Here is a 72,089-nt window from a genome sequence, read left to right on the forward strand (position 1 = left end):
TAAACAAAGAGTATATATTCTACTTTATGCGTGTACAGGTATATATAAGTATATACCTCCCTAAACCTGATTTTCCAGAATTAGAACGTTGCTATACAAACCAAGTTTACTAGTCACTGCTTAGCCTTACACTATCACTCATGTTTGATTACTTCTGATGACTTGGAAACAAATTTGGAAGCAGTGTATATATTCTTGTGCATTTGCAGAACTCTCTTAGTAGAATTTAATTCATCTATACACCTTTGGTACAGATGTCCACCAGTTTGATCCAGTACAATGAATAGGAATTGCAAGAGTTGGCAAGGGTTGTGTATGGTTCAGTCAGGATTCTGTTGGCCCAGAACTCAGCTATGGGCAAGTTTAATATTACACCTCTGATAATGTCAGAGTAATGTCTTCATTTTAGCACAAACACTAGCAGAAGTATTTTAGAAAACATTAACTACTTCACAAACTGTTACTGTAATTCATGGTTTGGGATTTAGATTAATCTAAAACATTGCACTTAATTAGTAGCTTCCATTTTTGTTTTCATCACTTACAGTTTAATACAGTACCATCTGCTCCCACAAGACCTGATTTTAGTTTGACATCTTTCACAGTTAATTTGCTTCTTTATCTTAGCACGTGTGTCTATTCAGTATATAAATCTTAAGTGAGTTTGTTTTGTAGAACCATTGCAAATCTCAGGCACATTGACTTATTCAACTGATAAAGCGAACTTCAATAAATTTACTGCAAAATGCCTGAAGATTTTCTCCAACTACTCCATTTACAGTTATCCCTCTAAAAATATGTTTGTGACATGAAAAGAACAATTCCCTAAAAGCCACAGGAAGGAAACACTCCACAGGAATGGATACAGACTGAAGTGAAAAGCTACTTTCAGGAAAAACAATCACAAGGCTGTCAGCATTGTGTATTAAACATAGTCCCTGTCTTTTTTTCCTGTATCTTACATGCTGTCATTGATCTTTTATTCTGGTGAAAACACTTTGAATTTTTGTCCTTGTGGAAATTCTCATTTGGTTCTGGGGAGCAAGAAAAATAAGCAACTCATAGACTATTTCCATTTCTCTAAGGACTACATCCTTGTCTTTGATTTATTTCCTATTTTTAAGTAAGGTTTTTTTAAAAAGCCCTTTTTCAAAATGAAAACAACAGCAAGTTCTTAGCAAATCTATGATTATTGGCCGAAAGCAATAGGAAAGTGTTAACAGAAAACAACCAGGTGTATATTTTTTGTTGCAGTAAGCTTTTGTTGCTGTATGTCTAATTTTCCTTGGACTACACCATTAGGATGTGAACAAGAATTCCCTGCTGACTACAACATCAGTAAGAAGATATAGCTCCCAATGTAAGATTATAAATATTGTTTCTGATTATGTGCTGATAACATCAGGTATTAAATACAGCTAAATGTTTCAGTTTCAACAGTAATTTTTAATGTGCACAAACTGCTTTTGTGGCTGGGGAAGAAGAGATTACTAAAATAAAATGGCAAAATACCTGAATACTATGGACTCAATCTCAAAGGTCTTTTCTAACTTACATGATTCTGCGATTCCATGGTAACATTTAAATTGGCCAATTTTACCTGATGCAGCTATTAATTTGCATTTTGGGACCTTTTTTTTGTCTCTGATATATGTACCCGTAGATTTTTGCTTGATGCCTGGTGTCCTATATAAAGTGTATTTGAACAAGGCTGGTTATTTTGGGCTACTTTTCTTCTTTTCTTTCTTACTTCACCAGTATCATATCTTAGTGGTTAGAGACAGCCTGGGTGAAGCATCTCTGTAAAGAGGTACAGCAAGATTTATTCGAGAATCACAGCAAGGGACATCTCTCAGCTCAAAGATGATGACTGTTCATTGAGGCTAAAAATTTGGAGGCAGCCAGATACCAGTGGTTGATTGCATTACTCTTGTATGCAACTGGCAGTAGAAGTGGGTGAACCATAACAACATTAAGATGACAGGTCACAGATGTTGGACTGCTGTTCATAAGCACTGACAAAAAGAAAACACACTGAAGAAAAACGGCTATTGAAGTGTATTTTATTATACAGTAATTTTTAATACAGGAAAGGTGTCAGTTTTAAACACACAAACTTACAGTAAATGAAGTGATCAGTTGTTTTAAGGAGGAACAAGCTGCACTAAATCCAGTTTTACTTGTAAACAGTATAAAATTTTAAAAAACTTTTTAGAATTTAGAACTCTACTTACAAAATATGCAGACTTTTATTGAAAGATGAACACATAATGGGTACAATTTATTCCTCATATTAGTATGAAAATATACTTACATTTTGCATACTTCCTTTTATATTCAGTGGGAAACCTCCACAGCTTGGTTTTATGTTACTTAGCCACTTAATGACTAATTTCCTATTAGTCCAGCCATCTGAAGCCATAACTCAAGGAGCAGAATTGTAGAGAAAGGACTTTTTTGTACAAACTCAGTAACATTTTAAATATTGAGTCAGATTTTCTTTTACAGGAAGTTTTCTCAAAATAAGAGATCGTTTAAAAAAATTAATAATGATGAATATTGATATTACTAGTCCTAAGCATACCAATAAGAAAGGATTAGGACAGACAATAATACAGAGGAAGATAAATAATAAAATAACTGGTACTCTAAAAAGTTTCTCTAATCTATAGTAGCCCAGACAGGGTTAGAGAGAACTATACGCTGTATCAAATCTGGTAGAGGTAGTGGTAAAGGCCATTGGAACTGCACATGAGATATTGGTCCATTTTTATAATTATCTAACACAGAAACATCTTGAAAATATTTTTTATAACATAATAAAGTACCCTGACATGAATATATGTTTCCATTTGTTTTATGAATTGGGGATCCTTGACTGCAGTATTTTTACCTAAAATGCTACCCTACCATTGCTGTATAGCAGTGGATAGGGGAAAAAATAGAAAACCACTTTAAAAGGATATATATGTGGATTGCCTGCACTAGCACAGAACCTATTAGCTTATTTGGAAATCTGCATGTATGCACAGCTAAATGATGTTCCTTGGAGGGTGGCCCACAGAAATTTTCCTTAATCGACTATTTAGCGTCTTATAAGAATTATAACTAATTTTTTTTTCCTAACAGAGGATTTTCTAGTCAATACAAAAGTAGTCATACAGAAAAATACTTAAGTCATTTAAGGCCATAACAGACCTTACAAGCATAAGTTTGTCTTATTAAGTCACTAAAATATGCTAGACAGGCATAAACTGGTAACAAGAATTTACATGATCAAAACATATTTGGAGAGTGTCACAGAAATTATTGCCTCAGAAATGTGTAATAAATTACAATTAAAAAGGGTTAAAAATACAGGAAAAAATAATGTTTCCATGTCAACTGAGTAAAAATAATTTATTTACAGATCATGAGGAAAAACATAAAAGACCTTTCCTTTTCAAATAAATACATGTATTAAGGGAATACTTCCACTAACTAAAAAAATAAATTTGTGCAATTAAATGAATAGTTCTTATGTACTGAAAAAAAACATAAAAACATTCAAAGGACAATAGTGCAACCATGTCCGATGTTTGCATTTTACCTTTTAGGTTGAAGACAAGGTAACTTTTTAAAGTAAAACAACAGAAAAATTTATGCATTCATTATTTCCATATATAAATACATGCTTTAATTTCTAGATTTAAATATTTTTCTAAGTTGTTTTGCTTTAACATGAATTCAACATGGTATTATGTGAACATTCAGGACATGATGGATTTACCATCACAGGATTTCTAAAACAAGTTTCAACTGAGCTATAGCTATATCCCCATTTAATAGTGCTTTTTCAGTCATCTAGACATTGATCATAAATTTACTCGAAGGTAAAACTTCATTAAGAGCTAACAACCTTCTACCCTGAATCTTATTTAGAAAACAACACTGTTTCAAATTACAGTTGCTTTACATAACACAAAAAATTACAGAACTTAATAAATTAATTCCGGCTACATAATTTGGCTGAATAACATAAGATAGATTTTGGCTATTAAAATAAATGAAAAACAAAAGTAACCAAAACATCAGTGGCTGGCAGAGAGGGAAAAACTGGTGTGAAGGCACCTGAACTCACATCCTCCAACCAGCCTCTCTACAAACATGGAAATTCACATGGCAACCTCTGTATAGTAAAAAATTAGATATGAAAGTAATTACTACACATGCACACATGCCACTAATTCTGGGATGTGGAACCCAGAGATACTTTGCAAGAGATACTCCTGATGTTGTTACACTGGTGGAGAGAAGGTCAAGGGATATCTACAAATACTGAAAGGGAAGTCACCAAGATTGTAGTCAAATTCTTGTTCAAAGCAGGAGAGGACATAATGGGGCAAAACTGTTATAAATTTGTAGTCATTTGGGGAACTGAAGTTGGACATGAAGAGAAATGTTTATCCAGAAAAGGAGGACAAGTATAAGAACATGTTGCCCAGAGTGGTGGTAGTACCTCTATCTTGAGGTATTTTCACAGGCTGGCTACCCAAACCCCACAGATAACCAAATCTAGGGCTGCGGAAAGTCCATCTCTGCTTGGGTCCTTGGAAGGTTGGACAAAACCATTTACAGAAATCCTTCCTATAAATGACTTTATGTGATTCTCTGTATCCAGCCAAAACACTTTGCTCATGCAGGTGTGCCAGTAATGTTTAGGCAAACATTGCACCTCATTTACTGCAGACCAAGACCACAGAGCTGCTAAAAAACAGCAGCACAGGACACAGACTCAGAACACTCCCATTCCAGGTTCTCCACATTAACAACACTGAAGGAGAAACATTTTGGAATGTAAGTAACAGCGTGTAATCATGATCCTATCCTGAGGAAATGCAAATACCTACATGTTGAAGGCTCACACTTGACAAACCAAGCACTGTGTCATCTTCCTCTCTTCTCCCTATTTCAAACACATCCCAAATTAATTTTACTTCTATTTCACTCATATGGACAGAGGGAAGGGTTCACACAAAGAACACAGAAGAGGCCCTCATCAATGCAGTCATTTAAATTCGACTTTTCTCCTCTAAGAAGCTAACTGAAGCTGTATTTATATTTTTTAAAATAATACAGGGTTAACAGCAAACATTATGTATGTGATTAGGCATATTCCTGATACATCTGAGTGTTCTGCATTCTCTGCCACCTGCTTCAGATGAGTCTCAGAACTACTGTTCTGAGGCCTCCTGTACTGCTGTGTGGGAAGATGCTACAACCCTGAAATCTCCTGCATGGAATTAGGTAGCATGTGAAGATTCTTCCAGTACTTCAAAAATCCCTCACCAAATATGTTTTGTCTTCAAACCTAACCCTAACCTTAACCCTGCACTGTTATAAAGTGAAATAAAATGTCTTATTTATTCTGGCATTAGATTTCTCTCTCCTGTTAAAAAAAAAAATTGCTAATAATTACCCAAGGATTAGCTGCTCTGATTACAGGTTGGAAAGGATGCCTAAAGACACCACTTTTCCTTTTTCATTTTTTGCAAATTATGAATCATCCTGTTTCTCAGACCCCTACATTTTATACAAGAGATAATCCAGTACAGGCCATACAGTGCTCACATCTAGTGCTGATAAAATGCAGCAAACAGCTGCTAGTCACATGGGTTTTCCATCAGTTGATAAAACTTTATCCAAGCTTGATTTACTGAACTAGGCTTCAGCATGGAGATGTTTTATTAATGGAAACAGAGGAGACAACAGTTTACTGGCTCTGAAAAGGTCCTATCGTATTTTGATCAAAACCAGTGAAAGTTAAGAACTGGATTTTGACTGCTAACTGTGTAAATGCCCATAGTTTTTTACTACCCTATGGAACTCTTGGGAATGATTTTAAGCAATAATAACTCAGTATTTAGAGATTCTGACACCTAAAGCTACCACCCCTTGCTAAGTTTCTCAGAATGTGTCTAAAATCAGGTGAAGGTACTCTCATTAAGGTGACTGCTGCTCATTCCAGGATTCTCTTCTAATGAAAAATTTATACAAATGTTTGTGCATGTGCAGCAATTCTTTCACCTGTTGATTTAAAACTTATACAGATGCATTATAAAATCAATTAAATCATACTCCTATGTACTATTACAATCCTTAAATTACTGACTGAACAAAAGATACTTGAAAAAATGAGAGAAAAAGTACAACTCCTATTGCTCTGTAGTAAAAATAAGCCTAAACAGGCAGATTGATCTAGCCTAAACAAGAAGATAGGTATTGAATCATAACTCATTTCAGCAATCCCACATATCACAGGTGTTACATTCTCTCTGGAATTTTGAACTGTAACAGTCCAGATAAATTGACTGTCTCTTACACCTCTGAGCTGTGTAGGATCAGACGTAGTGTCTACTTCTCAGTTCTTAGTCAGACCCCAACACTCAAAATACATTCTAATTAGGCAACTTTTGAAGATCTACAACAAAACACCATACACCTGCCACTGTCTTCTCCTGACAAAGACCATTCTGGTTCCCCTAAACTTAGGGATTACTTGGACCTAGGCAACCCTTAATAGTTTGGAGTTTTCCAAAGAAATGTTTCACCAACATATACTTAAGACGGTAAAAAACTAGATAAGCAGACATCATCAAAAAGAGATTAAATTAACTGAAGCTGTAATTTTTTCTTTATCTGTGACTGATATTGGATATTACTAAGTATATAAGAAATACTGATGCCATAAAGAAACATGCAGGTAGACACAACAATATATATTACAATATTGTAAGCAGTGACTATTGTAGCATTGATTTTGAGCTCATTGCACTCAATTATACTCCTTAAGAAAGGTGAAAGCTGAGTCTATGGGATGAAATAATTTCACAAATTTGAATTAATAGAAAGTAGAGTCTGGATTTTGAACATTATGTGTAGCTTCTAAATATACAAATGTATAAATCCATAATAAAAAGAAAATACTTCTGAAATATTTCAGCTTGGTTGTTGGCTTGGAGTTTTTAAAAATATACAGGTTATTTAGCTCAGGAAAATTATCTGTCATTTAAACATTGCAACAGTTTTTTGTGAGTGCTGACTTTTTGACAGGTGTCCCAGCCAGGCTGGTTATTGATCTTGTGTCATCTTGATTATCACTTCGTTTTCGCACCTCACTGTAAAAAAAAAAAACCCAAAAAACAAAAAATTGCGCTCAATTAATGTATTTCTATTCGTGCTCACTCTTCTATTTTTTCCACTACATGTTGCAGAGTTCATCACTATCTACTGTATGGCTAATACAGTGTAAATTTGCACAGAATCGACAAGTCTCACAGGTTTCCAATATGGGAATCATATTGATGTTTCCATGCAATTCATAGTGATAAAAATGTAATTTTTAAAATGTCTAATAACTCCCCCATGTTCTCATTTATCTTCAGTTTTCTTCTGAGAAGTTTTTTTTGCTTCTGTATTTTACCATATAAAAAGAGTAAGTTCGTAGCTCTAAGTATAAAACCAAATAACTTCAGTTTCAAGTATAAATTAACTTTCATAGAAAAAAATGCATGGATGTTTTTTAGAAATGCAGACTTAAAAGATGTGCACATATGACTGATTATGGATTACAGACCAGTAGCCTTTCAAAATCGTACTTTAACCAAAAATGGTTTGAAAAGGTAGTACAATTGTAATATTTGGCTCACATACTATCATAGAAACACAAGGGTGCTAAATAAACATTAACAAAATTTCTAACTTGTAAATAATTTAGAGAAGGAGACATCAAAGAAAATATGTGTAATTAGACTGGTCAGTAACAAAACTGAATATATATCAATATATGTGAAAAATTAAAAAATAATTAAACATAGAATTATTACATTTAAAAATAAATTATGAAAGAGTTAAGAAAATAAACCCATGTACAATTAAAATTACAATTCATTCAGCAAACAGGTCTTAAAATTGCGGGCTCTCTAACTGAGTCCTGGTTTAAATATTAATTACTAAAAGAGCTTTTTAACATTTTCAAGCAAAAATGTGACTTCATTAAACTGAGAATATATCCCACCTTGCACTCACCTATAATGATTTAACAGAGTACTTTTTTTTTTTTATCATGGGTACAAGTTTAAAACCATGTTTGTATCTTCCTATGTATATTTCCACACAATGTAGTTTTTATAAAATATACTCAGATGTACTTAGGTGAAAATAGAAACACAGTTACTTACCGAGCAAGATGAAGAACTGCTTCCACAATATTAGACCCATCTTTAGCACTTGTTTCACAGAATAGCGCATTATAAGTCTGTGAGTAAAAATAAAATGTTAAACTAACTGATCTGAGAATATTCCCATGTGAATGGGAACATTTAACTACAAACTGTTTCCTGAATAACACAAAGAATGACAATACATTTAAATGAACAGGACTTCTTTGAGTGCTCTTCATAGTCCAATCCATTCTCTTAAGTACTGTGAAATACAACAGTAATTGTTTTTTTAATTATTTCTGGTTTATAATCACTATAGTCTGAATTTAAAAACGGAGTAAAAGCCATATTATAAGCTTAATGCCCAAACTCCATCTTGTCCACAAGACTGCAATCTAGTAAGAAAGTTGCCAGGACAGGTTACTTAATCTAACTTGCCAGCTACTATAACTACAGCAGATGGTTAGCGCAGGTTAACAAAAAAAATCACTCCACAAGTAAGAGACATGGTATCTGCCCCAGTAAAATCAATTGTGCAAGCACTCAGCCACTGAAGACCCTTAAGACTCTTCCTATTATTCTAGAAATACAAGACTTGTACATCTCTTTTACCCCATATAAATACATGCAAAAACCCTTGTCCACACTTCTATTTACAGCACAGAATTCCTTTTTCTTTCTGTACATGTGGCAGAAATACAAAAGAGTGTCTTGAAGATGAAAACACTCCACACAAAATCTGGACAGACACAAATCAATCAATAGTGTGCCTCCTATTTGAACTGGCAACTTCTACTCGGCAGCAGAAAAACTCAGTCTTCCATCCATCCATGCTTTTACAAAAAAGACTGAGAAGTCTTTCACAGTCAATAATGAAGTTCAGCTCAGCAGACACAGAGAAGTTATTTAACCCACCAAACACCATCAAAACACCATAGTTTAACACAAAGTATCCATGAATCCTCATTACTTGACTTGGACAAATGAGCAGAAAAGTACAGCAATTTCACAACTATAAGGCACACCGGAGTATAAAGCGCTCTTCCAGGTGTTGGTAAATTTCCGAACTTTGTCCATATATAAGGCGCACCAGACTATAAGACGCACCGGGTTTTTTTCAGTGAGGATCCGCACGCAAAAAAGTAACGAATTAGTAATGGAATTGCGTGATCACGGGTTTACTGGCAGGTACTCAATTTGCAAACGTTTCTCACATATCAGCATAGCCTTTAAACGTAGCCCCAGACGCCCTCCCCGTGCTGCATGCCCCGGCACTCCTGCCTGGCCCAGGCACTGGTTGGCACGGCCCCACAGCTCGCAGCTCAGCTCCCACAGCTGCCGGGGCTCAGATCTGCCGGTTCGGCTCGCGGCTCATACTTCCGGGTTGGCAAATTTCCGAACTTTGTCCATATATAAGACGCACTGGATTATAAGGCGCACTTCCAGGTTTCTATCAAAATTTTAGTCAAAAGGGTGCACCTCATAGTCGTGAAATTACCGTATTTTGTTTACTAGTTTCTTGCATGGTTTTCAGATTAAAATTCCTAAAACCATTTTATACTAATGTGGCGCACTTGGACCTTACCATAGCCAGCTTTTCTCCATAGTTTATAGGCACGCACTTTTGCCCTTGTTCTGTAACATCTTGACGGAGATCTGCCTTGTTTCCCACCATCATAATTGGAATATTCTCATGAGTTGCATCCTGTAAAGAGAATTTTATTTCCTTATTGCTAGAACACTCAGAATACAAAGAAGTGGCTAACAGCACCAGGTCATACCAACTTCATTTCCAGAAAGTTCTGCACACTAGTAGAAAAAAATTGGCTAATTATGAAAGCTAAGCTGAGAATCTTTTATAAACTACTCAAAACGTAAGCAGTCACCTTAACTATCAGCCTGTAAAGATAGGCTTCTATTCCCATAAATCTTGTTTCCCAAAAAGGAATTTAAAGAGTTAAGTTAATCTAACGGAATTGGTTACTGCATCTATAATGCTGCATGAAAAAAATTACTAAGGGAAAAGTAACCAACTCCTATACCATGGCTTAAACAAAATGCTTTCACATAAGATGACTTAAGCATTTTGCTTGCCACTTTCCCTCCTACTAAGCGTCTCCAGCACAAGAGAAAAACCCCTTGAACTAAATGTAAATTCACATTCAAATTAAAAAACCAAGAAGTACAGTAGAAAGAAATACTGAAAATTTCACTTGATCTATAGATAATTTACAGAATCTAATGTATTGTTTTAAAATGCAAAAATTCCAAGGAATATTCAAGCCATCCACAAGAAGATATCTGAAATGTGTTGCCACATCCAATTCAAAAGGAAGTGAACAAGAAGAGTGTCAGTGTACAACATCCTTTAACACAAAAAGATGTATCAGATTAAATTCTAACTGAGTATGTCAGGATACATTTAGGACTTCCACGTAAGTTTTATTTCTATGACGGCCTGTAGTCTGGATAATTACTGCACATTTTACATCTAATATAATTTTATAAATAATAAGGCTAGCAATGCAGTGAAACATAGCTTCTAAGCTGTATATATGTAAGGTTCTTACCTCTATCATATCCACCCATTCTCTCACATTAATAAAGCTTTTTTCACATGTTACATCGTATAGTAGTAAGACACCATCTGCTCTTCTGAAGTATGACTTAGCAATACTTCTAAATCTATCCGAAAAAAAAAGAAAATATTTGCATAAGGCCACATTATCAAAAAATAGTTCAGTTCAACATCATTAAGAACACAGCATTATTTAATTTCACTACTGAGTACAATTCTCTTTATACAATACAATGAATTCTTGAAAACTGCTCATGCAGGTCTACAAATGCTGCTTAAAGATCAATGGGATTTTGTCCAAAACAACAATCAATATTTTGTATATCAAAACAATCTACAATGTATCTATTACAGATAGTTTAGTCTCAAATTGTGCCTCAACTATTTCTCTCTATGGTGAGAAAATATTACCTCAAGCATCACCGAAGGTAACACAAACATTTCACCTGTCTTGAGGTCTCAGCAGAGAAAAATTGTGTCTGTTTACAGACATTTACGTATGGACCATACAATAAATGGTTTTTTTCAGCTAGATGAAAAAAGGTACATGACTTTCACAAACAAAGGAATTCAAATCAGGTAAGTGCAGAGGATCACTAACCTCTCCTGCCCAGCTGTGTCCCACAGCTGTAACACTGTAGGTTCTCCATCAACAATTAGTCTTTTCATTTGAAAATCCACACCTGAAAAGAATCATGTGCATAGTCTAAAAAAACCCATCAACAATCTTTAAAAAAGACAGAAAATTAAAAGGTAGGGGCTATATACAACAGTTTTACCAAAATTAATCTCTTTTTAATAGGTTATGAGATTTCAGTCATGCACATAATTCTGAACTCTAATAATCCCCTGACTGTATTTGTCTTTTCCCAGAATTAATACAAATTGCATTCTGAACAAAAACTAAGATCTCTTGCTTTATTTTGCTAAACACTTTTATCAAAGAAGAGAAAATGTTTTGTAAAAAAATTGGTTTCAAATACCTAGGAAGATAAATGATAACAAAAATCCTGAGAAGAGGCAATAAAACAAACACATAGGTATGATTCGACTGAAAGACAAAATTCAGAAAGACAAAGTAAATCTTAAGTTTATTGGCTGACAACTATACTAATACAAACAAGAAGTCAGTCAGAATTCCTTCTAGCTATATTTAAACCAAAGCTTCAATAAGACTTTGAAGAAATCGTAACAAAAAATAGTAGGAAAGACATCAAAGGACAGTATGAAATATTAAGAAAAGAGGGAAGCATTGAGAAAACAAGAAAGCAATGCAAAGCAATGAAAATTGCAGAAGAGTTCATACACACACTGAAAGTTCCTTACACTGACATTCCTTCTCTGGTGCTTTGTATTGTTCAGAAAGAGGTTTTGTAAAGAAAAACAAAATTAGACCAGTACCATATTGTCTACTACAAACAGCTGTTATTACTAAGCTTTAGTACTTAGTTAGATCTCACAGCCCATGTGAGAACCTGTGTGTGCATATCCAGGACACCCTAGCACACTATGACAAGCTGTTCACCCACTTCACTGCAAAGTATCAATGATATTCACTTCAATACTTTAAGAAGAACACCAACTATACCCAGAGTTGCACTGGTATTGCCTTGAAATTCATTCTTGCAAAGTCTCATAAGAAAACTGGATTTTCCCACTGCTGCATCTCCAGCAAGAACAATCTTGTAAGCCTTCTCTGAACTGGGGTATTTTGGAGTGCATTCAGTTGCATCTGACTGAAAATAAAAAGAATCCCTCTATAACAACTCAAAGTAAAACTCTGTATAATTCTTTTCCATTTTACCCTGAAGAACTGGTTACCTGAGGGGTGAGAGCAGATATGTGCTTCCTTGTTGAAGCAACTGAGCTGCTTCGACTAACGGGTCGTGAGGGCTTCCAGTCTAAAACTGTTGTGCTGTTAGGAGGACTGTACGTCTCTTCATCCCTGATCTCTGGAACCTGAAAGTATGAGTTAGTTCTCTGGTGAGAAAAGCATGCTTTTTTGGAAAGAAACAGCAAAACTGATTTAAACATTTTAACAGTTTGGATTAAACAGAGATAAATGACCAGATACAGCTGTACAATTATAATCTAAATAATGTGATTACTCTGTTCTCATTAATTTTTGCTCTTTACTATTATCTACATTTTGTCTTTCAACATTTCTATTGTTCAGCATCCATTCTTTCAGTACTCTAAAAAACAAAATTATTTCTATATGAAAATTTCAGCTTAAAACATAGTCACAATAAACAATTGTGACAATACATTATTTTAAAGCTTATTTTGCAAACATTAAGAATTTCTCCAAACACATTACTCTCCAGGCTATTATTACTTAAACTATATTAAGTCGAGCACAGCTGTAATCAACATTATTAACAGCAAAGTCTCCAGAGATTAATGTCTACTAAATGCACAGAAAATTATTTACCTTAAAAAAAAAAAAAAACAAAAACCAACAACATTCTACTGTGCTTGCTACTGTTTTGGCTATGTAGCCCTATGTAACTCTTTCATTATTACTAACAATAAAACTGACACAGTAACACCTGATTTTTTAATTCTCCAAGACAGCCTTTAACTCAGTGTGTGTACTAACAGTATTCTATCTCATGTGCGCTTTTTTCACCACAGCACAGTAAGAGGAAGAGAATGGAAACTTACTTTAGGTCTATCTGCTTTTTTCTGTCTTTAGAAAATGAACTCCTTTCTGCACACAGTTTAACAACCTTCAAAAATCACAAACTTCAAAAATGAAGTTATTACCTCAAAAATTTATCAAAAAATGTAAAAACTAAACGAGAACTATTTATACATTCTCAAAAAAAAATTCACTAATTTAAATGTTAATGTCCAAAATATTTACTTTTAACTGGCCTGTGGACGAAGATCCATTCTATTTAAAAAACAATTTTGTCTCCAATCAAAGGCCTTCCTCAGGGAAGGAGTAAATTTGGCACTTACATCTGTATCAGAAGCATCACCACCAAAGCCTTCTTGCATATACTGTGACCTTTGAAAAATCCTTTGATGCCTATATTCCACTTCAGAATCATACTCATTTGAATCTCTCAGGGTAGACAAACCACTGTCAAAACAGCTCTCAGGTAAGCTGTCAACTTCACAGCTCATTCTTTGCATTGGATCACAAAGGGCTAAAGAATCATAATCCTCATCAACACAAGACGAATGAGATGACCTACAAGAAAACATTGGAAAGGAAAGAATAAATTATTCCATGTAATAAATTCCAATAATAAATACTCGCTCTTCCCAACAAAATCTGAGCCCTTCTGGAATAGCCAATTACCAGAAATACCAATATTAAGTTTAAGACATATGTCAATCCCTGTCTTGCCTTTAAAAAGACTTTCTTTCTCAATCATATGTCTTGGGACGGTCAGATTAAATTATTTACAGTAATTTCACGACCATAAGGCGCACCGGACTATAAGGCGTACCCCCCGGGAGTCGGCAAAATTCGCAACTTTGTAGATCAGATAAGGCGCACCGGACTATAGGGTGCACTTTTTTTTTGCAGTGAGGCACCACCCCCAGCTCCCTCCGCGCGGTTGCTGGCCGAGGCTCCGCCTCAACCCGGCAGCCATTGGCCCTCGGGCCCGCCTGTATCCGGCGGGGCGGGGGCATGGCCGCCACCCCTCCGTGCTGCCTCTCCGGGGCCGGGCTATGGCTGTCGCCCCTCCGTGCCGCCTGCACGGGGCCGGGGGGTGCCTGTGTAGGGGCTGTGCTGCTGCACGGGGCCAGGGGGTGCCTGTGTAGGGGCCGTGCCGCCTGCATGGGGCCGGGGGGTGCCTGTGTAGGGGCCGTGCCGCCTGCATGGGGCCGGGGGGTGCCTCTAGAAGGGCCGTGCTGCCTGCACGGGGCCGGGGGTTGCCTCTAGAGCGGCCGTGCCGCCTGCATGGGGCCAGGGGCTGCCTGCACGGGGCCGTCCTGCCTGCATGGGGCCGGGGGGTGCCTGTGTAGGGGCGATGCCGCCTGGACGGGGCCGGGGGGTGCCTGTGTAGGGGCCATGCTGCCTGCACGGGGCTGGGGCGTGCCTGTGTAGGGAGGCTCTGCCTGCACGGGGCGAGGGGGTGCCTGTGTAGGGGTCGTCCCGCCTGCACGGGGCCGGGAGGTGCCTGTGTAGGGGTGGCTCTGCCTCCACGGGGCCCGGGTGTGCCTCTGGAGGGGCGGCTCTGCCTGCACGGGGCCCGGGCGTGCCTCTGGAGGGCCGGTTCTGCCTCCACGGGGCCCGGGTGTGCCTCTGGAGGGGCGGCTCCGCCTCCACAGGGCCGGGGCATGCCCGCCGCTGCTCTGCCCTGCCTCCACCTGGCAGTCACGGCCCTGCCAGCTCCCCCTGTGGCTCGCAGCTCTCACTTCCGGGTAGGTAAATTTTTTTAACTTTGTCCATCAGATAAGGTGCACCGGACTACAAGGCACACTTCTGGGTTCTGGGGAAAATTTTAGTCAAAAGGGTGCGCCTTATAGTCGTGAAATTACTGTAATCTACTTTACTGTTGATGACTTTCCAAATCTCAGTAATTTTGACTACAGTAATTTCATAACCATAAGGTGCACCGGACTATAAGGCGCAGCCCCCGGGAGTCGGCAAAATTCACAACTTTGTAGATCATATAAGGCGCACTGGACTATAAGGCACACTTTTTTTTGCAGTGAGGCTCTGCCCTCAGCTCCCCCCGTGTGGTTGCTGGCAGAGGCCCCGCCCCCACCCGGCAGCCATTGGCCCCCTGGCCCGCCCAAACCCAACAGGGGTGGTGCCGCAGGCCCCCAGGCCCCCCCCAGCCTGGCAGCCATGGGCCCCCGGGCCCACCTCCACCTGGCTGCCGTGGCACTGCCGGCTCCCCCCGACGGCTCATGGCTCACACTTCCGGGGTGGCAAATGTCACAACTTTGTACATCATATAAGGTGCACCAGAGTATAAGGCACACTTCTGGGGTCGGGGGGAAATTTTAGTCAAAAGGGTACGCCTTATAGTCGTGAAATTACTGTATTTGTTAATTTTAAAAAACCTATTTAAAAAACATTCAGAAAGTGATGTACTATGAAGACATCAGACGAAGAAAAATACATACAATGTTTTAACTAATTTTGACCTATTCTAACTCATAACTTTGACATACTGTATCTCATTTATATGAATGCACTTGCTCAGAGGCACACACGCCAGTAAGAAACAGCTATAAAAACAGAAGTAGTAGCCAAGTTCAGAAGATCAGTAATGGTGAAAGACGTCACTGAAAAATTTTCTTACAGTTTGTTAGGCTATGCAAAACCTAAACTTTTACACAGAATTCCTCTCTTTTTTCCTTAACTTTCCTTCAAAAGTCTTTTTTTTTTTAAGTCTTTTTTTTTTTTCCATTCTGGATATATACTTGTAATATATAAAAATATTTTAATGAATGCTGCAATGCCAATATGGCTTACACAGAAAAAAAAAGGTTATATTTATGTAAATAAAAACACAGAAAAGGAAGGTTAATAGAGTGAATCTTAGGAAAAAAACAGTCTTCTATAAAAGGTTGCAATGGCTACAATCATTATCATGCTCCTTCAACAAGATAGGGACAGACATCAACTAAAGTGAGGCAGTAAAGGTCTCCAAGTCATAGCAGAGAAGAGAGGGTCTGGCTTAGCCCTGCTGGGAATGGATATGATGCACAGAACTGTTAAACCAGACAAGTTCAGCATCAATCCTTGTAATAACAGCTTGCTCCCAGAGGGGCTCCCCTGTGATGGCACACCACAGCAAAGTACACTAGAGAAAATCACCATGAAGTTGTTACTGAGTTGAATTTCCCCCTGCAACTGGCCAGATGGGGGTGACAGTGGCATTGCTGTCCCATGCGGTAACATCCAGAACCATCTAATTAACACCCCTTCAGGCAAATGAATAATCATATTAATGCACACCATCTTTGCTACAGGATGTAAAAGCATACATGGTCTTTGCATTCACGCACCTACTAGCCTATATCAAATCATTGAAATGCTGAGGAAGAGTACATGTTATAACAAAGTTAAGCTTGTCAAGCATTGCCTTAGTAGGCAATCTTCAACTTCACTGAACCATGAATTCAATGCTGGGAATTTCATATATGCTTAAAGCAAGTTAGACCAAGATGAATCTTACAGATTAAAAAAAATAAAAATCATATCTTTTAGAACAAATTGCTTAAAATATGTTAGTATACAAAACTCTAAAGGCTGATCTTATGTCAGGAGACAAAGTACTGAAAACAAACAGGTTTTGGGACATTCACACCTCTTTCTATCTTTTGATACTATCAAGTCACACATATTAAGCTTTACGCCTACCACATAAAATTTCCTCTAAAGTTGCTTGTATTTCTGACTTTTGTGGAAATGCAAGGATTGCATCATGTGGTAGGCACCACCTACCACATATTTATTCTCTTTGAATAAATATTCAAAGAGAACAAGATAACTAAGCCTCCAAAGAGGTTTTAGTTACTACCTGAGAAAATTACTGAATTTAATACACAACTTAGAGTGGATGCCTCTAAAAATTTGCTGAGGGTCCAACATTAGGGAATTGGGTTTATGTGCATTCATAAAAAGGATACAGCTTGTGACAACCAAAACTTTACAACCAGCAAACACATCTCACATGGAGACAACAGAATAAGAAAGACATTACTGAACGAATGGGGATATTAGAAGTGTAAAGCAAAAGTCAATTTTATTCCCATCCAAGATCTTTTTCTTTCTCACAAAATATAAAACACAGACTACCAAGACCTCTATTAGAGATCTCTTTATGGTTTGGAACACTACTGAAAGAAAAAGAAGACAAAATAATCCATCAATTGAGTAAGGACACACATTTTTGCTGACTGACCTAACTGTTTAATAAATCCACTGTGAAAGCAAAGCATGATTGACAGCACTCAGGGCTGCCTCCAACACCCACAGTCTTCAGTGAGTCTCTGAAATGATGAGAGGAATTTCTGATCAATTATCTGCACCCAGTAGGTACAAAAATAAGACCTCTGACCATCTAATTGCAGTTAGATAACTTACTGGTTTTGTACTCTTATCCCATTAATATCCAAGTGCATTCACTACTCTTGCATGTCAGTGTGAAGTGGCTTATTATTTTTAAGAATCAGGCCCACATTTGTAGCAATTATTATATGGGAAAAACATTTTGGGTTTTACGTTCAAGTACTGAGTAAGGCTAAAAAAGGCCCTACTTTCTTGGAGACAGACTGAGAATCAAACAAGAATCAAAAGAAGCCAAGACCATACAAGAGGCTGTCTGAACTCTCCATAAGTTTATGGTTTCCACTGAAGATGGTTATCCTGAGTCATCTGAACTAATTGGGAAGATTCCTATTGACCTCAATATATTTTTGGATCATGTGCTATGGTCACATACTACTTCTAAATCAGACAGAACTATTCTCTCTCACTCAACAGTAATCTGCTCTTCTAAGACAAGCCACTTTTAAATTAACAAAAGCAAGCCTGGCTTACCTGTCATACCGTGGGTTTAAAGGAGAATGTTCACCATTAAATTTAAGACTGCTTCTAGAAATGGTACTTCCTGGTGAGGTATTTGCTAACCGCTGCAACAGATACATAATAAATGCATTATAACTTGGATGAACACAGAGGAAGTATCTAGATTTGTTATGAAAAAAATGTGCATCATTAAAATTACATATTGGATGTATTTAACATATGTTTCTTTATATTATACACACACATATATATATTTAGCTACTCACATTTAGTTAAACTTCGTACTTTATATAAGACTGAGGGTCAGAAGGACTATTACCTATAGCATTTAGGCTCCACCACTGCCTGTATACTGACTATACTACAAGACACGTTCAACCACAAAAGAATTTCAAAGAGGATGATTTCACTGACTACACCTGAAGACTCTGAAATGCTAAGTTTTGAAAAGTTGCCTACTTTGGAAAGTATGCTGACTACTAAGACAAAAAAATTAAGGAACTCCCACTAACTGAGCTGGTTTCAGGAGAGCTACCTCCTAGTTCTTGATAGAGATAGTGAAGGAAATGTCTCGACCAATAGCATATGACAAAGTATTTTGTACATTCTGCTGTGCCTCCATACATTTATCCACTGGAAACAGCTCTTTCTGTCTTCTCTGTAATATGCTCATTTATATTTCTAGGTATGAGAGTAGGAAATAGTATCCATTGTTGCATCTGTAGAGAATCTCTGGTAGTTTGTATCAGCAAAATGCACTCCTTCACTGGTATGGAATACTGGAAACAGGCAGTGACCTGACCCCTATTTTCCTCCTTTCTGTCCAGTATTTGTCTTTGTGGGTCCATTATTCTGGTCCCATCCTCCCAAAAAAGCTATCTGCTTTCCCCATGATGCCAAATCATTAGTCATAAAAGTTTTAACAGGTTTCAAAGGATTGCAAAATGACAGTGTAGAGTAGGTTTTTTCTTAGTTTCAAACCTTCCTTCTCTAGTTCAGAGGCTATCAAGTGACATTTGTTACAAGAGACTTCAATGCAGTTCTAAGAGCCCAAAAGGGTCTGACTAAGTTCTCTATCAGTAGTCCATGTTGTCCATTTTCCCAGTGACATGCTCAGACAAAAGTTCAAGTTAGGCTAAGACCTTGCCACCAAAAAGAAGTAATTTTCTGAGAATATGTGTTGTCAATGGTAGGAGACTCCCATACACAAGACAAATACATTCCCTTCAGCACAAGAGAAACTGTTGATTTATTCACCTCACTAAATATCACAGCATATTAAAAAAAAATTACTTTCCAAAGCACCTCAGAAAGCAGCTACACTCTAAAAAAACGTCCATTATTTAACAAAATATAAGTAAAATCTAACAAAACTACTTGGGAGTATTCCCACAGTGAGTCCACTGAATGAAACTCAATTTTCTGAATACCCACTGAGGTACCAATTTAAATTTGCTGTGTTGATTCTTACACCTTCTATGACAATGTAACAAAATCATAAATACCTACCAATGATCTGTTGTACTTGCTGAAACTGTTTTCAAGTGCACTTCTTAAACCATCATTGCTGTCATGTAATTTTCTATTAGCTGATCTAACAAGGAGAAACAGTTTAACTTGCAGAACTAAAGAAAATATTAAAAACTATGTAACTTCTCAAAAAGAAAAATTTTAAAAATACTTCTAAAAGACTCCTATTTTTTCTTTAGCTAAACTCTAAAGAGTAACATGAAATTAAAAACACATTGACAGATAAACAAATTATCTGAAAAAAATCACTGAATTTTGGGCTTCAGTGGCAGCCCAGGAAGCCCATTTTCACTTCTCTCTGGAATTGAAAAGAACTTTCATGATCTCTGGTCAGCTGAGTGGGAAAAAAGATACTGTAGGAATGGTCACAAAAAAAACCAAAAAAACCACACAACAAAACAACCAGTCCAGCCATTTCTGTACAAAATTACTATCACTTCAATATTCCTGAGGTGATTTTGAAAAGAAATACAATTCATCTGCTTGAAAGAAGTAATTTTTTAGGATAAGAAAATTAAATAAAGATATTTAAAAAATCTTTTCATTGTGACCCTTCTTGTGCACCTATTGTATAATACTGCGCAGTCTTAGTACTTTGCACACAACAATAAGACAGGGAGTTACTGGAGAAGCAAAACCAATAGAAATAGGTGCCAGGTAATAATTTTTATGATAGCATGGATAAACTCAAACCGCATTTAGTTTATTAGAAAGACATGAAAGTCAGTGGGGCTAAGAAAAGAAATGAAAAGAAACTAACTGAAGTGTTAGTGGGTCAGTACCACAGCTGAGTTAATATCATAGTAATATTTATGACAGTTAAGAACAAAACTGTTTCTGATAATTTAGGCCATTTTAATATTTTCACTTGGCACTTTTTTCCAAATTTCAACCCGATCTTTTGCATATAAAAACATTTATCCCAAATATGTTGGGACAAAGTTTGTTAACAAAAAATTGAATTACTAAAACTTACTGAAGTATTTCAATTTGTCTTTCCAGATTATCTCTGTCTTCAGTATACTCTCGGATGATTTCTAGATCCCTGAAAAAACCCAAAAACACCACCAAACTTAAATGAACTTATACTTAACAGAATATTCTTGTATTTTCACCATATTGCCTTTGGCAAAGTTTACATTTATGTTGAAATATGCTGAGAGCATTTTTATGCCAAGATCACTTGATGACATCATTAATCTCTGCCATTATAACTCAACAAAGACTGTGAATGAAAAATGAAACATGAAAATAACCACAGGGACTGCCTCCTTTTCCACTGAAATGTAACTTGTATTACCTGAAGATAACCACACAATGAAACTGACTTTTACGCTCCTTTAAAAAAGTAACTAGGAGTAGCTTTCATTCACTTTAGAAAAACAAATGGTTAAGACAGACATGTAAGGCCTCCAAAACTATTCTTTCTAATATTCATGCAGACACTCACGAAGAAAAAAAATGCCTGATGCTGTACTGCTGTTTTATTCCTAAAAAAGATCTCACTAAAATCAATGGATATTCTTGCAAGATTGTGAGGGTTTGCATCATAACCAGAACTTTTTCTTTTGGAAACCTAACAAGAAAAGTGAACAGTATTGACGACACAGTATCAAACATGTACCTACCCTTTAAGGCAAATTTAGAAAATAACAGTCGCCGACTGCATACATAGTAATTACATCAGAAAATAGATTCTGCTTTTACCCAGGTGAAAATTTTATCATGCAGAAGTACCTTACCTCTCAGTGTTCAAAGACTGATCTGCATACTCGCTTTTCAAGGTATCTAATTCACTCTGTAGAAAAGCTATATTTGTCTGCGCTTCTAAAAGATCTTTCTTAAGTCTTTGATTTTCCTTTAAAAAAGGAAGAGACTAGATGTTAGCTGTCATAGTAATCTCCACAAAATGTTGATATATTATAATAATAGAATAAAAAACATAAAAGTTAAATAAAAATGAAGCACTATATAATTTGGCATAGAGAGGGAAAGAAAATGAAAGAATGTTAAATCAACAGAGAAGTCAGTAAATTAACACACAAGAACAACTTAACTTTTATTTTTCCATTCAGTTACAAAAAAATGTAACCAGATCATCTCAAGCCATTTCTAAATGTCCTATAACGAATGTGTACACATTTTAACAAATACTTCTACAACTCAAAAGATCCACATACACTTACCCACGACTTTAGAAGTTTACTTTCTAGCTTACCAGTAAATGTAAAAAATAAAAAAAAAAACATCAAAAATCACAACCCAAATCCCCACAAGTATAACAATTTCTACTGCAGACACTAAAACTGAGGCTAAATTAATATGTTAATAATAATGATCTCTTACCAGCAACATATCATGCATTCTTTTTTTCAGTTCAATTATATCTTCCCTGTGATTGACATTTTTGGATTGCTCCTCCAGCTTGAAGTATCAAAAAAAAGCATAATTAATGTATTTGATTGTTCTGATTAATCTGATTAATTATGGGAACAATAAATAATGTTTACAAGGTTTTATAGTTACTAAAGTTTTTGAAACTTAGGAGTTTTTCTGAACGTACAGTAATTTCACGAATACAAGCCGCCCTGACTATAAGCCGTATTGTGTCGGCAACATTTCGTTCTTTGTCCATACACAAGCCACACCCAATTATAAGTCACTCTGTCCTTCGCAGGGAGGACCCACGTGCAACAAAGTTGCCAAATAGTAACAGAATCGCAGCAGGGCGGGGTTTACTGGCTCGGCTCGGGGCTACCGACGAGGCCAGGAGGCCCAGCTCGGTGCTGCCACTCGGGGCCGGTTGCCGCCGCCGGGCTCGCTTGCCCCAGCCCGGCGCTGCGCCGCGGTGGCAGGGGGGCATGGAGCCCACCGGCACCCGCGGTGGTGGTGGGAGGCGGGAATGGAGCCCACTGGCACCCACGGCAGCGGTAGCAGGAGGGGACGGGAGCCCCCCGCCTCCCCCTGAGCCGCGGGGCCAGCAGGAGGGAGCCCCTGCCGCCCCTGGGCTGCGCTGTCTGAAGGAGGGAGCTCCCCCGCCTCCCACTGAGCCGCGGGGCCAGAAGAAGGGAGCCCCCTCCTCACCCCCGAGCCGCGGGGCCAGCAGGAGAGAGCTCCCCACCTGCCCCCCGAGCCGCGGGGCCAGCAGGAGGGAGCTCCCCCACCTTCCTCCCTCCGCCGCGCTGCCTGCACAGAGCCCGGCTCCAACCACGGCGCAACAGAGTAACCAATTTGTAACAATCACGCAGTCCCGGGTTTTACTGGCCGGTGCTCGGCTCAGCACCTTGGCTGCACTTCCGGGGTTGGAAATGTCAGAAAATTATTCACATGTTAGCCGCTCCTGAGTGTAAGCCACATTTCTGGCGTGGGAGCAAGATTTTAGTCAAAACGGTGCGGCTTGTAATCGTGAAATTAGTGTACTAGCAGACAGCACTATTTCAAAAATTACTGACTTTCTAAAAAATTGATATGCATTTTGCACTGTTTAGGTATAAAATATTCATAACTAGTGACACAGAAGACAGCTATTAAGTTAGAAACAGATAGAAACACTAACTTTAAAAATATTATACAAATTATTACTACCTCAGATATGCAGTATTTGGACAAGAAGCTCTCATGTTTCTTGCGAAAATTTCCATTTCTACAGATGTTCTTTTAAGTGCACTTAAATACAAAACCCCAAAAATATATCCACTCTGTGTATAGTAATTCTGGTAAAACTTATAGCAAAAACCAAGGTGAAAATTAAACCCAAATTACAAAATATCCCAAAACATCATTCCTATGTGAGATTTCAGTTTACTTTACTACTAGGTATCAAATTACAAGATCTGGTTGTAGCTGTGTTCTAAAAGGCACTATACTACTGCAAATTACTGTATCTGGGTTGCAAATCCATCTTTATCTATAAATCACAGGTACTTAGTGGCAATATATTGGATTATTTCTAATGGACCAAATACAAGACCAGGTAGCTGCAATGTTAATAACCCAATGGGTCTAGAAAATTATTAAGTCACAGAATTTAGGCAATAGTTGCTGTTCCCTTTCCTATGTATTTCAACAAATTACACAGCATGAATAAAAAAGCACAGAATGACAACACAACTCAAAAAATATCTGCAGTCACCATTTACAAATTAAATTAGAAATCTGCAGTTATGATTACCCGTCCAGAGCGAGGTATTTCATAAGGTCAAAATCTCTTCCAAAACTTTAAAAAACTCACCAGACCTCAACTTACCTTTTTAAGTTTTTTTATTGTCACCTGAAGATCCCCAACTTCACTGTCATACTGGCGCTTCAGCTCATTTAGTGCTTCTTCAGCTTTTTGCTTCTCCTGCAATATTTTTAATCTCATTAGAAGTTGAGACAGGTTTCAAATGTTTATAAAAAAATTCATTCATCAGCTTGGAAAGCACATACTTTTTGCTTAGACAAATGTCTTTTTCCATTCTGTCCCTTCCTTTAGATCCATAGATTCTCATTCTGTAATTACAGTCCACTTATAAAACACTCATAGAAATAAAATGGTGGCATGAAAGCAAAGATATGGGTCCATTTAGTGTTTTCTATTCATGATTCCTGTGATTAACATTCTCAATGTCACTCATTGTTTTACTTGGCTTTTCTTTTAATTTTTTTTTTTTGGCTTGCAATTGTTGGAACGTTATAGGCCCATGTCAGCAAAAGGCAAGCAGACATCAGCATCTCCAGTTTCAAATGTCTGTCCCAGGAACAGAGACAAGGGGGTGGTTTGAATGCTGCCTATTCAATAACCTGCACATCACAGGATGGTCTCAGCAGGAAAAATAACACGATGGAAAATAAAGTAGTGCCATCTTTTACCAGGGTGCATGGCAGGGTGTGTGCCGGACTGGAGTCAGGACTGCACAGTTTTTGAGCACCAGGACAGAGCCACTGTTGCAACTGCTGAAGCTGTTGGAGCCACTGTCCTGCAACTTTTGCCATCACCACAGAGTGAACCCAGACACCTGCCCTGCTGTCACCACCACAGCCCCAGAGAGAGAGAGGCTGCACTGGTTCTGCCACCCTCCACTGCAATCTGCATCTTGGCAGCACAACTCCTTATTCAGACAAGCCCTCTGTCCAGGGTTTGGATTGTCCCTGTCTTCCCTTACTTCAGGTCCTGGGGAGAGGAGATTGAGCTGTGAGAGCCTCCAGGCATGCTGCCTTTGTTTTCCTCCCTGTGGAATGGGGAGCTGCATCAGGATGTCACCATTTTGCCTGTGTTTAGACTGTACTGCCCACAGGGATATTCAGTGGTGAATGCCCATTCATGGGTAAAACTTTCTCTCTCTTTGTATACCCTGTACTATTAATATTGTTGTAATTATTGCAGCTTCCCAGTAAACTGTAAATCTACAGTAATTTCACGAATACAAGCTGCACCATTTTGACTAAGATTTTGCTCCCAAACCGGAAATGCAGCTAATACTCAGGAGCAGTTAATATGTGAATAATTTTCTGACATTTACAACCTCAGAAATGCCAGCCAGAGTGCCAAGCCGAGTAGCTGCAAAGCCGGCATTTCGTGATTGTTACAAATTGTTACTCTGTTGTGCCATGGGTGGAGCCTGGCTCCCTGCAGGCAGCACGGGGGGCGGGGAGAGAGGAGGGAGAGCTCCCTCCTTCCCTCCTCTGCCGCAGCCCGGGGGAGAGACGGGGGGGCCCGGTGCCGCCATTGCTGCGGCTCGGGGGGAAGGCAGGGGCCCCGCACCGCCATTGCCGCAGCTCGGGGAGGAGGCGGGGTGCTCCGTCCCTGCCTGCCGCCGCTGCCGCGGGAGCACGGGGGGCTCCGTCTCTGCCTGCCACCACGAAGCAGCACCGGGCCGTAGTGACCAAGCCCAGTGGCAGCGGTGGCTGGCCCCGAGCAGCCCCGCTGAGCAGCAGCGCCCGGCTGGGCCACCTAGCCCCGTCAGCAGCCCCGAGCAGGCCGAGCCTGCACAGCCCGAGCCGAGCCAGTAAACCCCTCCCTGCCACAGTTATGTTACTAATTGGCAACTTTGTTGCACGCGGGTCCTCGCTGAGAACAACAGAGTGGCTTATACTCAGGTGTAGCTTATTTATGGACAAAGAACGAAATATTTGCCAACACCCAGAGATGTGGCTTATATTCAGTGCGGCTTGTATTCGTGAAATTACTGTAGTTTATAATTTCTCCTAGTTTCCTTTTTACTCAAAGTAGCAGAGTGGGTAAAAGACGACAATTGGAATGGGTTTAATTTTCTCACTGTTTGAAACCAGCACAGACACTCAGTCTAAATACCAATATCCGTATATAGTACTTGGTTTGAGTATCAAACCAAGTACAGCATTCTGAAATTTATTTTAATCAAAACAGAGTTTAGTGAGTGTGGTGTGCTATAGACTGATGTGTTTCACTCACTGGTCACTCTCCAGGGGTTCCAGTTTCACAACACAAGAAATTAGAATGCAGCAGTGACAGGTGGAGCCAATGAGACAACTTGAGTTTTCACATGGAGGAGGCAGGCATGGACTTTGCTTAGAATTCAGATTTAGAATTTCCCATAGGTGACACTGATATGTGTTAAAACAATTATCAAAGTAATCAATTTAAGCTGGATTCCCCTACTGTTGCTAACTGCACAGACTCCTAAGTATTATTTGGTAACTATTTACTTCCCTTGAAGAAACAAAATCCAGGATAGGTTCATGCAGAAGCAGGTGTCCCGGTGGCATGAGTGAGATCACTCAAACAATAGCCTTGATTACAGACATTAAGATTAATGGCTTAGTACATTCCCACAAAGTAAATAACTTAACATTTACTCTCAGGGCGTTTTAGTAGGTGCGGTATGTGGAGCTAAGAGCTACAAGAAACACTGGAGAGTGAAAATTAAAAAAGTCTTGTGAGAAACAAGCTAACAGATCATCTTTCATACCTATAGTTAGACGCAAACAGTGATTGAGAATACAGACTAGATGTAGATAACACATAGAAGACTGACTTTTGCATGCTAGTACCTAATTGTAGATGTTCTCAGAGTAAGCAAACACACACATCCCAGACATCTTTTTAAAGCAGTGAAAAAGAGTATTCAGGGCTCTTTTTAAGTGATTTATTATTTTGTGAGAACAGTAATTTTTCAGAGAAAATGGATTTGTTTTCTAAACATTAACAACTTAGCTTCTCTGGAAGAGAAAATTTATCTCTACTAAGAGGTGCATTACTACTAATTAAACATTCTAAAACACACCTTTTTTTTACAGGGTGATAGTTTTATCATTTTTATGCCATTATATTTTGTTTCTAGGAACACAATAGTCTTATGGTATGGTAGGACTGTTTTATCTTGTATAGGAAAAAAAGCTATTTGAAGCAAATCCATCAGAACACCATTTACCTTCACATATCAGTAGTGTGAACTACTTAAAATCAGCAAGTTGGCACACAGCACTTTTGCTTCTGGTTCTGCAAATACTCTGGTGAAAGAAGCTACAGCAAATATACATAGACGTTCAGTATACTGTGTGTGTATATGTTTTAATTAATGAATTTCTTATGCCCACACTAGAACACTTTCAGAAACTGTTATTCTTATGCCCATATAAAGTTCAGTTTATCTTAAATGAATGAAGTAACAATTCAAAATGAAGCAGGCAGCTGGACTTACTCCTTTGAATTACACAATCACAAGTGGCTCTAATACATCTCTCTCTGGGTAAGAGAAGAGGATTTTTACACCTTTTCATACAGATTGCAAGCAGGTTGAAACAACAGCTAAGATTGAGTAGATCAAAACAGAATTTCCCATGAAGTTTGAGAGGCCCAGCCCATCACATATTGTTATTACAGTGACCTTCTCTTAAGTCTCCAAAATGTAGTTACAGGAGAATGGAGGAAAGGAAGATCATTACTTCAGGCAGATAGACAAAGAAGGACCAAGTCATCCAAGCATTAAATTCTACATAAATTATTTTACTAGGAGAACAGATTGAGTTCTTTAGTGCTAAAATATCGCTTTCTCCAGTCTGTTTCCAATATTGGTCTCAGAAAGAAACTCTTCTTGGCCAGTATGCCCTCACAAAAAGGAAAGACTTTTTTTTTCTTGGTTTATTACACCTAAGCAGATACTCATCTTTGGGAAAGCATTAAGATCATTCATTTTTTATCTCATGGATAGCTTTTTCACATCCAGGCCCTGCCTACTGCCCTTTGAGTCAGGACCACAGGTGGCCATCCATCCTGCTTAAGATCACTGAGAGTTTAGTAATTATGAAATTCTGCAAATATGAAATACTCACTTCCTTTTTAACTTTTTGCTCTGCAGCCTGTATCCGTAGTTCCATCTCTTCCTCCAACTCACTGAGTTGAACTGTAGCTTTGTCCTGAGCTCTAAAATTTAGTAGAAAATACTCTCTTAGGAATTGCATTCCGGCTTGAAGAAATACTGTATGAAACACATCTGCCTACCTGAACTGAAACAAATTAGACAGACAGACATGGAAACAGTTTAACACTGCCCAGACCTTGAAACTGGTGTGGCTGGGAACGTAAATCCCAAATTAGCTTGAAGACGCTAGCAAATTAGATTATAGATAATAGCTCCAAGCTGATAATTAGCATGAAATACATCACATCTGCATGTCTAAAATTAAGTTAAAAAGATAAAAGGTGCCTCTCATTATCCTATGAAGAGACTTCAAAAGCAACTTCCATCACCCACATATATGAGATCTCTGTCCTGTGCTAATCTGTTTGGTTTTGGTAGTTATGATGTCAGACAGTTCCAAGCAGATAAAACAGGTAAATACACTCCTTGAAGCTCTCAGAGCAAAAGTATGACTTTTAAAATGAAAGTACAGTGGACATGTATGATAAAACTCAAAATTGCAGCCAAAGAAGAGGAGCCAAAACGTTTTAAGGATATTAACTAACAATTAAATCTGCAAAGATTTGGTCCAGAATTTATTAAAAGTATGGACAGCTAATCATTTGCAGGCTGTTGTATGCGCTTATGCATGAGGGCATGCATACAAGCTAACTTCAGAACTCAGTTTATGGGAATACTTTGCATGGCATGTTTTGGCATTAACTCTCAGAAGTTTAATCAAAAGAAGCATGAGAAGAGAGAGAAAAAAAAAAAAAGAAATTGCAGAACTGAACTAGAAACACAATCCACTATACCTTTTTACCGCTATGGCCAGAGTTTCCATCTCTGCGCTTTGAAGTTTGATCTCTTGGATGAAGTTCTTAATGACATGCTCATATGGCTGGATTAATCTTGGTTCTGCTATGTGTATGTTCTGATACAGAACACTGACCTGCTCTTGTCTGAAAAAGAGAGATATGCACATTTTAATGCACTTTACTTGGAACAATGCTCTATTAAAGGTTTGAAAATCTCACTACAAATTAAGATATTCCCCTCTGCCAATTTTTAAAATTTAACAAGCTAGATACAGGCTAGATACTACAGTATAGTACATGTAAATTCTTTTTAATTATGTTGACCATTTCCACTTTGCTGCTTTAATATAGCTACTGAAAAAAAAACATACAGTAATTTCACGAATACAAGCCACACCATTTGGACTTAGATTTTGCTCTCAAACTGGAAATGCAGCCAATATTCAGGAGTGGCTAATATGTGAATAATTTTCTGACATTTACAACCCCAGAAGTGCCAGCCAGGGTGCCGAGCCGAGCGCCTGCAAGTAAAACCCAGGATTTCGCGATTGTTACAAATTGGATACTGCGTTGCGCGGTGGGTGGGGCCAGCACAGCGCCGGCAGCGTGGAGGGAGGGAGGGAGGCAGGGGAGTTCCCTACTTCAGGCTGGGGAGAGGCTGTGCTGACATCCCCACGGCTCAGGGAGGAGGCGGGGGGCTCCGCCCCCGCTCTCTGCTGCCGCGGCGGGAGCAGGGGGCGCTCCGCGCTCGCCCGCCACCACCGCGGCGGGAGCGGGCCGGGGCGAGCGACCCCAGAGGCAGCGGCCAGCCCCGAGAGGGCCCGCCGAGCAGCCCCACCGAGCTGGGCCACCTGGCCCTGTCAGCAGCCCCTAGTGGGCCGAGCCTGCACAGCCCGAGCTGAGCCAGTAAACCCCGCCCTGCCGCGGTTCTGTTACTAATTGGCAACTTTGTTGCACGTGGGTCCTCGCTGCGAACGACAGAGTGGCTTATATTCAGGTGCGGCTTATTTATGGACAAAAAACGAAATATTTGCTAACACCCAGAGATGCGGCTTATACTTAGTGCGGCTTGTATTCGTGAAATCACTGTAACCAAAAAAACTCCCTTCCTAATCGTTGTGTTTGTTTTTTTTTTTTACTTCTATTCACAGTGTAATGAAGAGAATGCCACTGGAGTAACCCACAATGTATATCAAGTTTCTTGATTGCTCTAATGTTAATCATAATGTGTGAAGAAACCTAAGATTAGAGGAGGCTGCATAAGGATTAAAAATGGATATGAATGCCAACTACCTAAGTTAAAAGGGAAAGGAGATAGAATGAGGTGGGCTTTAGGCAAAGTAAGAATACAGCCCTTCAGTTTCAGACAAATTATTTTGGTCTATACCCAAATAAATTTGTTGTTACAAGAAATTAATTATGCATATGTCTCTCATGTAAAAAATTATGGCTATATCTCATAAAGAAGAAGGAAAACATTTCTGTAGGTATTTTAGTCGTTAAAAGCTCTCCCGAAATTCATAGTGAAAAGCTGCCTCAATGCAGGAATAGTATATTCTGATTTCTATTTAATCTGGACTTACATAGATTGCACACAATTCTAATTGTCAGAGCAAAAAACCTTTTCAAGATTTAAAAAAAATTATTTATGAAGTCTATTACTAGATAAATAGCACTGATTTCTGTTCATGCTACTGGTATGTCATGCAAACCCTTTGTTTTACATCCTATGTTCTAACTCCTGGATTACATTAGGCAATATACCAGAAAATATTCTGTAACAGAATTTAGCTGTCCAAAGGAAACCTGAACGTGATTGACATAGGCTATATGCTAGAACATGAACAGGTATTCAACAACTTAAAAACCGAATTAAAAAAAAGGAAAAGAGAAGATCAAGTCTAGAAAAGTAGAGAAAAAAGGCCAGTAATGAGGAAATACACATTATCAGAAGTAGAAATACAACCAAAAATAATGTTTTGCAACTTGAAGTCTAACACCATATCTAACATCACAAACATATGCCCTCTTTTTGTTGCTAATGAACACCTGAACTCTGACTAAATAATCCTCCTTATTAGACAGCTGAAGTTTTCCTATCTTCAGTGCTATTTAACACCTTCACCAAACACATGATATCAACAATCACTGTATATTCACTTAATTTTTTCCAACTTGAAGCAATTACACAGCTTTGACTATCAATGCTGCAGCACACAGCTTCTTGATTGTGATTTCTCCACTGAAGGTCTTACTTTATTAAAACAGTACATAACTGTTATTATAGCTCAAACTCCCTTTTAAACAATTAAACTACTTCAGGACACTGTAAAACTTGTTTCAGCTGAAAAGTTGACATTCATTTTGAGACAGAGAAACATAAAAACAGCACAAAGAGATAAAGATTTACTGATGCCTGAGAAATTTCTGTGTACATACATGTTTCTCTCTTGCAAAGGATATCCTTTACAAAGGCTAATGCTTACCTACATTTAGTAAGTCAAATATCTTCCAATGTATGCACACAATTTCTTTTTCAAAATCTATTCTGAACACAGTAATGTTGAGGTTCACAAAAGGTAGCAGATTTATCTGACCATCAGATGCTACAAACTCTGTATAAATAATGTAACATTAAAGAACTTCTCAAATACATATTTATTCAATTAATGATTTGCATTTTAAAAACTGTTAAGGACACTTCCAGAATCCACCTGGAGGCCTGTAGTCAGTGGCATTTTCTGGGATCAATCCTGGCACCAGTCTTGCTCAACTTGTTTGACCCAGATGAAAGGATAGAAGGTACCCTCGGGAAGTTTCCTGATGGCACTAAACTGAGGGAGTGGCTGAAGGTTCTGCTGCCATTCCATGGCAGAATTTTGATAGTCTGGAGAGTTGGGCAGAGAGAAAATGAGTTCAACAAGAGCCAATGTTGGGTCCTGCACCTGGGGAGGAGCAACCCCAAGTGCCAGCACAGGCTGGAGCTGAGCTCCTGCAGAGCAGCTGTGTGGAGAAAGACCTGGGGCTCCAGGTGCATCACAAGCTGTCCATGAGCTGGCAGTGCCCTCATGGCCAGGAGGGCCAAGGGTATCCTGGGGTGCACTGGGAAGATCATGGCCAGAAGGCTGAGGGAGTTGCGCCTCTACTGAGGCACACTACTGCATGCATTTATTTCAGTTGCTTCTGCAAAGTGCAGACACCAAACACTAGTACCCATAAAAAGTCTAATATTGTGGCCAAGGATTGCTTTGGCTTTACCCTACCTCATCTCAAAGGTTTTATAGCATAAACCATCTGTAAAATTAGTACTTAGTAAGAGTAATTAGTCAATATTTGCACGGCTTCACATGAGTTAACTTAAGCAAAGTTACAGTATTCAAAGAGCTCCTGTGAGAACTGCATAAAGAAAATAAAACTGCTCTGATTATAATGCAATTTCTAATATGGTTGAATAGAAGAGAAGCAGGAGAGCAGTGGGGTGAGGGGGAGGACCCACAACAAAAGCACACAATACTGATTTTGGAGATATCAGATATTTAGATTATAATGCGTCACAATTTCCTTTAATCCACACAGCTATATTAATAGTTATGATTCATAGTATTACTTCTGTTTTGCTGATTGTACAGTAACCATTTACCTAATAATCTTCACTCTAAATGCAGTTCAGAGGAAGATGATAGAATTTTTCAACTCATGTGCTCCTTATGTAGTTGCCAGAAAGATTATGCTATGTTACACAGGCATCTCAGTCTGACCCTAAGGGCTGTATTAGGTTTTAGAACACTAATTTAATAATCTCTTTCTACTGTAGGTCAGCTTGCAAAATTGTTCTGATCACTTGCAGAAGTTCTGTTTTGGTATGGACACGAAGAGATGATGCATAAGGTGGTCTGAGCTGGGTGGTCAGAACAAAACAAAGCTCAAGCATTATGCATCTGATAACTGTCCTTACACTGGAGACCAACAGCTTATGTGTGCCTCCAAGAGATTGAGAAGTAACTTTTTCTGAATAGCAGACACATTGGATATGCCACTGTAACGGTCAGAAAAGAACAATGAAATCTGATACAGATTGGAAAAGATCTAACTTTGTCACTGTCGAGTGCCTAACATTTTCTCTAGATTGAGTGCCTTGAAGAAAAACAGATTACACAGAATTTTAACACAGTGTAAAATTCAAAATATTTGTCAACTTGAAGCACTATGGGGTTTTTAATACTGCCTTTTCTTTTCTGTATTCACCCCTTCAGAAACAGGTTGCATTAAAAGAAGACGATCAAACCAGCAGCCCTCAGATGGGACAGCCCAGGCAAGGTCTGAATTCCAGAGGAAAGATTATGAATGTTTCCAAAGCAGTAATTTAGATCCAGTGGAGCAGCAACGGAAAAGACTGTGGGACAGGCAGGGAAAGATGAATTCTGTGGAAAAGGAGAACACCTCAAAGACATTATGGCAAATGATCACATGATGATATCAGGAAAATAATCCATGAAAATGAATGCTACAGCGCTTAAGTCAGTTGGCACAGAAGCTGCTTTGATTAAAGCACAAATCAGAAGAGGAATAAAAAAAAAATAAGGTAGCTCAGAAATTCTTCTAGCTCACAGAAATGCATCCATCACATTTCCAGCAGAGCGCACATCTCAAACCCGTCATGATATGCATCAAAAAACAAGACAACACCCTTACAGAAGAGATCTCCTCTCCAGCATTGTGGCAAAAAAAAAGAGGACACAGTATTTGTTTTTCCTCAGGATTGGCCTTTATGCCCCCTCTAGGGAACATGCTTCAACTTCCAGGGAAACCTCTCCACTCCTAACATCAAGGCCCATCATCTCATGGAAGTAAACACAAATTGCTGAGAAAGGTTAATACTGTGCTCTATATTGACTTCAGTAAAATTCTCTCCTAGTTCATGACAGCAAGAGCATGACAGATTTTGGACAGGTTTTTAATGCAGCAGAGTTTCTCTTCTTTGCTGTAGTACAGTGGCATAGCCCATGAGTATCGCCCGTTTTCACAATTTAAGTAGCTCACATTAAGAACAGAATGCTTTTCTCATTTTATCACATCCCCCAGTTACACATTTTCTATGCAGCTCCAGACAACATGACTGGGGGCACACTGTTATCATAATCACACTAAAAGACTTTGGAATTGTATGAGGCATAAAATCTCACAATCAGGCAGCACTGAAATCTGAGTCTGATGAATAGTCAGTTTGGCTGAAAGTACAAGGCACACAAATCAAACAGACCCAAAGACTAAAAAGCAAAGCAATGGAGTATGAGATCTCTCAGAGGCAGGAGATTTAACTTGAAATAGGGATACAAACTTTCAGCTTCAGATTAACCAACCCATTCATGCTCTAATTAATTTAGTTCATTTAGTTCATAAGATTATCTTATCCTATTTGCCAAATATTGCATAAAAGTTGCCTGGTAGGGCTTAGTCTTTCAACAGCCTTTGTTCTTTCTTTCTGTCTAAAGTCTTTGACATTGAAATTCAAAAATCTGTTTTCCGGGACGTTTTTTGCCTATAATTTACAGACGGTATTCCTAAGTATAGGATTTCTCTTGTACTGTCAGAGGATGTTAGGTTATTCCTTGCTCAAGCTTTGGAATGGAAAAAGGATTGCCACTAGGGAGACATTCCTACACGCTCAAAGGAACACATCTGTCTATTACACATCTGTCTATTAAGAGCATGGAGGGAACCATTCAGTCTTGACACTGAAATTCAAACTGAGATTGGACACAAGAAAGAATGCAACATCCAGTAAACTCAAGGGATAAACACTCTCAGTGTGGCAGTAAACCAAAGCACTCACTGCCTGGAGCACCAAAAAGGTAAGATTCTTTTTTGTCCACTTTTGTACCATTGCATATACTTCCTAGAAGAATAAACTAGTGAACACAGCTGACTTCTCAATAAAACAGATCTCCAGCTGGCAATTCATCACTATATACATACATACATATATATATACATAGGTATATATATATAAACTAAAGACATTGATTACATGTAACAATGCAGCCCTCTGTAAAAATCCACTACACATGTTACGTTATTAGGTTATCAGCCTGGAAAGACTTTCCACCTTTTTTTTCCCTAGAGGCAAATTGCCCACCAAGCACAAGTAAAAGCTAGGCAACAATACACTGAATCACAGTAACCACGTTATCAAGAAATTTAACAATTTAGTCCAAAAAATCTGTTCAGGTGAGGAGGAAAGGAGCAAGGCTGTAAAGAGACTCTTTAATGTGACTCTGCCTGTTTAACTGCAAACAATAAAAACACAGCTTCAGCACAGACTTGAATCTTTTGAAGTACAATCTAAAAGGGCAATGCAACTGATACACCAAACTGCAGAGGTATGATCCACCACACAACAAAATTACCTTTTCCAAATAAGCAATTAAATTCAAAATATGCTTATTGTAATATATGCTTATTTTAGTATCTGGTAGTAAATAATTTTGTATTAAATGCCTCTACTACATTGAGGACAGGGTCAGGGTATAGATCTGTTACTGGTTTTCACAGCTCCTTATGAAGTCTTCTAAAAAGCTCAGTCACAGAAACTGAACTTTCAGGTTCTGAAACGGATACAGAACCATATGTATCATGAAAATTTTCCCTCTGATTTCCGTGGGTACTCACTTAGGCTGAGGAGTGTCAGAGATCATAGGTGTTTACTGTTTCTCCCGGCTTCAACCCTTATCTCACCACTTCCATTTGCTATGCCTTGTTTCTCTCTGTAAAAACCCCAAAAGTAAGCATTAAAGCATATGTGCCAGTGACTTGGTAGTCTGTGGCCACAGGCAGAGCATTTTGAGGAACTGAAACCCAAAATGATCAAGATAAAAACCACACAACTGAGACTAAAAAATATGGACTACTGCACTAATATGGCTTTGAGGAGTTTCTCTTTGGTAATTACTTTTCTCCCAGATGTCAATGTCAGAACAAATATATGAAGAGCAATAAAACACAACATAAGGATGCCAATTGTTTTATAGCACTGAAAATGGAGGTGTGTTCCAAGACAGTTGTAGCTTTCAAATTACCACCTTTTCCTGAGACAAACAACTAAAACAAATTAAATCTTTTAAACAAAAAGATAAATATATTTTTTGAAGTCCAGCTTGTACTTCACTTGATTTTGTTATATTCTTCTTCTTAAGATTCCTAAAAGAATTTCATTATGAGTGATGACTCATGTAAGTCCTAATGATTTTAGCAGAACTACTTACAGAAAAAAACCTTACAGATATGTTCCAAAAAAAAAAGATGTGGGCTACAAAAGGAAAAAAAAGTTGAACTGTAGAACAGACCTGCTTCTAGCACTTCAGGACAGAAGAAAGAAAGAAAAAACAAAGGGCACACCGCTTTTCAATTGACACTGATACACTTAAATACAGCCAACTATGAAGGATGCTCAAATCTGAACCTGAATAGGAAACATTTACATCAAATTACCTACCTGATAGTATTTAGCCAACAAAACTTAGTTGTTTCCAGTTTTTATGTAAAAGAATCCTAACACAAATTACATTATGTTATGATGAATTTAGCAAAAGTACGAGATGTGTCTGCATAGTAGAGCCAATTACAGCTGTTCCTCTTCCTTACTACTATCCTTTTTGACAATCAGTTAGACTATACTGAAACTGCTGCTGCAAACAGTAACCAGGATACAGAAACAGAACTATTACCAAGAGGAGACAGATGCTTTCACAGGTTATCACTGTTCATGAGTCAGATTTTTTTTTCAGCTCCCATTGAGTTTCTGACTTCAGGTTATAAACTTTGTCTGCAAGCTTTCAAACAGTCTTTTGTTCTTGTTCTGTTTCTGTAGAAAGCCAACGTCTAACAAGGAAAGCACCATTAACAAATTAAGAAAGACCAGTATGAATTTGCTGATCTGTCTGAAAAGGGGCAGTCTAATAAGACTAAAGAGTATTAGTCCAAAAATAAAAGAAAATTGAGTCCAGATTTGTACATGAGTAGTAGGTTAAGTAACTGAAAATTTATCTGAAGAAACTTTTCACCTCATAATTCAAACACATTTTTAATAGGTCTGGAACTAAATTATTGGTATAGGTAGGAATTTAAGGAGCACTATATAGAGACAACGTAGAGACATATTCACACACACGACATTTTTAAACTCTCTTGACTAGCTGCCAAATCCCGAAACTCAGATTACTTGTTTCCCATCATAAACTACAATTTTAAAATGAAGCGGAATCACTTTATACTTTCTACGGCCAACATTTTCATACTAATTTTTGAGCACCACAGCCTTCAGACACATTCATGAGAGTCATCAAAATGTGTCTCTGTACAGTGGAACCAGCCCCACACTGACAGACCCATGGTAAACGAGTTTAAATCTCAAACCTAGCTACCGACAGCTGTCTTCACTGAGACCGGGGACAAAAATTCTCACAATCTTCAGTGAGATTATCAGACCCAGGGCCATATTTACCGACACCGCTAACATGAAGGTAACGATGCTGCTGGTCAGCCTTTACCAGGAAAAGGTTCACAAAGCTGGAAGAAAAATGCCAGGGGCTGGTCGGGGTATTCCCGACGAGGAGGAAGTTCCTGCGGAGCCGGCAGAACTTTACATCCCTTGCATTCTAGCAGCCTGACTTTCCCACGTGGGTCGCAGGCAGAGCAAGCGGAGGAAGCCCGAGGCAGCTGCCCGCTGGAAGAACAGCGTTGGAAACCATCCCGGCAGGGAAGCAGGTGTGCGGAAAGCTGAGGGGTCAGGCCACTCGGCCGTTCCTAGCCGGGATTGCATCAGCGCCGGCGGCAGCCCCGCCGGGAGGGCCGCTCCCGCCCCCAGCACGGCGGGGCCGGCTCGGCAGCGCCGGGGCCGGGGTGCCCAAGGCTCAGCCCCGGGGTCACGACCCGCTCCCATGGTCGGGTTTGGGCTGGGACGGAGCGGGCGGGGCCGGACCTTACCTGGGGATGTACCTCGCCTCGTCCCCGAGCCGCACCTCGAAGTCCTTCCAGGGCTGCTCCAGCCCCGCGGCGACCCAAGGCGCTGACGGCTCCTCCTCCTCCATGTCCTCGCCCCCCGGCTCGCTGCAGCCCGGCTGCGGCCGCGTGGCGCCGCGGAAGCCACGGGCGAACTCCGGGAAGGTGATGGCCCCGTCGCGGTCGCTGTCGAGGCGCTGGAAGATGGCCTCGGCCTCGGCCGGCCGCACCCGGAGCTCGGCGCAGAGAGCAGCGAAGTCCTCCCGCTCGATGCGGCCCGAGCCGCTGGCGTCGCACGCCAGGAAGAGGGCGCGCAAGCGGGACAGCTCGTCCCCCGCCGCCTCGGGATCCATCGGCCAGCGCCGGAGCGCGGAGACTCCGAGCGCGGGCAGAAGGCGATGGGAGCGGGCGGGCGGCTGCCCTACCTGCGGCTCAGCGGGGCGGGCCGGACCCTGCTCCGCCCCGGCTCCCCGCGGGGCCGGGCACGGCCGGGAGGCGGAACGCAGGTGTTGGCTGCTGGCCAGGGCAGGTCCCGGGCCGGGCCCCCGGCACCCCCGGGAGAACGGGGCGGTCCCGCGCCGGCAGCGGCCGCGCTGCCCCAAGGACTGTGGGGGCTCGGGGTCCCCGTCGAGCCCAAGGAGTTGCGAACGGCGCAGGTAACTACAGACAGCAAGGCAGGGTAAAAAACATGTCTCACCCCCCTGCAGCACTCAAATGTGAGTCCTGATACTATGCGGTCACCGTAAGGTGTTAAAACCTAGCTTCCGTTTTCCAACATAATAAAATACTCTTCGTGGAAGACCCAGAACCCACATGATGACACGAAGTTTGAACAGATGAATTCTCGCTGACACAAATAGCCTTGGAGTTATACCTTGCAGGTATGGGCTCACAGATGTCTCACCACCAATGGTTTAGAAAGGTGGGTTGTTAAAATACATCTTAAACTGAAAATGCAGAAGAGGCATTCAAATCAATAAACCTGAGGAGACAGCTTTTCATTGATTTTGAAGAACCAGTGTCTTTCTCGATGGAAGTCAAGATGTCTTCCTGTTGAAGTCAGGCTCAAGTCTCAGGTTACATTTGAATCTAAGGGATTTTTAAATTATTGTTTATTTCCCTACATTTATTCTTGCTGATGTCTATCTGAAAATGCAAATTGTGCTATACCACAATTGGGATAAACAGACTACAAATCTATCAAAATAGGATTTCCTTATTGACCGAACATAGCCTGATTTTGTGATCCAGCAAAGCATAAATAGTCCATCTGACCTCTCCTAAATAAATCACATACTGTAAATGGGAACTATCAAGTACTCCTCTCCCTAAGACATGGAATGCCCTCAAAAGATTTTTTTAAAATAGCTTTTGATTATTAACCCATGAGGATTAGACAGACAGACAACAATCTTTCTTTAGACAATAAAAAGTTTCATAAAATGTACCCCATACTTTAAGGAAATACAGTTTCTAAGCAATTTGGAAAATAACCTTTAGCTTAAAAGTATGAGGTAACAGAAAAACTTAAATTTATGATTTTATACATTTTTTATTACATTTCCACCACATAATGGCAAAACTACTAATAATAGTAAAGTGATCACATCATCAGTTTCTTAGTGTTTTACTAAAACAGAATTAATTTAACAAAAGTATCCTTCCTGTTCTATGGTCTTTTATCTATCCATCACATTTTTATAACTAAAGTGTACCACGGAGCCCTTAAAGGGTTGATGAAGGGCTGTTCAGTCATAAAAAGAGAGCAAATTCTCTTGTGTATGCAACCCAGCTCTCTGTTTATAGGAGCTGGGACATTTGGCTTTCAGAGTGGACAAGCTCATGAGGTGAACTGTAACAGTTCCATCCAGGTCTGAGTGTGTCTGACAAGCCAGACTGGGAGTTACCACTCAAATCAACGTGCTCACCTTATTTGCTTTTGTGGCTGCAGATTTATGAGTTGACATTGGTCGATTATCCTTATCCTACCCACTCTTTTACGTGCTCTTGTGTGTATCTTTAGTGGTAGTCACTACCTCAAGCTGCTAAGTAGAGGGCATAGACTTTGGACATGTAGTTGGGTTTTTTCTTTTTTTTTCTCTTAGGGAAGTTTTGTCGCACAAATCTCTGGCACTGGTATGAAGCACAGTGTATCATTTAGCACTGAGGTGGCATAGGTATATTCTGCAAAACAGATCGTGCTTGCAATATTTCACAATACCACACAGCCTATGCTTGCTTGACAGGCCATGGTTTAGTTGAATAGTTCTGACACAACTGCACAAAAATAATGTTTCATTTGTTAAGACCAAAGAATGAGTGGTGAGACCAGGATTCCCAGCAGGCAATAGCAAAACAGTGCTTTCTCCTGAAATCATGTCCCTGTTCTTAGAACAGCCTGCTCTTTAAATACAGCTCTACATTAAATAAATATGCAAATATAAGGCACTATTTATGTGGCCTAGTAGTTTTAAATTCATAAGAGAAGTTTTAAATTCATGCATAAGATACTGAAGATACAGATATACCATGCATTCACTTTTCAGTCTATCATCTGTTTTGCTTCACTGTGCCTTGAAACTCACAAGCTAGGCCAAGCATCTATTTGGCTGAAGAGGCAGAAGAGAAAATGAAATCATATGTTAGAGAGACCTAAGGCAACAAGAAAGGATTCATTGTATCACTACTAAAGTGTCATATTGTACTGAGTGGAAAAAGGTGGATTTTGGCACTGTTGTAGAGATACAGGTTAAATGTTACAAATTGGAAGAGACAGGTAAACCAGCAAAAAAAGGCATGGCAACACATGACTTCATGACTTATTCTCCCAGGAAGCAAAAGAGCAGAGGAGCTGATCTGACCAGTAGGATAAACTATGGAACCTTGGAATCCTATGTGGTCCCTGAAAGTAACTGTACAGAGCTATGCAGAAGCCAAAATCAGCTGCATTGCTGTGCTCCAGGCAGATTCCATGCTTGAAATAGCAGCCCTTTTCCCATGCCTCTATATTTTGTCTCAGGAACCTTACACACATATAAAATGAAGATTTTTAACTTGAAACATCAAGCATTTAAAAGTTAGGAAATGGAACATAAATTGGAACAATTATTCACTGATTTACTTTTCATCATTATTGTTTGTGGACTTGGCATTATCTACAATGGCATCTATACTATTCTGATCATATACTGAGGAACAGAATTTATCTTTTGGATAGTTCCTGCATACCTGAACTAAATTTCCCAGTGTTAGGGTTGGCTGACAGTAGTTGCAATTACTCTCTTATTCACCTTTTTCTGTTTTACATTTGGACAATTTAAGCAATTTAATACTAACTGTACAGTCTACTTGGAAAGTACATGACATAAAGAGAGCATAAAATAGATTCAACCAGTGATATTGAAAACAGTCAAATATCACACACAGGTATCACACTAACCACAACACTCTGAAAACTAATTATGTAAACCTGCTCCAATTTCTTCCCCTCCAACACAAACTTTACCACCTCTACAAGTCACTATGCATCTCAAAGCATCTCAGAATCCCAGCATGGCACTCCATTTCTACCTTCCTACCACCAGGAAGGGAGGCACAGTGTGCAGAAGCACATGAAGGACAGGGGAGACGAGTGTGATGTGCAGAGCAGAGTCTGGGAGGTCTCCAGGAGATGGGATGTGGTAGTGGTTCTTCCTCTCCAGTGGTTTCCATTTTCTGCCCCTCTCTTACTCTCTTACAGTGTCTTCCTTTGCCCCTTTTTATTACTTAGATGGCATTTTCTTTGCTTTGATGCATTAAACTGTGCCTTGATGGTATTAAACTAACTGTTTACCTGGTTCTATCCTGGCATGTACTTTGTCTGAAACACATAGAATAGGTGCACATACTAAATGCCAGATCATAGAATATTTCTGCATGCTCTCATTTCATGCTGCATGTGATTTTTAGTACTATTGAATATGACTCACCCTTATTCTCTGCAATTGAAAACTAAGAGTAATGTATGTGGTAGCACACATAATGTAGACTGTATTTCTCAGATAAACTGCATCATTATGACCTCTTAAGGGGAAAAAGCATAATCTATGGCTTTAAAAACTTAGTCCGGGAAATTAAAAAAATAATATTTTGAAAGAACACAACTTTATGCTTTGACTTTGTGAAAAAAAAACTAGACAAAAAGTGATAATAAAAGTTCTATGTCTAAGAAGAGGTACGTTTAAAAGCCAAAGATGTTTCTCAGGATATACAGATTTTTTTTTTTTATTATTCTCCTAAAAATTTAGCAGTTCAGACAACGATGTTGTGAAAGACCTTCATGGTATTATAACACTTTAACGAACTCCAGATCATGACTGAAGTATAAACCTTTCAGGTGAAGCATCTTCATCCTGCAAAGGACAAAAGAGATCATTGATATTTAAATGTCAAAGTACCCTAAGTGCTTTTGCAGAGTTTATTAAGTATTGGCAGTCTTCTTAAAAGCTTGTCTGTATGATCAACTTAATAGCCATGAAGATGCTGAAATGACTGATAATGACTGCTGGGCCTGATTTGGACATGTTAGCTGTCACCCTTATGCTGCTCTAGTGGGTTCTCCACCCCCCAAAAGTAACTTTTAAAGACTGTTCTAAAGACATGTTATTACATTGCCAGTTCTCAAAATCTGTAATGCTTTTGAATAACTTAAGCAGCTAGCAATAAATATTTATGAATTTCATCTTTTACAGGAAGACTTCTTGGTTTGAGTAGTCTGCATAGTTTTTTCAATTCTAATAGTCAAAACCAAATCACATCTACTGATGAAACTTCTTTATTATTAAAGAAATGGACATCTCAAAATGCAATTCCTATGTGCAAGTCCTGTTAACAATGAGCACTGCTGAGGACAGAGCATAGAAGTGTCCTTTTCAGAACAGAGATAAACAATGTTAGGTCAAACAGACATGCCTCCCTCCAGTTAGGATTAGATTTGACCTTTTTCTGGAAAATTATGCCAAAGCTCCTTCAAAAACACAACAAGGTCCAGGTTTTCCTTGCAAACACAATGGTCACTGTTTCATCCTGCTCCTATCTTATTTTCTTGCTAAATATGTTGGAACATTTCCCCAGAAGCAGAAGATTGAAGTTTAAGTCACTGCCTTGCCTGAAGGAAATTAGGCTACCTTTCTTTTTCCTCATGCAAGTGTCCTAACCACAAAGAAACTGGAGACAGTGATGGAATTAAGAAGCACACAGCTGCTCAAAGTCACTGTTCCAAACATCTCTATTTTACAGTGCATTATAACTAGAGAAAAAGATTCTTTGGTGAAAATGCTAGATGACAATTTTCCATGTGCCAGTTGACCACTAATCCATCTTTTATTTCTCTCTGGCCAAAAAAAATCTTACATTATTTTCACAGATTCTGACTGAATGTTATCTATTCAATCACTGGAGCAGCTGTAAGACAGTCTGAAAGATATTTGCTTACCTGGAGCAAGAAATACTGAAATTCGTTGAGACTGAATTCATCTGCAATCTCTTAGGTAATGCTCTTGCCTTCAAGTTCCTCCTTAAAAAAGACACACATATTCAGTACTTCTTCCTAATTAATCCTAGGCAGAAGTGACTGCCACTGTTTCATATCATTTCTGCTATTCGTGTTAGGCAAACTCTGTGTCAAACTGTGCACCATCAACAGGGCAGGCCTGAAAAGAATGAGGGAAGAATGTCTCACTTGTGGAACCCAAGAGGGTTTTTTTGCTATTGAGCTACTCAGTGCCCACAGGGCCATTGGACATTCCTACAACTTGAGACTTCTAGGTAGTATTCCTGGGGAAAACATCAGTGGTCAATGCCCCATTGACAGTGGTTTTGGATGGTGACAAGGTTTAACCCCAGCCAGCAATCAATCCCCACACAGTCACTTGCTCACTCCTCCACCAGGAGGATGAGGGATAGAATTGGAAGGGTGAAAGTGAGAAAACTCATGGGTTGAGATAAAGAGAGTTTAGCAGGGAAAGCAAAAGCCACACACACAAGCAAAGCAAAACAAGGAATTAATTCACTGCTTTCCAAGGGCAGGCAGGTGTTCAGACATTGCCAGAAGAGCAGAGCTCCATCACACATAAAGTGACCTGGGAATATAAATGCCATCACTCCAAACACCCCTTCTTCTTCCTCACACTTTATATGCTGAGCATGATGTCACACGGTCTGAATATCCCTTTGGTCAATTGGGGTCACCTGTCCTGGCTGTTTGCCCACACAAGCTCCCAGACACCCCCAAAGACCTCACCAGTGTGGCCATATGAAAAAGCAGAGAAGGCCTTGGCTCTGTGTAAGCCCTGCTCAGTAACAACAGTTTCTATGTTATCAACCCTGTTTTCAGCACAATTCCAAAACACAGCTCCATGCTAGCCACTGTGAAGAAAATTTACTTAACCTCAGCCAAAACTAGATGGTTTCTCTCAGTTCCCTTGACTGCAACTAATGATTCTATAAGTGCCAGTTCCCAGACAAAGACACTGAAACTCAACTACCTACACTCTTAGATTGTTTAGAACAATCCCTGGCATTAGTTGCAGCACAGCTAGCATCTCCCATGATTCCCTGTCTGAATGAACACTATCTGGGAGATGGGATAATCCAGTTTTATTGTGGCCACCCTGTTTTGGAAGGCACGTCCAGTTCAATAATAAAGTAGACACTGCCACATCCATTGACCTCAGTGTCAGAGAGGTCAGTCCTGGTATTTTTAATTTATAAGGGTAGGAAAATAACCTGTGTAGGTTTTTTTATTTATAAAAGGTCAGAATAACATTTGAGATGATAATCCTATTAGAATTTACTTCCTGAATATATCATACTTCAACAAAAGTTCAAATCTAAATGCTGAATCATTGTGAACATTGCCAATTTGACCCACCTAAGGAGGGTTAATTTTGTATCATGAGAGAAATAAAATCACAGTATTAAAAACCATTATTATTATTATTATTATTATTATTATTGTTATTATTCTTATTATTATTTATGACCAAAAAATATTGTCATAAAATATTGGAGAGGTGAACAAAAATGGAGACATAGTAAAGCATTCCTAAAGGATCTTCTAAAAAGGAAAACATTAAACAAAATTAATGGGGGATTTAAACCAAAAGAGATTAAAGATTACATGACTCAGAGCAGAAAAGTAAAACAAATCATAAAATGATCATACTGTTATAATACCACATAATTTTTCATTTCTACCAATTTAGGTATCTTCTTTTCTCAGTATGGAATTTTCAGATGAGACAGTTCATCTCAGCAAAACAGCATAAAATCAGAAAGGAAAAAAGAGAATTAATTCTATTGAACATTTCTTCCACTAAAGGGCTACTAAAAGAGGGTTGCCTCTCACCTGCTCCCAAAGAATAAAGAAAAATAATATGTTCTTTTGAGCCTAGATCCCTTAACAGACTTGCTATACACTTTCCTCAATATTTACATAAGTGGAGAAGACTTAAAAAAATGAGTATTCCAATGTATTTTTTTTTCCTATAGGTGAAATTGCCTCCAAGTAAATACTCAATAACTCCTGTAAGAAGTTATTTCTGTGTTTGTAGCATAAATGCTGACTCTCCTCCTAAAGCACCTGATTTCTGAAACCCAAAAATAACAGCTGATGCACACTCAGCTGCAATGAATTCGACTTTAGCCGTGATGAGATCTAAGTGCTTTAGCTGACTGTACTCCAGCACTAAAAGCTGTGGGATATTATATTTCATACCCCTTCATAGCTGTATGACAGTTGAATGTGCTCTGCTGACTCCTGGGGATTTTCTCAGCACAAAGAGGCCATCATGTTCTCCCACCTGATATGGGAGGAAAAGCATCTCATGTGACTTTGTCTTCTGTAGAAGTAAGGACAGCTCTAATTTCAGATAGTCATTGTGAACTGATAACTTTCAAACTAAAAGTAAAGATAAACAGTGGATAATTTTGAACACGGGAATTTGGGGGGTGGGGCGGGAGGAAGAAAACATATAAAAACTATTTACAAGCAATCCAGAGCAACAGAAAAAGTTATGCTCTTAAACAATTTGTTAAATGATCCATTGTAGCAGTGCCATAGATTTTCATAATTGTTCTTACATTCATGATAAGCTTTTCTAAAAAGTGATATTCATATAAAACACAATCTTTTATTTTAAAAATCTACTCTTCACGAGTTTCTGTGATACGTCATTTTAAATATACTACTTAAAATAACTATATCATAATGCCATAAGATATTCTACCCATGAGAGCTGAAATTTTGAAAAAGCAATGGACAACATATAAGAGTGAATAACAACACTTATAGATTAGTATAGCATGAATATAGCATCCTGAAGTGCAAAAAAAATCTTGTAGGAGTAACACAATCTGACTATTTTAAAATTTAGGTGTAAATTGCTTTTAAAACACATTTTGCACTTAATGACAATAATAATGCTTTCTGAAAGGAAATGCTGCAGCCATAGTCAAAGACTGAAGGATATTCAAACCATCGCTCATTTTCTGTGGTTACTAAAGAGTATTTCAATGGCACCTAAAGTGACATCTCTGCAGAAAATGAGCTTCACACATTCCAGACTGACCAATAAAAAGCTGGCCAGCAGCACTGAGACCCACAAACAAAAACCAAGCTAACCCAACATTCTTCCAGGTGTCATTAAAAACACCTTCATCAGTTTTATAGGCATAGAGACCTACACATAGCACCTTTTAAAGGCTGAGTCAGTTTTACTTTTGGAAAATCATAAATAAATATTAAATGCAGAATACTTCAACATTACTAATGTTGATGAAGCTTTAGAAAAATCAAAGGAAAGAAAAGGAAATAATGTATGAGTTGGCAAGGCAAAAACCTCTGGAAAAATAGCAAGATTTGAAGAAAATTTTAATTAAGGGAGAATTTTAATGTACAAAGTTGGAAAGAGGTCATTCAAATGCAACTTTAAGTACCTTTACAATTCTTCTGAAAAATAAGTAAATAATACCCTCTTCCATTATTTTGCTTTTCCTTAAGGAAGGGTGATGTAAGAGAGAAAGCAAAAGACATTGTTTTGGTTTCAACTCTTCACTTGTTTCTCTAGTGGTTTACCATTAAAGCTACTGCTGTGTAACAGGAGCCACCAGAGATCTCTCTTGCAACTCAAGCATCATAGGGATCAAACTGCCTTGAAAATACAGATTATGGTTAAGGACTAACTAGAATTATTCACTAAACACCTTCTGTATTCTGCAATAAACCAGACTGCAACTTAAACTGTCCATTCATCCCAAAGCAGTCACACAGTACAAGGTTCACATGGCAAATATACACGCAGATAAGAAAACCCATGTTTAAATTTCTCTTCAGAAGGTTGAACCTGCAGTGTGCTGGAAACTTTGTGGTGTGATTATTTCCTGAAACTAGTAGCATACAAAAGAGAAGAGCATTTTTCCTGAAGAGAATTATATCTTACTTATATGGCTTACATTACTTTAACTTTATCATTTGTTCTTATTACCAGCTTCCTTTAACATATTTCCTTCTCTCTTAGATAAATAAAAAAATCTTTTTGAAATTATCATGGTTTTTTTTGCCTCTTCCAAATATTTTCATTCCATCTGAAGAAGAAAAGAGACAAAATCAGTTATTTCAAATTCTCTACCTCTATTGCCATTTCTACTATTTAAGAACAAAAGGAGCTCCCCTCTCCATGCATTGCATAATGACTTCCATGTGTCTTCATATTTTGCAAGACTGGAGTAATTTCTGTCTTACAAAATTGGAGGGACAGAAGCAAGAGGGGATTCATATTTATTTATTTAAGACCAACATTAAACAGAGGAACAGGTATTTGAAAGCGATAGAAGAAAAGTTGGAGAAGAACTCTCAGGAGTTCCACTGAAACTTTAATTACAGGATATGGATCCTGCCAGGTTTGTTTATGTTTGGTTGCACTTAGCAACCACCTGTCATGCAGACATATGTAGATATGTCATGCAGACATATGTAGAAATTGAAGAATTCAATAATCAAGTATTTGGCATATGATTCCAGTGCTTAAACCGAGCGAATTTAAAGCCAGATATTCCTAAAGACATATTACCAATGATGGTGAAGTTTCCTGGGATAACTGTGACTGAGTTATCCAGCTTAGGAACACAGAAGTTTCCCCTGTGCTGGCCTGCCTAGATGCAGCTGGAGCACAGCCCTGCAGGGCTGCCTGCAGTGCTCCTGTGCTCTGGCTTCAACCCAGCCATCAGACTGGATGGCACCTGACTGATGTTGGCACCTGTCAACATCATGGGGGCCACTCCAAAATCAACGCAGTGCTCCTGTTTTCTTAAACTGAGAAATTCAGTTGACCCTGTGAAGTGTACAGTGGCACAGATTGTGTTTGCCAGCTGTGAAAATCAGGCCAATCTTAAAGTTGTTCTGTAAGTAACTGATTTTAGATGCCTGACCCTGAGGAAGAGGAAATTCAGACTAAAACTTGTGTCATAATTCCAAAGGAAGACAATGCTTTCATTATGTTAGAAAGGTCTTCTTACTAAAATAGTATTATTTAACTAATGACTGTGTTTCCTACTGTCAAAACTAATTGAAGTCTGCCACAAAGAAATGTAAAACCACACACACAAAAAAAATCAGATAGATTCCTGAGAGCCAGTCTGGAGAGTTAGATGCTCCTGGGGCAAGAACTTGTACCCTACTGGTTTTATTTTAGACTTCTCAGGGCTCTTATCCATCACAAATAATCCCAGTTGGCTGTAAGGAGCAGAGTCCTGCCTTAAGCTTTGATAGACAATAATTTATTAATTAATTTGAGATACATTAATTTGAGATACATTAATTTGATATATATTAATTAATTGATATATATTTATATACATAATACTGTGTGATATGGAATAGGAAGATCAGATGAAGGATCAGCAGTTCATATAAAAACAATTTTCTGTTTTAAAATCAAAGAATAACATCAGTATACATAAATAAATCAGTCAGATGGAACCTTAATAGAAAACTTTTGAGCAAACTCACAGCTTTTAAAACATGCATGATTTCTTTGTTGAAGAAAGCCAGATAAGATGGGCAAGGATTTACTGTAACACACGTTCTTTGCACAGAATGCTGAAGAACTGCTTTGAGGACAGTGCAGCTGATTTCTAGTACTATCCACTCTTCTTGGTAGTATAATTTATTTTAAGGAATGTGCCATAGGAAAAAAACCTGTTGAATTATGGAAAAAAAAAGCCTTCACTACCAGTGGTAATAGTTTTCACTGGATGATATTACTACAATATCTGAAGTATGTAATCTTTACCAATAAATAATGCATAAACTGATTTCTCAGGTATGAACTGCTTCAATCAGATAAAAATTCCTTCCTCTTGCTCAATTTCTCACAATTTGTTTAACTGAAAACGACTGAAAACTTTTACAAAATGTTGCCTTTAGGAACTATGAATTACCTACCCCTAAGAGTAATCAGATATTTCCCCCTTTTTACACAGAAAACTGCTTTGCAAATCTGTAAGACCTGAAAGATGGCACCCACCTGTGTGTTTCAAAACATCAGTCCTTAAAAAGAAGGAGATGATGCTTAGTAGGGGAGTATTACGTGTAATCCATATGCACCACCTTCCCCCAAGAGTTCCTTCTTTTTCCCAGAAACTTGGTACAAGTTGAAATTATAGTTTGGCCATTTGTACAGGATTTTACACACCCCTGGCAGCCTGATCAAAGCAACTGCTTTCTGTGGCTACCGGACATTAGGACATCCCAGGCTTTTGCAAATACAGAGGCAATATAGAGGCAGCATGTGCATGAGCCTGCACTTCTTCCATGCATTGGACCCTTGTGCACTCAATCAGCACAGCTAACACAGTAGGTTCAAACCTTGTTCCACTTGCTACCTATGTGCTGCCCACTACAGTATGTCTGCTACATGTCAGAGTTACTCAAGTGAAATTCAGGTGGCTCACAGTCTCATCCTACCAATTAACATGAGTAAAATGTACTAGTTATTAGCATTAATTAAAAATAATAACTTTACTATGTGCTACCTTTTGGTCTTAAGATAATGCAGTTCTTTTAATGTATATTCATTCACATGCATGTGTATATATATTTGTATATACTGACATAAAATATTAATTTTAGACAAGATTAACAAAAGTGGAACCATTCACATGCTTATGAGAATAAGAAAGAAATTTCCTTACAAAACATTGCTTAAAAACATGTATATTAAGAGGATCATTTGAGTAGTACTCATCTTTTAAGTACTTAATAAACATGGAACCACTCTGTATCTCCTGTGTCCACAAAAACAAAAACAAAACAAAACAAAAACAAAACAAAACAAAACAAAAAAAAAAACAAACAAAAAAACCAAAATCGACTACAAAAGAAGTCTCAATCCTGGAAAGCAGAAAGGATTTTTGAAAATCCTGACAAGAAAATATGAACAGAAAAGACTTACACAACGATGTCATATGGGGCAGTATGCCCAGGGAGGAGGTGGAGTCATCTTCCCTGGAGGTGTTTAAGGAAAGACTGGATGTGGCACTCAGTACCATGGTCTAGGTGACAAGGTGGTGTCTGCTCAAAGGTTGAACATGATGATCTCAGAGGTCTTTTCCAACCTAACTGGTTCCATGATCTCTAATATATGACAATTGGCTAATGTGTGAGGTTAAAAAATGGTAGCTGTCGTTAGGTTGGACAGAAATAGACTGACATGCCCCTTCAGCTTAAAGAGTTAGTCCAGACAAGGACGACTGATATACTGCATGCTCCTGTACAGCTCTAAAGCAGAAATCATCAGTTCAGCCTAAACTGAGTTCAACAGCTGCATCAGGCAACTCACAAGGCTGACATTCACTAGTATTTTCATCTGTTGCCCAAACACCATCAGACAAGTTTTCTGTCCCCTGAAGTCAGACAGGTGCTGGAGTCAAGACTGGATAACTTAACTGAATTTCAATTCATTTATACTTGTTGCCCATTGAGGATGTTCTGAACCAGCTGCATGAACTTCTAATTAGAATAAAGTCAGAGACCAGCATTTCCTCCCAACAAGTCACAGTGAGAAATTTGCTACTGAATAAAATATATTGAATGTCTGAGCTATTAAATCATCTTCCTCCTCTCTCACCAAACAATGTTTTTACCTAAAACTCAGCTCCACTACATTTCAGAAGAAATCTTTATTAACATCTACATAACCCTTAACTTAATTTGCATTATTTTTTTATTTGCTGCTCTCCACCCTAAGCAAGCATCTGAGGAAAAGGATTGGCCATTGGCTATAAACAAAAGACAAATAAGTCTCATCTGGCTGAGCTTCTCTGTCATCTGCGTCACGCTTATTTGCAATAATGAATGGAATGTCAGAAACACAGAGATATACAGAAATAGAAACCACAGATTCTGATGTTTTCTGATACCATGTATTAGAAGGAAATTCAATGACAAGTCAGCAAGGCTGCTCCAGAGTACTCCTTTTTCTGGATAGTTAAAAAATGTTACAATTAATGCCCTTAATTTTTCTGTTTATTCTTTAGCTGCCACACAGCCAAGATTCCTTTTATCACGGGGCAACACATGCATTCTTATACCTTACTGTCAAAATATTTTACGTAAAAAAATTATTTTGTTTTTTAACCTGCAAAATATGAAAAATACAAAAACACTTACTTATTACAAAAATTACAGTAATTTCATGACCATAAGGTGCACCGGACTATAAGGCGCACCCCCCAGAAGTCGGCAAATTTCGCAACTTTGTAGATCACATAAGGCGCACCGGACTATAAGGCGCACTTTTTTTTGGTAGCGAGGCTCCACCCCCAACTCCCCCCACACAGTTGCTGGCCGAGGCCCCGCCCCCACCCGGCAGCCATGGGCCCCCGGGCTTGCCTGTACCCAGTGGGGCCGGGCTATGCCTGCCATCGCTGCGTGCAGCATCCCCGGGGCCGGGGCATGCCTGCCGCTGCTCCATGGGGCGTCCCCGGGGCCCCGCTGCTCCAGGAGCTCCCTGGCGCTCTGGGTGACCCAATGCTGGCAGGCTCGCCCCACGCCGCCGCTGCCCGATGCCGGCGGCTTTGCCCCCCCACCCGGGCTGTGCCGCCACCCTTTCCCTCCCCGACAAGGCCACTGCCCTGATGCCGCCGGGCTCGCCCCGGCCCAGGGCTGGACTGATGCTGCCGCCGGGCAGGCTTTGCTCGGCTGGGGACTGTTGCGGGCTCGCACTTCCAGGGTGGCAAATGCCGCAACTTTGTACATCAGATAAGGCGCACCAGACTATAAGGCGCACTTCCGGGTTCAGGGGAAAATTTTAGTCAAAAGGGTGCGCCTTATAGTCGTGAAATTACTGTAGCTCGTTTTCTCTTGTTCTTGTACATCTTGTTGCTTTGTTTCTCCAAACATCATAGCTTTCACTGTTAACTCTTAATGTTTCACAGAGTTTGATTATTTTTCCTAGCAAATCATTTGCCTGTTATATATTCTGAAACATAAAATTCATGTAGATTGATATTCAGGTTCTTACACAGCATATCAACCAACTGAAATTGTAGACATATATTCATGTATGTATATATTGGAAATACAGTAATTTCACGATTATAAGCCGCACCATTTTGACTAAAATTTTGGTCCGAACCTGAAGTGCGGCTTATAATCAGGTGCGGCTTATATATGAACAAAGAACAAAAAGTTGCTGTTTTAGTTTTTAGGACAGATGTCTGCTGAGAAAGGCAGGAACTTCTCTTTGAAATGGAGAATGTAAACCCCCTCTCTCCAAATTATTATAATTTGGAAATCAAGGGGTTTTAAGGCAAAGATATGGGAATTAGGAATAACAGTTCATTTTTAGGGAAATCAAAATAGAAATACAGTACTACAAAGAAACAAACCCCAAACCCTGACAAAGTCAGAATACAACCTGGCACCTGGTCAGGCAGGGTGTTGGTAGCAGTCCCATTAAATGGTGGCTGCATCCTCCTGCAGTGACAGATGTGATTCAGTTGGAGCAGTGCTCCTGTACAAGGTGCAGTTTCCCTCTGGAGGTCCAGTGGTGATGTGGAGAAATCCGGTTTTCCTCTGGAGTCCAGTGGAGAAAGGGGCTGCCTTAGTGTCCCAAAGCCTCTGTTTTTATCTTGGTAAGAAATGTTGGGCTCTTCCCCCTGGTTGGAGCAACTTTCAGTGGGATGCAGTAATTTTATCAGTCACACAGTGGGACTCAATGGGCCATTAGCAGACAGTGACTCCCTGGAGGAAGGATGGGGTGTGAAAAGATAAAGAACAATGCCCTGCCTGGTTTCAATGGATGGCCCATTAGCAGATTATCTGCCATTGAGATAAGGATCACTGTCCCCACCCTCAACAGATGGTGATAGAACAGATACCTTTTATCACACTCTGTATTGCAACATGCGGCTTATAATCAGGTGTGGCTTATATATGGACAAAAAACAAAAAGTTGCTGAAACCCAGAAGTGCGGCTTATACTCAGTGCGGCTTATAATCGTGAAATTACTGTACATACATATATTCACTTCTCTTCCATGTTTGATTAGCTCTGTTACAGCACAGAATCCTTTTAGAGAAAAATGTATGCAGTCAATCTGAACAGTCAGATGGTGACATACTCAAGCAGAACTAATCCATGTTATGACTTTTGTTTAGTTTTGAAGTCTGGAATGAAACCTGATCTCTCACAAGTGCATGTAAATACATATAAGGACAAGGGATATTAAGGACATAGTCCCTACCAGAGAGTAGGGAAACTGATGGAGTTTTGCCTTATCTCTTGACTTATCCCAAACCTTTGGTCAAGTCATTTCTCAAAGCTCAATCTACACTAAAAGTTCTGACACAGGTCTGTGTTTCTGGAGTGTGAAAAACACATCTCCAACCAGCTGTGATGATTAATGCCCTCAGGTAATCACAACCCAGCTGTCAAAACCACTAGATTATCACCAGGTGTTATTCTGCGTAGAATAAAGATTTACAGTTCTGCAAAACAAGCACTGTTTTGCAGCAGCTAAATCCCCATTTCAGGAAGAGTTAAGGAAACTTTTCCTCGGACATTATATTACTATCTACATTCCAGTGTAAACACAATTGTGCACAGCATTACTTAGACAGGTCAAAAAAGGTGATGAAACTTCTAAGCCAAAACTTTTAAGGTGTTAATATGAAATTTTTAACCCCAAAAAAATGGGTTGTCATAGTAAATTGATAATTTTGCTACACATGGTAATTTGAATGTCAGTTATTTTTTACCATGTTTTTCAACCAGGATATTTAAAGTATTATCAGTAATCTGGTATCCATGGGCAGAAGTACCTTGAAAACAGAAATGCAAAATTTCTCCTTCCAGTCTTGGAAGGAGAAAATAAAAGAAAAATAAAAAAAAAGAAGAAGAGAAAAGCAAACACAAGACAACAACAAAAAACACAACATCAAAAAATCAACCAAAACAATTTCGTTGGCTTCAGATTTCTTTTCAATAGATTTCTACCTGTACACTTAAAAATACAGAGGCAAGTGTATACATATAAACCTACTTCTTCACTTGTTACATTTTCCATATACAAAGTGTAGACTTACATGTAAAAAATTAGTTGTGTTTGCACTACCTTATGTGTGTTTAGTTACATGTTTTATATGTTGCAAAACTAAATAAGTATTTCTGTAGGTGTAAATAGGACACCCCTTTGCAAAACTCTAGCTGTTTATTGATGTGGGTGCATGCTGTGAGTTTCGCTTCAGTTTGAGTTGAAGTTGTTATACCTCAGTGTAATATTCTAGCAATGCCCTTGTTTTTTACATTCTAGTTCAGTATAACTTGTTCATTAGTTAAAGTCACAGATGTTGACTATAACTTAATGGACAGTAAAGGTAATTTTTGTTTTCTTGGTCTATTGTCACAAATAAAATTAAAAACTGGAAGAAGCTGGGGTGTTCATATTTTGTTCTATCAATTTTGAAAGTCCAAAACCTCAGCTTAAGTTTGAAGCATTTTAAATTCAACTTAAATCAAATTCGTTGGAGAAATGCACTACTCGGAGGTGACTGGTAGGTAGGTACATACACCAGTTTAGCATGTAAATTGAATACACTGCTCTCTGCTCAGCCTCAGGAGTTATGAAGCATGAACTGTGGGCAGCAACAGCAAGCAATTATTCTCCCAGCCCACTGGCAGCTCATCTTTAGTTAGCTCTCAGTGTGACAGCACTCACCACACTCACTCTTATGGAACACCAGTGTGTATTTACAGTGTGTGAATACAGACAGTGCCTGGGTTTGTGTCCTTCCTCACCCCTGTTCAGCCAGTTAAATTCCCTATCCCAAGTCCAGTGGTGCAGTGAAGCCTTGGGGACCTGCTCTCTGCTCCGTCCTCTGAACAGAAGGGAGGTTCACAGCTGATAATCACATTACAAGGCTGCCTTTAATCACTCCTCACAAAGCAATGTAAAGTCCTTTGTAAATTCTTTTCTTCTTCTCTTGGTTACAGTCCACTGAATGCCAGTATCTGTGAACTGAAGCCAGGTATTATGGGCTGCCCCACTCAGATACCCCCTATGGTTTTCCTCTGGTTGATATTCTGTCCCCTTGGCAACTGAATTCTCTCTACCTCGGCTCTGAAAACTATTCACTGCAGTAGAATGAAAACAGTTGTAAATACTAGAAATTTTACTGTAGTACCACAAATCATTTCTCTGTAAGACAGGATACAAACACGAATTTCCAATGAAAGCAAGCAAATTTGTGTTAATCAATGAAAGACTCATTATTATTCTCCTGTGGAATAAAGCACTGAAACAGGTTACTATTGCATTTTTAAGAATTTTAAAGTCAATAACCGATTAATGGTTCACCTATGCAATCTACAAATCACTAGGGTACTACAAATAAAATATTTATATTGAATTGGCTCACTGGACTCCAGTTAAATACTGTCGTTTCTTTCCTTCTCTTGCTCTCATAATTGACATGAGAGATATATTAACAAGATCAAAAATGTAATTTAAATTTATTTATTTTAATTAATTAATTTTAATTATTATTTATTTTAATTTCTATTTGTTTTATATTTATTTCACTATGTTATATATTTATATTTGCATTATAGTTATTATAATTTTAATCCAATATTCTTCCCCTATTCGTCTGCCAAGATAATTTTGTATTTTCTAGGATTGTGTTATCATCACACTTGACAGGTCACATCTTTCTGGAAATAAAAGAGTCATAAATTGTCCCATTAGCAGTTAATAAAAATATGAACTGAAGAAATGGATCTGTGAATTCTTGAGTCACTACAGAGCTGTGCAACCAGGCAGATTTTTTCAAATTTGTTATAAAACACTGGGAAGAAGACCATATATAAACTTATGAACCTCAAAATCTGTAAACGAAGAGGAAAGGAAGCACCTGTCTCTCACAGAAACCATTAGGATTCCTTCTATTTCCAGTAATGGAAGTTTATTGGCTCTAAAATGTAGTTATATTAAATGAGATATGAGTAGAAATATTACTTAGCTCAAATTTCATAAAACATCAATTTCCCAGCACCAGAGCCAAGAATTAATATTGCTACTAAAAAAAGTCTTACTAAATAGTGGAAAATACAACCCATAACTGCTTTATCAGAGTGGATGGTTTTTTTTTCAATTCACTCATCTGAAACCTACAGAAACGGATATATAATGAAATAGTTACTGCACAAAAAAGGAACTGCTACATAAGTTAACTGAATTATTCTCAGCAATCTTCTATGCCTTAAAATAATTTTACTGTGCAATCTAAGACTCTTATTAGGAAGCATGCAGCCACAGCTAACGTTTGGAAGAAAATGAGCTACAGTAATTTCACAACTATAAGGCGCACCCTTTTGACTAAAATTTTTCCCCGAACCCGAAAGTGCACCTTATAGTCCGGTGCGCCTTATATGATGGACAAAGTTGCGGCATTTGCCACCCCGGAAGTGTGAGCCGCAAGCAGGGGGCGGTGCCGTGGGAGCACCGAATCGCGAGAAGGAGGGGCGGGAGCGGGCAGCCTAGGCTGGAAGGAGCTGCGCGGGGAGGGAGGGAGCTGCACCAGCCCTGGCCCCAGCACGGGGGGAACAAGGAGCCACCAGCCGCGGGGGGAGCGAAGAGCCGCTGGGCACCACCGACCGTGGGAAAGCGGCGGCGCAGCCCCTGCACCCGTGGGAAAGGGGCGAGAAGTGGCAGCTCTGCTGCCGACTGCGGGGAAGGGGCGAGAAGTGGTGGCGCTGCCGAGCCGAGCGAGGGACGGGCAGCAAGGAGGCCGAGCCGCTGAGCCAAGTGAGGATGGGCTCCAGGGCGGCCGCACCGCCAAGCAAGGATGGGCGCCAGGGCAGCCCAGCCACCGAACGAGGATGGGCACCAGGGCGGCCATGCCACCGAGCAAGGACGGGCGCCAGTGCGGTCGTGCTGCCGAGCGACAACGGGGGCCAGGACGACCGTGCCCCCGAGTGAGGACGGACACCAGGTCTACCCAGCTGCCAAGCCGAGCGAGGATGGGCGCCAGGGCAGCCGCGCCACCAAGCAAAGATGGGAGCCAGAGTGGCCGAGCCGCCAAGTGAGGACGGGGGCCAGGGTGGCCGAGCCGCCGCGCCGAGTGAGGATGGGTACCAGGGTGGCTCTGCGGAGCCGAGAGGGGGAACAGCATGATGGCACAACGGAGCCCCAAGGGGGAACAGCATGGCAGGAGCACTGAGCCAAGCAAGGGAACGGCATGGCAGGAGCGCCAAGCCGAGAGAGGGAACGGCACAGCGACTCTGCGGAGCCACAAGGGGGAACAGCATTGCGGCAGCACAGAGCCACAAGGGGGAGGTGGCCCCGTGGCTGTGCTGAGCTGCGCCTGCTGGCACCGGGGGCGGGCGGGAGTGCCAGGGCCCATTGCACGGGGAGTGTGCCTAGGGCTGCCTTTGAAAGCCTACACTGATCTGTGAAAAATGTTTGCAAATTATCCTCCTGCCAGTAAACTCCATGATCGAGGGTTTCCTTTACTAATTCGTTACTTTGTTGCACGCGACACGGATCTTTGCGGCAAAAAAAAAGTGCGCCCTATAGTCCGGTGCGCCTTATATGATCTACAAAGTTGCAAATTTTGCCGACTCCCAGGGGGTGCACCTTATATTTCGGTGCGCCTTATGGTCGTGAAATTACTGTAAATTTCTGTCACTGGCAGTCTATTTGCAAGCTAATTTCTCTAACCAGTAACTTTGGGTTTGCTGCTAAAGGATTTATTCACCTTACTAGGTCATTAGGCAGCTCAAACTACTGATTTAAGGCATAATACATATATGAAATATGCCAAGTAGTTTTTCTATACATGTGTTAGCAGCTGTGCACTTACACAGTTACATATCAAGTATCAGTCCACTGATAGTCAACAAGAGTACTTGAGTCCTGTTGTTGACAGACTTTCCACTGCAACAATAAGCAGTAACAGCTCTGAAATTCCAGCAGTGGAAATGTCAAAAGCTATCTTATTTCTTCACTTCTTTCCTTTTGAGAAGCCACTTGATACTACTGATACATATTCAGATTTGTTACCTAATCCTGGCTGGCAAAGCTCTGCCATACCCCCTCAGCTTGATTTCAACTATGAAGCCAGAAACATCATAAGGACCACCACTGAAAACTCTAAATTAAGAGGACCAAGAGCACAGACTGTAAAGAACCCTAAATATTCTTTCTATACTAAAACAAATCACTGCCATCTATTGAAATAGATTCCAAACATTTTTTCATTTATTTGCAAATATTTGCACATAGCATGTTTCCCTTGATTGCTTGTGAGTACAACACGGAGAACAGTGCCAAAAGACTACTACTCTTACTCTCTCTTCAAGGATTGTTAGCATATTGCAAAGCAGGGTAAGATTGACTGAAAGAGAGTAGCTATTACCTTTAGCTATTCTTTTTTTCCTTCACTATTAATAGTGAAATTTGATTATTTCTCAGTAAATTTCTCAATTAATGGAAGTTATACATAGCACAGCAAGTTCCGAGCTTGCTTCTTCTCCTTTCAAAAACAAGCACTGTTTAAGGGCTTTTAGTCTTCCAGGATCCCTTTCTCCACAATTATAATTTTATACCTATGGCTGAGGTTGTACCTGCCTGCACTTCAGGAACAGTAGTTAGAAGGTAGCACAGAAGGCCCTATCAATTGCAAACATCTAAGTTATCCAGGTGTTATCTAACCTGTATCTTCCCTACAAAATGTTGAGCACTCGTCCATTCATCTCTGTTATCAATGATTTTATCCAAATTACTGTAGTTACCTTATGCAAAACTTGGCGTAAATATTTTTCCCACATTGTCTTTCAGTCACTTTTTCTGTCCAAATAATACTTTTTTAATCTTTCTCTTATTGCCACTTTTGTAGAATGACTTCCCATAACTAGGGATAAAATGTTCTAGCTATGTCTGCTCTGGAAATATGTGGCTATCTTGTTAATAAATTCACTCAAATTGCATGTAACAGCTCCTAACAACTTATGTATCAAACATCAAATTCTCTGTATCATCTTATAGTGCTGAGGCAGTTCCCTGGGAAGCCATTATGGATCTAAGCTCCCCTACAGTATGCTCACATGTAATTAACAGCAAATGGGGTATATTTTCTTTGTAGAATGAGGTTTTGACAATGGATTTCTTCTGCTTTTCTGTGTGTGCACCAAATAAACTGGAAGGCCAGTTGCATGGGGCTTTGAGCAATCTGATCTGGTGAGTGGCATTCATGACCATGGCAGTTGGTTTGGAACAAGATGATCTTTAGGGTCCCTTCCAACTCAAGCCATTCTGTGACTGTAGGTATGCAAAATACATCTATTACAGTTGCTGCCTGTGAACATTTTCCTCTTCAATGTGGAACACACAAAGAAAACTAAGCCTAAATGAAACTGGAAGAAAAATTTCTGAATTCAGTAGAGACCAGTTGAGTCAAATGAGCTTCAGGACCCTCTTTTTTTTTATTTTCCTGGATTTATACAAAATAAGGTTCTTATCTAATTAATTCTTCCCCTATATAAAAGTCACATTCAGAAATGTGCCATATCAGATAACTTTTCACCAGGTCTTGTTGAAAAGAAGAGTGAAGACATGTAACTGCTAAAGAAAAAAACATCATGTTTAACTCTTTAAACCACAGAAGATTACTTGATCAGTATACTAAAAAAAAAAAAATAGACAAAAACAAATGTGGTGACGTAGGCTCCCCCTCGTGGTTTTTGTTATGAAAAGTCTTAATTTTCCACACATATCCCTCAAATTTACAAGGACTAGTAACAGACAGGCAAGGAAATGCTCTGAAAGGAAATGTGCTCTGTGTAAAAACATTTTCCTAAATCATCTATAAATGATCAAAATCAAAGAGTTCTTGATTCATCATTTTTAGGATGGCTAATTAATTAAGCATACTGACAGAACATGTGCTAGACATAGACATCCTGTTAAAGGCAACCAAATTTAATTGTGCTTATGGTTGCATTTGCTGGAGTGACAATGGGTTTTTGAAACCACATGTTCAAGGATTATTACAAGTTCTGCATTGCTCTTTCTCTTGCATTAATGAGGAGGTTTGTCAATCCCCTTTCTTAACTCTAGGCTTTTTGAATGTTCTTCAAAAGAGGAGATAAGTTTTATTAGCATTGAAGTTGCTATGTTATTATTTGTTTTTTGGAACCGAATCTCCTCACATTTATAATACTATGGACCAGGAACACTCTTAGTTTGCTATAAGAAAGGTGTAAGTAAGAGAAAAGTTGGCCAGTGGTTAGCCTCATGCATCCAAATGAATTGATCTTTGCACCAGCTGTAAAACCAGGATAAAAACAATGTACCTTAACAGAAGTGCTGCAGGATTAGTTAATCTCTATTTTAACCAGAAAACCTAATTTATGATACAAATACAGACAAAGGTAACTGTTTCAGTTCAGTAAAATAGGTCCCTAAATTACTTAGGTAAAGAAATACCCTTAACGAAGATCAAAAATTCTGATCTAGGTCTTGGCCTACAATTGAAAGACTTGTGCCACTGATTTCTCTAACATAACAATTTAGATTTTTTGCAGTCTGACTGCATATGAAAATTGCTGTAACTATCCAAATTCTATTTCACTCCACGTAAAAGACAAGAATTTCTGATATGCCAAAACTAGCGATACAAGATACTAGTATTAGCAAGCAATGTTCTCCTATTCAAATTCAGTATTAAATGGGCAGATTTCTTCACATACTTACTTACAGAATACAATAATATACAGTATACAAAAAAAAATAAAATTAAACAAAAATCACATTAAAAAAACAAACAAAAAACTCATGCACACAAAAAAACCCCAAACAAAGAAAAAGCCAAACAAAACAACCTCCAAAAAAACAACGCTTGGTATGTCCAGATAAAACCAGACAAAAAATTCCTTCTTTAATATTGTTATAGGTAATACATAAAAATTAAATCTGAGGACTTTGAGTAGACTTCAAATTATTTGTTATACAATGCTTTTATGCAATGAGCAGTACATCATAACATTTATTAATATTATAGAAGTTAATCAAAAAGCAAAGGTTTTGCAGTAAACAGTCAATAGATCTATTTTAATCTCAGTAGAATAAAAATTAATTAATTACTACATTGCAAACTAGTGGTTGCTTAAAGATCAGTTATTGTAAAAAACATGTAGTTGTTATGGAAATATAGAACACAGTTCCCACAAGTAATTTTCTGTTCAAAAGGTCTAAATTTCCCACTGCAAAAAGCTGTAAGAAAAACTACTGGGTAGAAGAATGTTCAGAGAAAACTGAACTGTAAGCTCTTTAATTAAAATTTGAAGTTATGACAAATGCTGTGTTTGGCAGAACACCTCAATTCTGGTAATCTTTGTCTAAATAACAGAGAACTGCATTTAGAAAGGACAATTAGGGGAAAAAAATTAAAATCATTTAATTAATGTTAAAAAGAAGAAAATAGGTGGTAATACAAATGAAATTATAAAGTGTAGGAAGAAGATTAGAGGACCTAAAGATTTCTGAAATAAATATATCATTCAGATGTAAGGACAGCGAGATAAATATATTTCCAAAAATTAGTAAAAAAGGACATAATGCCAATGATATAATCCCACTTCCAGATAGTGATGGAAAGCTATTAGTACTGCATGAAAGGAAGACCTGCGAGTCCTCTGGACAAGTCAAAGCCAGCAGTTTCCCAAAAGAAGGCCAACAGCTATGTGGGTTGCATTAGGAAAGTATCACCAACAGATTGAGTGAGGTGATCCTTCCTGTCTGCTCAGCACAGGTCAGACACACCTGGAAAGCTGGGCCCATCTCTGGGCTCCCCAGCACAAGATAGACATGAACATATGGGACCAGGGCCGGCAAACAGCTGTGAGGGAGACTGATATTCCATGATTACAGAACTAAAGCATCTGCTGCAGAGGAAAGGCTGAGAGAGTAGGGAGAAGGGAAGGTTTAGTGTGCATAATTATCTGATGGGAAGTTATAATGAAGACAGTCAAACTTCTCTCAGTGGTATCCAGTGGCAGGATAAGAGGCAACGAGCACAAAGTGAAATTCAAGAATTTACATTTAAATGGACGAAAAGTTTTTTGACACTAAGGACTATCAAACTCTAGGACATGTTGCCCATGTGGGCTGTGGAGTCTCCCTGTTGAGTCTCCATCCTGGGAGATATTCAACACCCAACTGCAGACAGCACTAAGCAACCTGGCCTAGCTGGCCATCTTTGAGCTGGGGTGCTGGACTAGTCAACACTTAGACCTCCCTCCTACTTCAGCCAGGTTGTGATTCTGTGAAAAAAGAAATTCAAAGTTATTGATAGTCTACATCAATTTTCAAATCCCTATCTAAAAACTCTCTCCTCTCTTCCTTTAAAGTCTGGTCTCAATGAATATAGCTCAAAGTCTTTTACAAATCCACCTGTTTAGTGGCAGTTTCGCTAAGGCAGGATTGAAGATCAGCTGCAGCAAAAGCAACCTGGTTTACCTTAAATGTCCAAGTGTTTCCAGCAGGACTTAATCCTTATGGTAAATTTTCAGCCATTGTCCCACATGCAAAGTCCTTGTAAGCCCATCCACAGCAGGAAACGCAATTCCATACTAGGGAAAGAGCTGATCTAGTTATTAATGAACAGGAACACCACATTGCCATCCAGCATTATTAGCTTATGTATCAAAAATCTGTATAATTGCATCAGCACAATGCTACATCCAGGCTAATTAACTCTGCCAATCAAACTAATTAGCACAGAGCAGAGACATGCTGAATACCAATTCTACTTCTGAACTGCTAATCAAAGCACTACCAGAGTGTGAACACAAAAAAGGTATCATTTGAGTATATTCAGCAGTGAAAAATTCTAAATTCTGTCCATTCTCTAAGTATTGTAAAACTTTTAGAAAAACCTTTTGCTTACTTTGCAAAGCACATAATTTTAACACATTTGAAGTTGTTGCAAAAAGTAATTCAAAGATTTTAAAAATGTGCTTTGCTGAACACGTTACTCAGCAAGGTGATTAGGTGCTATGGCAGATTCATGTAAGCTTATTTCTCTTAGAAGATGAATATATAGAAAGACATGGATTTCAATGGATGAAATTTTCTTTCTTCACACAGTATTACCCCCAATTTTCATCTGCGTTTTAAAAAAACCAAACCAAACAATAAAAAAAACCCCAAATTAAAAAAACCCTCAAAAAAAATCCAAACTAAAAACCAAATAGCAACAACAACAAAAACCACACAAAAAAAACCCAACCTCCCAAAAAATTAGTTTCTGTTGTTTTGTGCATACTTGTATTTGTTTTAAAATGTTCTGATAACATTTAGGCTATCTGGTGCTTGCTCAAAATTGAAGGCACATTAGCAATTTCCTGTAGGATGTCAGGCTTTCATAAAGACCAGTTGTGCTGTTGGTCATGCTCTGCATATTTCACAGAAAATGATTGTGTTGCTCAGGTGGATCATGTTTACTTCATCCATTTCCAAATAAGCAATGTCTTTGATGTCAGCTAATTAGTTCTGCAATGTTTGAGCCTGTTTAACAGCATTTGCGTATCTGGTCTAACGTAGGAAACATAATAGAACTTTCTTTCAAGAAACTCATCTAAAGTATACTTCTCAGGTCATACTTGAGAGCAGATTTCACATTCCACATTTACATTTTGAATTATCTCCTCAACATGGTCATGACCTCACAATGGTTACCATCTAGGCAAAGCCCTTCTGGACTTGATAAAATTTTTCTTAATCTTGGTCTTGAAAAGATCTTAATACCCAAGATTTTACTGTATTTCTTTCCAACTGTGACTTTTTACTTGGAGTAGCTCATTTGTGAAATTCCTTTAGCCTTCACTCCAGCAACTGACTTTGAAGAAAATAACTGAGACAAAATCTGAGTAGAGACTTGAATTACTGCTGGCATACATCTAAAAAAAAATGAACCAAAACATTCTTAATACATGCTCCAATGCCAATGATTTGTTATTGCAAATGTTAGTTTGACTCTTAGTGCTGAAAAATTAACCTTAAAAGTTCAACATTTTCCAAGCTGCTGAAACTTACTCTACTTAAGAGCCCTCTGGAAAGTTCAGTCCTTTTCTGTTCGCAGCAGGGTACTAGTGTCCATAGCAACCCCATAAGGAACCACTGCTCCAGGGCAGACTTCCTGCTCCAAGCAGAGGGCGAGGCAAGGCACTAATAAATGCCACCTCAGCTACCTCCCTTTCTCTGTTTTAAATATTGTTATTTCGCTGATGTTCCCACATCAGGAAGTACACTATATAAATACCTGAAATATACTTTGAGTTAGCTGCTTAATATCAAGAGCACTAGACAGCAAGGAAAAAGGAAAGCAAATCTCCTAGATCAATAAAGGATTAAATTTACTACACTCAGTGCACAAGAAGAATCCAAATCTAGGTCATGAAAATTAAGTCATATTTTTGTTGTGAAAGGGAAAGTAATTTGTGACAGAGTGAAGGGAAAGGGTGCTTTGCTGCAAAAAAAGGGTTAAAGTGGTTGGGAGCAGGAATGCCAAGGGCAGAAGGTCTCCTTGACAGGGATTAATTTCCCTTGGTGATGGGATAAGAAACAAGCCTCAGTATTGTGGACTTTACTGGAGTTGGAGAATGCAGGGTGAACCTTGGGCAACAGAGCTGGGCGGGGAACGGACCCACAGCAAGGCTCAGGTGCCCCATGCAACTGGTCAAGGTGCTGCTGATGGTTCAAGTGCCCATGAGGGATCTGCTTGTGAAGCATCTTTGCAGATTCCATGTATAACCATGATGTGCAGTGGAACTTTACCCAACGCTTTGTTCATTTTCTATTCCATTCTATTTCTATTTTCTAATTTTTCTATTTTCAGCACAAACATGTGTTGAATTCCCCTTGAAGGGTATCATAGAAATTCCCTAAAAGTTGTCAAAACTATCTTAAAGAGCGTGCAGTGGATTCAGGTGGTAGGATTGCTCTGCTTATGTACACCAATCTTTATGCTGCATCCAGCTAAAACAATACAGCACAGTACCTGAAATACTCCATCGTACAAAAGGGTGGAGTGAAAGGTATCTTCCTGCTCTTCAGTGAGGCTTTTCATATTCTCATTATTGCATAGATATTTAATGTAAGAGCAGCCTGAGTTTGCACTCTCCTTTTAAAGCATTCCAGAATCTGTTCTAGTAATGAGAAATATTTGAGCTCACTCTTCAAACAGCTGGTTGCTGCCATTTACGAGTTGCTCAAGGATCTACAGCTCAGGATTTCAGACTGTCACAAAAATATATTAAGATCTTATTATCATTTATTCCCATTTATTCACTGTCCTTCACTTCAAGTATCATTAAGTTAATCTAGAACAAATCTAAAATTTTTGAAATTTTGTTGAATTGAAATTTGTTGAAAAAACTTCGCTTACTTGTTGAAAGCATACCACATGCACGTCAGGTGTTGTACAAACGGGACTAAAGCAATAAATAACGTAATTCACAGAATGTCTTGAAGCTGCTGTTTCTCACAATATGTATTATATTACTTTAAATTAATTCCCTTACAGTCTTTTTCTGTGTGCCAAAATTCACCCTAGCATTTGACAACAAAACTCAAAGCGATCAAAAGTAGCTACCTTAAATTGTTCCAAAGTTAAATAACTTAAATAGTTCCAAAAAGAAAGTACAAAACAGATTTAATGTTAAATGACTTGACAAACCTTAGTCATTTCAATTCACTGATTTAATATCTTTTTTCTTGCGACCCTGTCGTGCGTAGTAAATTGACAAGCTAGGGTTTTGTTTGGGGATTATAATAAAATCCTTTATTCATCTACAGAAACTGTGGGTACTCCAAGACTGAGCCCAGAACACCTCTTTGCTTTCTAGAGTTTGTAACTCAAATATTTATTTCTTTTAAAATCATTCTCTCTATGACAGTTACAAATATGTATTTAAATACATCCATGCATCCATGCATGCTTTGTATTCATGTAAAACTTAACAAAAAATCTGTAACTATTGCTGGGACACATTTTCATGTATTTCCTTAACAAGACACAGGATACAATACAGCTGAGCTGAACAAGCCAGCTATTTTAAAAAGTCAAATACAGTTTATTCACTCATGTAATACCATTTCCTAATTGCTTGATTACATGAGATTGCCCTATGCTCAGTCTCCAAATCCTTGCTTGAGAATTATTCCCTAAAATTATATTTTTCATTAGTACGGAGTAGTAGTGATTATATCTAAACAACTGGTTGGGAACAGAAATTAAGAGTATGAGCTAAGCATTAGAAGTAGAAAAAGATTGGCTTTTCAGCAACACTAACATTGAAGAGCAGGAACTATGCAGAGAGGTGCCTTCCACTCCATTCTTTTGCATGATGGAGTATTTCAGAAACAACTGAAAGACTGCCAATGAACCAAAACCAGCTATCTGCACTTATGACTACAGTGGAGCTAAAAGATGTAATTATTTCTAGTTCAGCCTGATGAGGTAATATATTTGCTTATAAAATATCCACTAAAAGCTAATATAGATATGCAGTTTTTTCCTAAAGTCTTAAATATAAAATATGTGCTAATAGCACTTGTGAATAGAATTACCTACAGCAGCTGATTACAGGAGAAGCCAAGGATCTTCACACCTTAGTATACTCAGAATACTAGCTCTGCCATCCTGCCATTCTTTCTGTTCCATCAACTGGAATTCTTCTATGAATCTTTCCCATCTTGGTGCTAGCATGCAAGATTTTGTATGGCTGTCTCTGTATAGGCTCCACCTTTTTATTTCCATACTCTTAATTGTGCCAGTTAAGATACTGCCATGATTAAAGGTGGAAAGTAGTTACAGTTACTGAACATATGAATACAGGAATTTATGAAAAAATTTAAAATATACACATAAAGTACATGATTGTGCTGACATAGTGGGCTGAACATGATTTTGTGTTAGTATGAAATGTTAGAGTGAGATAAAGGCAGCCTATCCCTTGAAATTCCATCGCCTCAGGAAAAAAGTACAGTAATTTCACAACTATAAGGCGCACCGGACTATAAGGCGCACCCCCCGTGAGCTGGCACATTTTGCAACTTTGTAGATCAGATAAGGCGCACCGGACTGTAAGGCGCACTTTTGTTTTGCAGCGAGGAGCCACGCAGCGCGCAACAAAGTAACGAATTAGTAACAGAATCGCGCCATCGCGGGTTTACTGGCATGTGCTCAAATTGGAAACATTTTAACAGTTTGGTGTAGCCTTTAAATGCAGTCCCAGGCTCTCTCCCCGTGCGCGGGCAGGGCCCGGCACTCCTGCACGCTGATGACGCCGGCTGGCGTGGCTCGGGACTGCCCGCGGTTCGGGGCGGCTGGGGACTGCCCACGGCCGCCGGGCGGGAGCCGGGAAAGAGCTGGGAGAGAGCTGACAGAGAGCGGGGACACAGCTGGGACAGAGCGGGGAGAGAGCGGAGGCAGGGGAGACAGCCGGGACCCGCTGGAGGTGCGGCCGCCGCGCGGGGAGACAGCCGGGACCCGCGGGAGGCGCGGCCGCCGCGCGGGGAGACAGCCGGGACCCGCGGGAGGCGCGGCCGCCGCGCGGGGAGACAGCCGGAACCCGCGGGACCCGCGGGAGGCGAGGTTGCCGGGCGGGGAGACAGCCGGGACCCGCGGCTGCCGCGCAGGAGCCGAGACCCGCCGGGAACTGCAGCTGAGGCAGGGGAGCCGGGACACAGCCGGGACCAGCAGCCACGGGGAGGGACCCGGACTGCCTGTGTTTCGGGATTACCTCGTTTCAGCGGTACTCGCTCTCAGCTGGGCGTCTGGTGTGGCTGCCCTTCTCTCCATGTCCTCTGGTATTGGTCTCTGTAGTCTCCTGGGAACTGCTTTTCGTTTACTCAACAGAAGACGTGCTAACGAGTATTGCACTCAGCATCTCTAAGCACCTAATTAGCAGGGTTAGATAACAAAGGACGTTTCATTACACAGACCCGGTTGCTCCCCCTCAGGCGTTGAAGCTGCTGGAGCAGCGAAGCCAGATAGCACCGCCTGGGCTGTCGTCCCAGGTTAGAAAGAGTGAAGGGAAAAAATCTTCCCTCAGCGCTTGTAGCCCGGGTGTCAGCGTTGGTCTCAGAACCAGGATGCTTCTTCACCCGTGTCGCAGTGCAGGGCAGATCCCTCCACGGAGAAGAAACCTCTCTCCTCCGCTTTCAGGTCGGCGAAAGAGTCCCCCGGAATGACAAAACAACCCACACCCATCCTCCCCCCACCACTTCCTTTTGTCTTGAGCAATTAAAGGGGTAATGAAGTCGTCCGTCCAGGACAATGTGAAAAAAACCACCAAGGGAAAGAGTAAAAAAAAAATCCCCTAACCCCCAACACGCGGGTTTACAGGAAAGGTGCTGATTTTGCAGACCTTTGCAACATGTCGGAATAGCCTTTAAACGCAGCCTAAAAGAATCAAAGCACTAACAAAATACAGAGAAAAATCACTCACTTCTATGAAACTTTCAAACAGCTTTATTTTTAAACAAATTAATCTTTAAACAGAGTGGGCAGAAAGCAGAGTCAGACAGCGGGGACACAGCTGGGACAGAGCGGGCAGAAAGCAGAGGTAGACGCCCACAGACAATGGGGACCAGCCGGGAGCTCTAGCCGGGGCGAGGGAGCCGGACTGCCCGTGGGGAGGGACTGCTCGCTGGCGGCTGGGATCTGGTGTGGTCCACGTCGAACGCACTCTCGCCGTTAACAACCACCCTCAGTAACACCTTCACCCACGGGTAGGCAAGAAGCTTTTCTCTGATTGGTTTATTGTGGTCAGAAACGCGGGTCCCGGCTTCCCTCCGGGATTGTTTGGGCGTGGAGATTTAGAGAATTCCCGCGTTTCTGACCACGATAAACCAATCAGAGAAAATCTTCTTGCCTACGCAGCGGTGAAGGTGTTACTGAGGGTGCGCGTGAACGGCGAGCGTGAGTTCAGCATGGCACCACAGAGGAGACTAGCTTACAACGCAGATTTTAAATTAAAAGCGATTAACCATGCAAAACAGCATGGAAATAGAGATGCAGCTAGGGAATTCAACATCAATGAATCCATGGCGCGCAAGTGGCGACAGCAAGAGGATGACTTACGACTTGCAAAGAAGACAAAGAAAAGTTTTCGCGGGCATAAAGCAAGATGGCCGTGACTAGAGGACAGACTGGAGCGATGGATTTCCGAACAAAGAGCAGCTGGCAGAAGTTTCTCTACTGTTGCCGTTCGGATACAAGCAAAAGTCATTGCGAACGAAATGGGTATAGAGGACTTTAAAGCAGGGCCATCGTGGTGCTTTCGTTTCATGAAGAGACGGCAGCTTTCCATCCGTACCAGAATGACGGTTTGTCAGAGGCTGCCAGCGGATTACGAGGAAAAGGTAGTGTCATTCAGGAGATATTGCAAAAGCAAGATCGCTGAAAACAATATAGAAGCCAAACACATCATCAATATGGACGAGGTTCCCCTCACTTTTGATATGCCACTCACCCGAACTGTCGAGAAAACCGGAACATCCACGGTACCAGTTCGCACCACAGGGAACGAAAAGACATCGTTTACTGTAGTTCTCGGAGTTTCGTCGGATGGGCAGAAATTATCCCCAATGGTAATTTTTAAAAGAAAAACGTTCCCTAAAGAAAAATTTCCAAATGGAATAGTTGTTGCCGTGAACACAAAAGGGTGGATGCATGAAGACGTGATGAAGACTTGGCTAACAACAGTTTATGCTCATGCACCGCAGAGGTTCTTTAATCGAAAAGTGCCGGGATTGCTGGTTCTCGATTCCATGCGTGCCCATAAAACGGATAGCGTGACAGCCCTAGTGGAACAGATGAACTCGCAGCTGGCTGTAATACCAGGTGGTTTAACTAAAGAACTGCAACCACTGGACATAAGCGTTATTCGTTCTTTTAAGGCTAAATTGCGAGTTCTGTGGGAAAACTGGATGGTAGAAGGCGAGCATTCCTACACAACCACCGGCAGGCTGCGCAGGGCAAGTTATTCCACTGTGTGCAAGTGGATACTGGATGCTTGGAGTAAAGTAACACGCGATACTATCATCCGAGGGTTCGCGAGGGCTGACATCATTCCAGAATTTAATACCAGCGACGGCACCGAGGGTGCCAAACCTGACGACTCTGAAGATGAAGATACAGGCGATACAGCTTCGGGTTTGTTGGATGCCACCACCGCCCAATTGATGGTTTCTGATACGGAGGATGAAGACTTAGAAGGTTTCGAAGGTTTGGCTGAAGATGAATAGAGGCGACTAAAAAGTGACCCTGTTTAAAGACGACCCTGTTTAAAGATTAATTTGTTTAAAAATAAAGCTGTTTGAAAGTTTCATAGAAGTGACTGATTTTTCTCTGTATTTTGTTAGTGCTTTGATTCTTTTAGGCTGCGTTTAAAGGCTATTCCGACATGTTGCAAAGGTCTGCAAAATCAGCACCTTTCCTGTAAACCCACGTGTTGGGGGTTAGGGGATTTTTTTTTTACTCTTTCCCTTGGTGGTTTTTTTCACATTGTCCTGGACGGACGACTTCATTACCCCTTTAATTGCTCAAGACAAAAGGAAGTGGTGGGGGGAGGATGGGTGTGGGTTGTTTTGTCATTCCGGGGGACTCTTTCGCCGACCTGAAAGCGGAGGAGAGAGGTTTCTTCTCCGCGGAGGGATCTGCCCTGCACTGCGACACGGGTGAAGAAGCATCCTGGTTCTGAGACCAACGCTGACACCCGGGCTACAAGCGCTGAGGGAAGATTTTTTCCTTTCACTCTTTCTAACCTGGGACGACAGCCCAGGCGGTGCTATCTGGCTTCGCTGCTCCAGCAGCTTCAACGCCTGAGGGGGAGCAACCGGGTCTGTGTAATGAAACGTCCTTTGTTATCTAACCCTGCTAATTAGGTGCTTAGAGATGCTGAGTGCAATACTCGTTAGCACGTCTTCTGTTGAGTAAACGAAAAGCAGTTCCCAGGAGACTACAGAGACCAATACCAGAGGACATGGAGAGAAGGGCAGCCACACCAGACGCCCAGCTGAGAGCGAGTACCGCTGAAACGAGGCAATCCCGAAACACAGGCAGTCCGGGTCCCTCCCCGTGACTGCTGGTCCCGGCTGTGTCCCGGCTCCCCTGCCTCAGCTGCAGTTCCCGGCGGGTCTCGGCTCCTGCGCGGCAGCCGCGGGTCCCGGCTGTTCCCCGCCCGGCAACCGCGCCTCCCGCGGGTCCCGGCTGTTCCCCGCCCGGCAACCGCGCATCCAGCGGGTCCCGGCTGGTTCCTCGCGCGGCGGCCGCGCATCCAGCGGGTCCCGGCTGTCTCCCCGCGCGGCGGCCGCGCCTCCAGCGGGTCCCGGCTGTCTTCCCACGTGGCAACCGCGGGTCCCGCGGGTCCCGGCTGTCTCCCCGCGCAGCGGCCGCGCCTCCCGCGGGTCCCGGCTCGGCTCGCAGCTCGCACTTCCGGGGTGGCAAACGTCACAACTTTGTCCATCAGATAAGGCGCACCGGAC

General features: G+C 39.9%; 1 protein-coding gene across 1 annotated transcript; it reads right to left on the minus strand.

Moving 5' to 3' along the window:
• Positions 1–3,470: 3,470 nt before the first annotated feature.
• On the minus strand, positions 3,471–38,383 carry RASEF (RAS and EF-hand domain containing). Its single transcript, XM_033086392.1, has 17 exons — positions 37,980–38,383; positions 28,995–29,141; positions 28,112–28,202; positions 24,066–24,161; positions 22,166–22,243; positions 21,562–21,677; positions 20,796–20,864; positions 19,799–19,883; positions 18,302–18,393; positions 13,747–13,981; positions 12,601–12,738; positions 12,368–12,515; positions 11,381–11,462; positions 10,772–10,886; positions 9,787–9,906; positions 8,220–8,296; positions 3,471–7,157 (listed from the first exon to the last, which is right to left on the minus strand). Exons 1-17 carry the CDS (start codon positions 38,345–38,347, stop codon positions 7,049–7,051), a joined length of 2,166 nt encoding a protein of 721 aa, XP_032942283.1. The 5' UTR covers positions 38,348–38,383; the 3' UTR covers positions 3,471–7,048.
• Positions 38,384–72,089: the final 33,706 nt, after the last annotated feature.

The sequence above is a fragment of the Catharus ustulatus genome, chromosome Z (genome assembly GCF_009819885.2).
Source record: "Catharus ustulatus isolate bCatUst1 chromosome Z, bCatUst1.pri.v2, whole genome shotgun sequence".
NCBI classification, from domain to species: Eukaryota; Metazoa; Chordata; class Aves; order Passeriformes; family Turdidae; genus Catharus; species Catharus ustulatus.

Excerpts from the sequence above, each read along its gene's own strand:
- RASEF (XM_033086392.1), bottom strand. The coding sequence starts at position 38,347 with ATGGATCCCGAGGCGGCGGGGGACGAGCTGTCCCGCTTGCGCGCCCTC. Across the intron at positions 24,162-28,111 it reads AGCAAAAAGTTAAAAAGGAA|GAGAAGCAAAAAGCTGAAGA; the intron begins GTGAGTATTTCA and ends AAAATATTGCAG. Across the intron at positions 7,158-8,219 it reads GCAGTTCTTCATCTTGCTCG|TGAGGTGCGAAAACGAAGTG; the intron begins GTAAGTAACTGT and ends TTTTTTTTACAG.